Source organism: Theropithecus gelada, chromosome X, assembly GCF_003255815.1.
Source record: "Theropithecus gelada isolate Dixy chromosome X, Tgel_1.0, whole genome shotgun sequence".
In the NCBI taxonomy this organism is placed as follows: domain Eukaryota; kingdom Metazoa; phylum Chordata; class Mammalia; order Primates; family Cercopithecidae; genus Theropithecus; species Theropithecus gelada.
In genome coordinates, this window is record NC_037689.1 from 85,220,794 (window position 1) to 85,292,356 (window position 71,563).

At 47.8% G+C, this 71,563-nt stretch overlaps 1 protein-coding gene across 1 annotated transcript; it reads right to left on the reverse strand.

Moving 5' to 3' along the window:
- Positions 1-18,083: 18,083 nt before the first annotated feature.
- EFNB1 (ephrin B1) lies at positions 18,084-31,191 on the reverse strand. The gene is made up of 5 exons (XM_025373294.1): positions 30,251-31,191; positions 21,342-21,619; positions 20,475-20,567; positions 20,148-20,276; positions 18,084-19,992 (listed from the first exon to the last, which is right to left on the reverse strand). Exons 1-5 carry the CDS (start codon positions 30,376-30,378, stop codon positions 19,580-19,582), a joined length of 1,041 nt encoding a protein of 346 aa, XP_025229079.1. The 5' UTR covers positions 30,379-31,191; the 3' UTR covers positions 18,084-19,579.
- Between the last annotated feature and the right edge of the window lie 40,372 nt (positions 31,192-71,563).

A 71,563-nucleotide genomic window follows, 5' to 3' on the forward strand; every position in this document is an offset into this window, starting at 1 on the left:
TTACGAGCAAAACTGCCAAAATTGGTCAGCTCCCCTGCTTCCTAAGGTGTGGCCTTGGAGAAGTCACTTAGCCTGTCTGTGCTTCAGTTTCCTCCTCAATGAAAATAGGGGAAATAATAATTACTTTGTGGGGTTTTTGAGAGACTCACGAGATAACAAATGGAAGTCTCTTGGAAGAATGCTAAATGTAGCTACTGTTGTAGTTTTTAGCAGTGGGCTCCAGACTGTCAAAGGAAGCCTCAGTAAGAAAAAAAGCCGGCCGGGTGCGGTGGCTCACGCCTGTAATCCCAGCACTTTAGGAGGCCTAGGCGGGCGGATCATGAGGTCAGGAGATCGAGATCATCCTGGCTAACACGGTGAAACCCTGTCTCTACTAAAAATACAAAAAATTAGCCGGGCGTGGTGGCGGGCGCCTGTAGTCCCAGCTACTCCGGAGGCTGAGGCAGGAGAATGGTGGGAATCCGGGAGGCAGAGCTTGCAGTGAGCCGAGATCGCGCCACTGCACTCCAGCCTGGGCGACAGAGCAAGACTCCCTCTCAAAAAAAAAAAAAAAAAAAAAGAAAGAAAGAAAGAAAAAAAGCCAAGGCAGGGGCCGTAACTATTAATAAATTGACTCGGATCAAAATAGCTTCCATGACCCACTTGGGAGGCAGGAGACCTAGACCCCGGTGTCAGATGTGTTTCTGACTCTCATTGTGTGCCCTTGGGCCAGTCCTTTGCCCTATTTGGGCCTCAGCATCCCCATTCAACCCACAGGGGCTTCTTCCCAGCTCTGCCACACTATGGGTTCATGCCCAGTCGTGCATGGCAGAGATGACAGCTATAATGCCACAGGTTGGCATCGTGAAGGATGTAAGGATGAAACTTGTGGCCCAGTTTCATCTTTACTGGAGCTCAGAGAAGCTGTTCACCCTCCCCTGAACGAGGCACTGTCAGCAACTCTCCCACTGCCTTCTCTTCAACTGGCTCCTCAGCCAGAGCCATGGGGCTGCTGGGGTAGGGGTGAGGGGCGGATGCCAGAGAGAAGATGTGTGACAACCCCTCTACCTCCAGGCCCCACCTGTCTAGCTACTAAGCACCATTGAGTCCATCATCTCACCACAGCCCCAGAAGTCAGGGAGTACAGGAGAAAATGGAGACTCTGGGAGGTGGTTTCTTGCTCAAGGTCCCAGGACTCAAATCAGGGACAGCCAGATCCCAAGTCCACTGCCCTGTGTGCGGGTCAGACATGGGAAGAGTCCCCACATCACCGCTACTTTCTCTCTTCAAGCTTTTGTTTAAATGTCACCTTCTGATATGGTTTGGCTGTGTCCCCACCCACATCTCATCTCAAATTGTAGCTCTCATAATTCCCACGTGTTGTGGGAGGGATCATTGAATCATGGGGGCGGTTTTCCCCCATACTGTCCTCATGGTAGTGAATAAGTCTCACGAGGTCTGACACTTTTATAAGGGGAAACCCCTTTCGCTTGGTTCTTATTTTCTCTTGTCTGCTACCATGTAAGACATGCCTTTCGCCTTCTGCCATGATTGTGAGACCTCCCCAGTCAAGTGAAACTGTGAGTCCGTTAAACCTCTTGTTCTTTATAAATTACCCAGTCTTGGGTACGTCTTTATCAACATCATGAAAATGGACTAATATACCTTCTCAATAAGGTCTCATGCCAGCCCCACCCTCATAATCCCAATGCTCTTTATCATGCTCTATTTTCTCTTTTTCTATAGCTTTTATTGCTTTCTAACATGACATATAAATTTCTTGTTTGTTGCGTTTATTATTTATTGTGTGTCTCCCTCCACTAGCATGTAAGCTCTCTGCAAGGAGGGAGCTTTGTCCATGTTGTTTATTGCAGTATCTCCAGTGCCTAGAACAGTGCCTGATGCTTGATAGGCACTTGCTATGTGTGGCCTGAATGTTTGTGTCCTTCCAGAGTTCACATGTTGAAATCTTAACCTCCAAGGTGATGGTATTAGGGGGTGGGGACTTTGAAAGGTGATTAGGATTAGTGCCTTTATAAAAGATGACAGACTGAGAGAGACCCCCCTGCCCATGCAATCCCTTCTACCATGTGAGGATGCAGTGAGAAGGCACCACCTATGAACCAGGAAGTGGGCCGTCACCAGACTCAGAGTCTGCCAGTGCTTTGATCTCAGACTTCTAGTCTCCAGAACTGTGAGAAATAAATTTCCGTTCCTTATAAATTACCCAGTCTCAGGTATTAGTAGACTAAGATGGTGCTCAACAGATATTTCTGAAATGAGCAACACATGGGATAGCAGCTCAGAACAGTGTGGTGGCATGATGGCAGTGAAAACTGCCTCTTAACTGATCTCCCTCTATGCCTCCCTGAGTGTGTGGATAACTTTCCGAAATGCAAAGCTGACCGGGTGCCTCTCCTGCCTCAAACCTTTCCAGGGTTCCCCATCTGCCATATGAAAAACTCCAAACACCTTGGTCTTTCGTGACGTGGTCTCCTAGCCCCTCCAGCTTCATCTCTCAGGCCACCAACACACTCTCTACCCTCCAATCAAAAGAGGTTACTTGCAGCATTTCCAATATGCCCCATCTTTGTGCTTTTGTGACTGCCTTTGTACCTTTGCCCATGTGGTTCTGTCTGCCCCTGGGACCTCTATCTGCAGCCTAGCAAACTCCTAGTCATCCTCTATACTTCACTCAACTCCCCATCTTGGAAGCCTTTCCTAATGAGATAATAACTTCAAGCATTCCCTGACTCTCTATGACCTGCTCCCCACCCCGACTGCCTTGGTGCCTCCCAAACCCCACAAAGAGGCCTTGGTTCCAGCGCATCTGTATCATGATCTGTAGCCTTCATGTATGTCTCACTCAGTGAGTTAGGAGCCCCTTGAGGGCAGAGACCCATCATGTCTTAGTGACCTTTTTGTCCCCAGTGCCCAGCCACATAGTGGTTGCATGATGGATGCACACATGAATGAATAGAGGTCCACAAAGGCATTAATGAACAGCCACGAGTATCTCCATTTTGAAAAGCCCTATGGGACACTGATGTACCTTTATGGTAGGATTGCACTGGCTAAGACGTTAAGTTCTTTTGCTTTGGGTTAGAATTGTATCACCTCGATGAGACAACCCTGGGTATCTTACAGAAAAAACAATCATATCTTCCATCTCACTGTCTGCCATCTATGCCTGTCATTCCCGCCTATGTCCATTTATCTCATCCATCATCTGTGCACACACATCCCCTAGATTCCTGCCTGTGTGCCTTCTTTCCATTGATCCATCAGAGGCAGCACAGCCGAGCCAGGGTACAGCTCTGGATCAGACGGCACAGGTTCATTCCCAGACCTACCAAGCCGTACGATGGTGACTCTTCCAACAGTCATTTGTAGCACATGTTTTCATCAAAGAATTTGGGACAACTGAACAAAAACCATAAAATATAAAATAAAATATGTACTTGAGAGAAATCAAGATAAAGAAAAATAACATTAGGAAAATAATAAAGTCAGGATTAAGATTGGCACACACACCAAACGCCTTCCCTGACGTTCTACACAGTTACTAGAGCCTGTGTTTGGCTCTCAGCTCCCCTGGTAGCCACATAAAAGAAGGAAATGCCATCAATTATAAGCTTCACGGCATCTGTAACATAAAAATAAACCAAGTATTCCAGAGAAGCATGGCTTTTGCCAGTTGGAAAAGGAATCACATCTTTCCCTTGGCCCTTTACAAAGAGGGCCCTGGGAGAAGCGACCACACGATGTCTTCAACAACATCCCTGCAGTGAGTACCAGGTTGACATTGTCACGATGTTTCCTCCAACCATCTACTACAAGGACCTGCGGCAATTCTCCAAGAATAACAATAAATAATTATAGCCAGGCAGGGCGCGGTGGCTCAGGCCTTGTAATCCCAGCACATTGAGAGGCCAAGGCAGGCGGATCACCTGAGGTCAGGAGTTTGAGACCAGCCTGGCCAACATGGTAAAACCCTGTCTCTACTAAAAATACAAAAATTAGCCCGGTGTGGTGGTGGGCGCTTGTAATCCCAGCTACTCGGGAGGCTGAGGCAGGAGAATCACTTGAACCCGGGAGGCGGAGGTGGCCATGAGCCGAGATCATGCCATCACACTTCAGCCTAGGTGACACAGCAAGACTCTGTCTCAAAAATAACAATAATGATAATAGCCATTATTTACTACATGCTAGGCATTAAATCCCCCAAAAGGTAAACACTGTTACTATCCTCACTTTACAAAGAAGGAAACTGAGTCAGGTGAAATCACTTGCCCAAGAACACACAGGGAGGAAGTGGTGGGGCTGGAACCAAACCCAGGTCTGTCTGTTACCGAAGCCCAGATTCACAGTCCCTGTGCTCTCCTGCCTCCTGAAAGGCCACAGTACAGTGGTCTCAATACTCAGCCTTCCGATGAGCTGCCTTAAGCAAAGGAGAATATGAGACTCCAAGAGATAGGGTGGGCAGTCTGCCCTTCAGGCAGTCTGCCATAAATATGATCTCTGCCAACTTAGCTATCGGTAAGGCTAGGGCGACAGGAGCTTCAAGGCTGAATTATCTGGAGTGAGATCCTGGGCTGTCGCAGTTGTGAGTTACAGATGTATGGCAGAGTCCCAGGCTCAGCCAGAGAGCCAGGCACAGGGGAACGATCAAGAAGGCCTAGGGGTGATTCTCACAGAGGGGCCTGGAGGGGTATCCACTGACGAGGGATATCATCTTGCTCCCTACGCCCCCTACCCCCGCCCCCACCCCAAACAGTTCTCAATCCCCTCCAATGTGCAAAGTTCTCCACCTTCGAACCAGGCCCACAGCCATTTCTGTCTGGAACGTTGTCAAAGCAGGCGTTACCAATTGCCACTGTGGCCATTTAAAAACTCTCAATAAAACACCCCTAGAACATCTAATTTAGGCAATATAACTTCCCAGTGAACCCTCCAAGATGGATTAGTCGCAAATTGCACCCCCAGGTAACTGAGTGATTTGACCTGCTGTATTAAATTGTTGTAGAGAAACCAATTGAATGCTGGGGGCCGCCTGCCAATGCTGATGATCTGACTTTTCGGGTAGTTGATCTTAAGTCGTGCTTTCTGACAATAATTGGGCAGTAGGATCAATTGTCTCTTGCAGTCAGTCCTAGAGCATGACAATAAAACCATATCAACAGTGGAGAGAAAAATGGTGATCTTTCTATTCTCACTTGCAGGGGGCCCAGCACAGGCATCCGGTTTGCCCAGAAGTCGCATGGAGTCATTCAAAAACTCAAGTTCAGAAGAAGCAGGGTTGGGAAAGAAGGCAAAATCCATACACCTCTCAAATGTGGTATCTGATTTCCCAGGAGACCGGCCTTTCCTGCTAACCCTGCTTTATATTTTTCCAATGCAAAGTGTTTGGTAGACAAGATCCATCAGAGCCTTGGTGTGAGGGCAGGGGAAGAAGAGGAATGGAATCATTCAAAAGGATGGCTCTAGGTGGTCAACTGGTTAAGGACTACTGGCCCAGGGCACCTCTAAGGTCCCATCTGGCTCCATGAGGGTGATCACACCTGAAGTGACCCTCTAAACCCTGCCTACCAAAACCCCCAAACAGGCACACACAAACTCCACATCTTCAGGTGCTTACTCTAAACCCATTAGCTTTGGAAATTGGCTCAAAATAAACACTGGGAGAGGTGGGGTTTGTGTGCATATGTGAGGGTTTTAGGGGGATGGGAAGGGGTCATTCCAAGTGGAAGGAACTGCCTGAGCAGTGGCTTGTAAGCAGGTAAGTACCCTTGGTGTTCTGGAGACATTCAGTTCTCAGGGTGCATTGTAATGCCAGGAGGAGGGGTGGAAGGGCCTCGAATGGCAGCTTAAGGAATTTACACTTTGTCCTCTGGGTACTGAGGAGTCAGAGACTGTTCCTAGGGTGGCAAAAATGACAGATTGGTTAAGAGGTCAAATCTGGAGTCAGATTATCTGGGTTCAAAGGTTGGCTCTGAAGGTTACTAGCAATGTGAACTGCAACAAGTTGCATAATATTGCTGCGCCTCAGTACAGTTATCTGTGAAATGAGAATGACAGCAGTAATCCTCACCACATCGAAATGTTGTGGAGCTGACCTAAACTAACACACATATAAGGTGCTTAGAGCAGTGCTTGGCACATAGTAACCGCTCACTTGGCGTTAGCCTGTTTCATTATTAGCAGTTTAGATGATGATACTGAGCACTTACTCTACTCTAGGCATGGGTGTAAATGCTTTACATGTGTGCTCTCAGTTAATCCTTACAACCCTATGAGATAGGTATTTTTCTTGTCCCCACTTTACAGATAAGGAAACTGAGGCACACAGAAGTTAAGTAATTAACCTGGATCTGGAGTTTAAGAAGGTAGCTTCAGGTGTAGAACATGAGAGTGGCGACTGGAAGGCAGAGTAAAACTGGGGGGAGGTAGAGGCAGAGATTGGAGTGCGAGGCTGTGGGGGCTTGGACAATAAAAGCAGTGGCTGGAAGAAAGCAAGGCAGAAGGGAAGGGAAAGACCTGGGTCTCAGCTCTCCCATGCAGGGCTCAGGATCTTACAAGGCCTGTCTGGGGCTCCGTTAATCTCAGGGTAGTTGTGCCCCAGAAGCCTCATGGATACCTACAAAACACAGTGGATATCTCAGACCCCACCAATGGGTAGGACATGAGGACTGAACAGCTCCGTGTTTTAGTCCTCTAGCCAGGACAGTCCCAGCCAGCAGACAGAGCAGATGGGAAGTATGGTTGGAGCCAGGGGCCACTGACTGAGTCAAAGACTCAGTTAGCCTCCTCATCCAGGGCCCCCAGTTTACCTAGGTATGAATTCGGGAGATGGCTCCAGGGTGTTTCTGATTAGAGTTGAGCAAAGGAGCTCCCTGGGGGAGATAGGAGCAAGGTGAGAGCCCAAGGCAAGAGCCAGGTAGGAGAGTCAGAGGTGGAGAGAAACATTTCACTGCCCTGCCCCTCCTCAGCAAATCCAAGTTGGTGTCCCACTCTCAGACATCCGATAGTGTGTTGGGGAGAGAGCAGTGGAGGATTTTTTGTGCCCCTGAAACTCAAGAGTCTGCCCTCCTCCTGACTGGTGAGATGCATGGTGAGTCAGGACGGAGCTCGACCCCAGGGCCAAGAGCCATAGCCTAGGATTGGCTGAAGGCAAATCTTTTCTGGCCGCCAGCAGCAGCCACAACCCCTTCCCCTGCCATCCCCACCTCTACCCTAAGCAGAGACCATGTTCTGCCCAGGCTCCTTGGTGAAGACTGAACAAACACAAGCAGCGGGGCCCTGTCTGGGGTGTCTGGGTTAAATCAGGACAGGGGGTGTCTGGCAGTCCCTTACCTGCAGGTGTGACAAGAAACCTTTCTCATTCAGGGTCGTCCACATGATGGCAAATCGAAGTTTTCATCTGAGTGTCAGAAGATCTGGGGCTGAGAACCATATTTTTGACCACCTTGCCATATGAACATGGGAAAGTCTTTTCTACTCTCTGGGCTGTAGGATTGCATTAAAAGTTCTTGGCGCATTTGCCTGAAAACCCATCTCAAATCCAACGGAAGCCGGGGAGTCTGGGTTTCATGGGCACTTGCTCTCTGACATATCAGCGGGTCCCATCTTAATCCAAGCATCCAGGGACTGAAACCGTCCTCAGCAGATCAGGGTGGGGTGTGGGGAGAAGAGAAGCCTTGGAAGCAGAAAGTCTTGGGCTTAAAATCCCAGCTCTGTCACTGGAAGACTGTGTGATGCTAGGCAAGTCTTGTGGCTTCTAGGCACACTGTGCCCCTGTCAACAAACAGTGATAATACTTCCTCCCTTGTAGGAGGATAGTGAGGAGGATTTCATGAGATGATACATTTAAAGTACCCACAATCACTCAGAAATCAGCCTCCCTACGCAGCCCACCGTGTCCCAGCAAAAAAATGTTCCCACACCAAAGATCAGCCAGGCAAAGAAGGGGACAACAATGGCCAGAGGGCTGACCAAGATTGGAGAGTCGGCTTCCACCTCAAAAGAGGGTAGAGTGCAACACAGAGGCCTTGGATGGGGTGGAGGGGGACAGATGGAGAGCTGGGGAAGGGAAGGTGGAGGAAAAGGGGACCTCTGAATGGAAAGGAAGGGAAAGGGGGCAGGAGAAAGAAGTTTATTATTCTTCCTGCAGACCAATCATGGGGCTCCTGGAGTGTCGAATTCCAGCTCCTGCAGCCAGATGTGACCTGTTCCTGTTATCATGGAATATTAATCAGAGGGGCCCTTGGGTAATTGGGGAGTTTTGATTAGAGAAATAGCCCTTATAATAATAAGCAGGCAAGAGCCTGGGGAAACCCACCCCCAACCCTGGCCGCCCACCTCTTAGGCTCCGTACTTCTGAAGCCCAGGGACCTGGACCTAGGAGGTGGAGGGTATGGAGAGGGGGATGGTACCATAGCTAGGGTGGGGACCAGGGTTGAACCTAGAGTGGGGAATGCAAGGATAGATAGGTAAGAATGGGACTAGAGACTGGAGGTCCGAGGGCCCAGGGCTAGCCTGGCTTCACTCACCTCCCCATCAATCATCACATTAGCTGTTCCCTGGGCTTCCCCCTCGCCAGGCCCCCCTCCCAGCCAGCCTTCTGCCGGCACTGCTGCCTCAGGCTCTGGCCCTGCTGGGACCCCAGCTCTGTTGCAGGCTGCACATGGCCCCTGGGCTCTGTATATTTAGACGGTTAATGAATCTTCCTGTTTGGCTGGGCTAGGCTAGAGCCAGAGATGGAGGGAATGAGGACAAGAATGAAGAGGGGGGGATCAGCACAACTGCCCCCGCCCCAGAGTCTCTCTGATCACAGGGATCTCAGACCCCCAAGTTCAGAAAGAGCCCAAGCAGTCCAACTCAAGGAATCCAGAAGCTTACTCACAATCCCACCCTCACCCTCAACTCCCCAGGGCACCACAGCTTAAAGACAGAAGACCTGGGTTCTAGTCTTAACTCTTTATTTGTCCTCTCTTGAGCCTCAGCTGCTGCTTTGTATTGAGGGCATAAGACTCAATTTATCCTTTTACCAAACTCACTCAGCACCCACCATATGTCAAGCTTTGTACTGGGCACTGGAGATTCAGAGAGAAAAAAAATAGAGCCTAGTCCCTACCATGGAAGAGATCACTGACTAATGATAGAGGCAGACATGTGACTGTCTTGCATTGAGGTAATAATCACAATAATAAAGTTGATTGAGTGGTTATGACCTGCCGGGCACTCTGCTAAGGGCTTTATATTTATTATCTCATGGCACCTTCTCAGTCGTCCAACATCATAGGCAATATCAGCTTCCCCATTTTACAGATGAGGAAACTGAGTTACTGAGAGTTGAAGACTCCAGTGGTTGCAATCCAATGTGCTGGAGTCAAGAGAGACATATGCAGGACTCAGGAGGGGAACTAGGAAAGTTTTTCAAAGGAGAAGACAGTTAATATACACTGTACAGAAAATTTTTCATTGTTACTGGAGGCGTATGTTTGTGTATGTGTGTTTGCATGTGCGTACATGCATGTGTGTGTGTGTGTATAGATTAAGAAAACTACCCAGATGTAGCCAGGGGTGGTGGCCTGTGCCTGTAGTACCAGCTACTTGGGAGGCTGAGGTGGGAGGATCACTTGGGCCCAGGAGTTTGATTCCAGCCTGGGCAACATAATGAGACCTATCTTAAAAAAAAAGAAAAAAAAGAAAAAAGAAAAGAAATCACAAAAGCCCAAAACCACCCAGAGGAGATGGCTTTTGAAGTATTCTCCAATTTTTTTATATTAGAAAACCACTGCAAATACATAAGATTGTGATGAAAATCGCTTACACAGGGTCTTCATCCACATTGGAATCGCTGGGTCAGAGCGCCTCCACATTTTTAGGTTTTTGATGTGTATTGTTACTTAAGTGGCTCCAAGACAGGCTGTACCTGCTAAAACTTCACCAGCAGAAGGGGGCCATTTAGTGTAGCAGTGTCCTTCTTTCAAAAGTGCCTGCAGCTCTAGTGACCCTGTTGAGGATGGGAACAAAATAGTCCCTGGATCTGAGATTGTGGTGCATGGGCTTCTCCTAAACATGGCAACACATCCTTCTCAACTTCCCCAGAGGATTCTAGGCCATTATTAGAGTGAGTGTCCCTGCTTCAGAATTGGATCTCTGGCTGCTAGATTCTGGCTGGGGAGGAGCATGGATTCTGAGTGGGAGAAACACTCATTCATTATTCATTTTCTCTTTACTGAGGCCCAGGTTCACTGCCCCGAAGGAACACACATTCTGATGGGAAGTGGTGGCTCCTTACATCAAAGTATATGTGTTTTTTTCACAAAGCAGTTTTGCTTACATCATCCCATTTACATTCAACAGATGAAGAAGATACCCAGGCCTCAAGAGAAGACATGACACATATGACTAAGGGGCAGAGTCAGGCCTCAAATGCAAGTCTCCCCATCCTGACTCCAGGATCCTTGTAGGGGTCACAGCAGCCTGGGTGTTCCTCCCCTTGGGCCCTCAGGAGTCAAGCCTAGGACAGCTAAGCCCTGGGACTGGGGCCTGGAGGAGCTTGCAGCCCACCACCCATTGCACCCTCACTGGGGACATAGCAACCCAGGCTGAGACCAGGGAATCTTAGCGGCTGAACCTTCTGATTCAAGTGGCCAAGCAGAGGACTCAGGCTGCCTAAGGCTGAGTGACAGGAACCAAAGGCTGCCTCGGGATTCAAAGGGTAGTAAATGGCGTTTACGAAGCAATTACCAGCGCTGGGCACTGTTGTAAGGGCTGGATGTGTGTTTATTCACTTAATCCTCACTATAGTCTCATGAGATGGCTGCTACTCTCAGTCTCATCTTTTGGATGAATAAAACAGAAGCACGGAGGGGTTTGAGTAAATGGCTCAAGAATTCACAACTAGAAAGTGGTAAAGCTGGAATGTAAACCCTGGCAGACTGACTCCAGAATCTGGGCTCTTAACTACCACACTAGACGGCCTCTGAAGTCACGTGGCCAGCATCAAGGGGTACAGGCCGAAGGGCCCAGATGCCTTCTTTCCCCAAGCTGCCATCATCACTTTGCCTTACTAATGTGGTGAAGCACCTAAGCACTTGGACTCCGCATTCTGGCTTCCAAGTTCAAGTCGTTACATACAACTTCCTAGCCATGTGCCTGTGGGCAAGGCACTTTCCCTCTTAGAGCCTCCATTTCCTCATCTGTAAAACTGAGATAATCACAGTCCTACCTCAGATAGGGACCTCTCTGAGACATCACTGCAGCAGAAGATGTCAATGAAGTAATGCACATGAAGTGTGCAACATGGTGCCTGGCCCACAATAAGTACTCAGTAAATGTTAGCGTTTATTGTAGGGGAATATAATAAGATGTTGAATCTACAGATTGACTGGATGGTAAAGTGAGCAGTGGAGGGCAGGGATAGAGCCCTGGGGTGACCGTCCCAGCCCAGCGAAGCCCATTCAAGTCGACAAACATTTCAAAGGTTTATTGATATTGCCTCTGTGCTAAACTCTATGCTGGGCATCATTCCAGGTGAGATGCAGACATGAAACACTGGCTCTGCCCTCTAGAAGCTCACAATCTACTGGGGGAGACAAACATTGGCAGGGTGAGCAGAAGCGCTGTGAGGGCTGAGAAGAGAACACAAACTTGGCCTGGCTTGGGGGTCAGAAATGTCCATGAAGGATAGGCTCAGTAGGAGTTTGCCAGACTACGGGCAAGGGGACAGGCATTTCTGACTGATGGGAGCACATACAGAAAGGCACAGAGGCTTAAGGGTGCCTGTTCTCGTCAGGTGCCAGGGAGTAGCTTTGCGTTGCTGGGGTGTAAGGTGTGTGTGGTGGGGAGGGGTAGAGGTGAGAGACTAAGGAGATGGGCAAGGACCAGATCATCCACAATCCTGAAAGCCATGCTGAGGAGTTGGGGAACGATGGACAAATATAAAAGGTAGGCAGCGATGGGCAAGATCAGGATTGAGTTTTGGAAAGATGGCCCTGGCTGCTGTTTTGCAAGAGAGGAGTAGAATGGAAGCAGGGAGACCAGTCAGAAGGCTATTGCCATCGTTCAGGCAAGAGATAAAGGTAGTACAAACCAGAGTGGCTGGTGGCATTAGGGGTGCTCAGAAATGGGCAGAGTCAAGTTCAGTTCAGAGGCAGAACTGAAGGCAGATTTCAAGGATAACCCGGAAGTTTCTAGCTTGGGTCTATCTGTGCTAAGACCTCAGCTGAGCTGGGAGCAGACACCTGTGCTCTGTAAACTTGTCTCTTTTTCCCTTTCGGTGTTTATTTTCATTTCCTTTCGGTTTCCTTGTAAAGTTCATTTCAGAAAATTCCCATCTTGTTTCAGCTGAACTGAAGGGAAGGGAAATGTTCCCATACTCCAGCTGGGACCAGGGTTCCCAGGGCCTCCCAGGGCCCAAGCTTTGCTGGTGACCTCTCCAGCAGAGTGATGATGCACAAACCTGGAAAGATCTGGTGGGACTAGGGCCCAGGAGAAGGTTTGGCATAGCTTGGCAGGCCTGCTGGGTGGGCGGGGGTGGGGGCGGTTTGGCCGGTATCAGAGGATGGCAGCGCAGAGAGAGAAGTGAGCAAATCCTCTTTTGCCTGTTTCAAAGGAGAATGGCTCCCTTCCCCGGGCAAGGCCCCTAAGTCGTGGCTATCTCTGGTCTTTTTTTCTCTGGATTTCACACCCCCAGGCCCCACTGAGGGGTGTCTCTCAGGAGCATCTGTGCCAGAGGGAGGGATCCCAGAGTCCACAGTAAACACCCCATGATGGGGGGTGGGTTGGGGGACGAGAGGGATTAGGAGGCTCTGTGGTGGTTTGAAGAGGCAGTGGGCTGGAAGTCAGAAGACCTGGGTGAGGGCCAGTCCCGGTGAACTCTCTGTGTGACTGTGGGCAGTTCCTTCTTCCCCTCTTTGGGCCTCAGTTTTCCCATCCATCCAACAAGGGGGCTGGACTCGAAGGTCTCTAGACGCCCTAACAGCTTGAAAGATTCCATTCTCTTCTCTGAATCTGCCCAGGGGGAGGCCTTGGGGGCTGGGGCACCGGCAGGGGCTGAGAATTCCATAGCAATTTGCATGTGAAAGCATGTTACTGCCATGGCTATTAGTGTGTGCAGGGGGGCTGAACACAGGGCTAGGACAGCTAACTGTCAGGCTGGCCGGAAAGGCCCAGGCAGCCTGGGTGGGGGAGGGAAGAAGGCCTGCCCTGAGGTATGTGTGCACAGGCTGGCCAGCCACACTCAGTATCCAGAGAAGGGTGAAACCGCTGGATCTATAAGGCTCTGCCCAGCCTTGAGATGCCCAATTCTGGGTCTGGGCTGTGAACCAGTGGGTCTGGCCCCTACGGATACCTCCAAGCTATTTTGCTAGTGAGTGACTTCAGAGCTGTATAAGGTGCCACAGGAGAGGGACCCCCAGAGAGGGGGGCAGACTATGAGTACATTTTCGTAGTCTGCTCCGAACCAGGCCTAAACCTCCCAGGACCATATTTTTCTCAGGGTTATAATGTGTCATTTTGGTAATTGCCTTGTGTAAACTTACACAGTTGGTCAATATAAATACTGTGTATATATGGGTTTGTTTGGCGCGCGCGCACACGCACGCGCACACACACACACACACACACACACACACTCATAGGGATTCTGAGAGAACAAGGCCACACAGTATGCAAGAAGGGCAACCGGCTCTGCCCTGTGAGGCAAGGAAGCTGGGTCCAAGGCTTGGCTCTGCCAGCACTCCCTGTGTGCCCTTGGATAAGTCCCTTCCCATCTCTGGGCCTCAGTTTTCTTATGAGGGGTTTGGTCTGGAAAAGAGCTCTCAGAAAAGTCCTAGCTCTACTGTTTCCTGGCCCCTGACTTCTTAGATTCTACCTGAACCAGCATGAGGGCAGCCAGTGAGGCCGCTAGCCAGTTCCTCTGACAGCAAGGGTTCTACCCAGGAAAATCCAGCCAGTGTGGAGTCTCTGGTGCGGGGGTGGATTCTAGGGTCTCCCTTGGTTTCCCCTGGTGCCCTGGAACTGAATGATCCACATGGAGTTTTTCCCTAGGGACCTGGCCAGAGAAAGGGGGCAAGCTCTTCTCTTAGAAGCCAGCTCCTCACCCACCACCACTAGAGAGGCTGGGAGGGACCAGCCATAGGACAACAGTGATAGGCAAAGGCTGAGGACACCTCTTCTAGTTTGGGCAGCTTCTGCCTACGGGCCTTGGGAAGTGTTTATCATGGGTATGTTTTGCTCAGGTACCTGGCCACGGGCTAGAGGAAGCAAGCTGGCATTAGAACCACAGGATAACTTCTTTTTTTTTTTTTTTTTTTTCCTGAGACGGAGTCTCGCTCTGTCGCCCAGGCTGGAGTGCAGTGGCCGGATCTCAGCTCACTGCAAGCTCCGCCTCCCGGGTTTACGCCATTCTCCTGCCTCAGCCTCCGGAGTAGCTGGGACTACAGGCGTCCGCCACCTCGCCTGGCTAGTTTTTTGTATTTTTTAGTAGAGACGGGGTTTCACCGTGTTAGCCAGGATGGTCTCGATCTCCTGACCTTGTGATCCGCCCGTCTCGGCCTCCAAAAGTGCTGGGATTACAGGCTTGAGCCACCACGCCTGGCCTAGGATAACTTCTTAGGATGCTTAACAACCTTGCAAAAGGCCGACTTTGGTGGATGATGACAGCAACAGCCAGGTCGTAGGGTCCACTCTCAAAGCAGGAAGAGTCCTCTAGAAGCTCAGCCCCAGAGCCAAATTGTCTACTCTGTCTCTCATGGGAGAAGCAACAGCTACCATTTATTGGTACTTGCTATGTGCCATGCATTCAATATTTATTTAAAAAAAAATGAATACGTGAATGAATGAAAGACTCACTTTAGAACCCCAGTTTTAAATCAGTGTATTCTCCATTCTACCTCTCACATTCTTGTGACTCAGTCACCAATACAAAACAGAATCAAGAGTTACCTGGGCACTGAAAGACTTTTCTAGAATGTGAGGTCTCTGGGAGAAGGGACCTCGTCTATCCTGCTTTTCACTGTACTCCAGTGACCAGACCATTGACTGGCATATAGTAGGTACTCGGTAAATATTTTCTGAATAAATGAATAAAGTTAGTACCACTCCTTCATTACCCAGACAGGGATCTGCCTGCCCCTGGTCAAAAAGGGAGTTATGGCAAAGCAGAGACAGGCCCTCAGGTCTCCAGCCTCTTGTTCCAGGGCTCTATCACCTGGAATAAAGGGCCCCATGGCAAACTCCTCCCACCCTCCCATATCCCTTCATCCTTATTCCCTCCAACCCCCAGCTTTCCCTTTTTTCCTTTCTCTTTGCCAGCTGAATAATTAACCATTGAAAACAGAAACTATAATTACTCTCTCCCCAATGCCTTTAAATTGCTTTCATTTTGGGTTCTATGACCCCTGTCCTGGGTGGGGGCTGGTCTCCCCCTCAGCAGCCTCCCAAAGGGGAAGCCAACCTAACAAGTGCCAGCTGGGGCCCCAGCCCCCCAGATCCAATGTCCAACTGTACAGGAGGCCAGCAGCAGATGGGTGAGGAGGGTCCCAGGCAGGCTGGGACTGACTCAGCTGGGGTGTCAGTGGGACTGTGACGTGCCCAGGCAGGACAGGAGGCCAGGTAGGCAGGCGGGTTGGATTTCCGAGAGTGATTGATGCCAGGTGGCCAGAGGGCCGCTTGCTCAGCAGGGTCCAACCTAGGATGGCCCCAGTGGGGCCTGGGTCTTTCCATAGGTTGCTTAGCCCAGCTTCGTGCCCCTGCCTAGTGGATACCAGGCCATTCATGTCACTGGTTCCTCAGGGAGGCCACCTGGGAGTTTAAAATCAACCAGTGCAATAAGGTCACAAGAACCTTGGCCTTCCAGCTCCACAAGGCCGTATCTTTCAGGGAAACTGAGGCCTGGTTAGCACCTGCTCAGTTCGGCTTTATTGGTGAACTGGGCTCAGCCTTCGGAGAAAGCCAGGCAGCCCCACCCTCACCTGGGAAGCATCCTGTATCCCTGACTCACCAGGAGCTTAGGCCCAGCTGGGACAGGAAGGAGAGTCAAGGGTGGGGCAGTCTGGGGCCCTACCACTGGAGGCTCACACCTCCTGCCTCCAGCTAGCTGAGCTTGGTCCCTCCCTGACCAAGACAGATGGAAAGGGAATGGGGAGTGGAGGTGGAGAGGGCTCCTTTTTTTAAGATCCCCAAGGAAGCATGCTTGCTCAGACAAAGGCAAGAAGTGGGAAGTCATACCCCTCGCTCTCAAGGAATATATCTTATTTGCTCATGGTGTAATAAAAGGCGTGCACTTGTGTCCTAGAGCTCCTGTTCACCTGATGTGTGTCCTTGGGCAAGTTACAGCCCCTCATAGGGTCTTGGTTTCCTCATCTCAAATATAAGTCAGGTAATTCCCCACCTACCACCTTCACAGGGCAGTTTATGAGACTCAATGAAACAAAGTGTGTCAAAGCATTTGAACAAACTGGCAGGTGCTGTCCAGGTGAAGGACACAAGGAACTACTAAGCACACCGTGTGGTCAACAGTGTGAGCACCAAGTTCAAACCAGCGCCAGCCATGGCACCCATGCTAGGGCAAGGGAACAGTCAGTTGTGAAGCTTCTGGGCTACCCAGCAGATTGCCCCACTCTCCTTTGTAAAATCTCCCTTGGATTTTACTTCACACTCCCACAGCTGCTCCCAGAGGGCCCCCAGGGCTTCATCCCCCACTGGGAGAGTTTAAGGCAGCTGGTATCCTGGACTGGGTGGGGGACTACTGGAGGACACTCAGTTGGAGAAGTGTGGGAAGTGCTCACTCAACCTGAGTCAGGCTCTACCCCAGTGAGCGACACCAATCTGGCCTGAACCAACCCTGATGAGAGACCCCTAGCCCAGGCCAGGCCCCACTCTGGGCAGGCAGTCAAGCAGCAGAGGCTCCATCTGATCCAGGCACTTCCTTTGGTTAATGAGAAACCAAATAAACAGCCTCTGCCCCAGCTGGCTCTGGGAGCACCCCAGCCAGGCCCAGCCCTACACTAGCCCAACCTTCCTTCCCTCCGCCCACAGACCCTGTGGCTCTCCGCCCCCTTCCTTCTCCGCCAGCTCCCCACTTCCCTCATAGCCCGGGTGGCTCCTTGGCTAGTTCTCTGGGGCTTCCTGCTCTGGATCACTCTCTCTCTCCTTCTTCCTCCTCTTTCCTCTGCTGCCTTCTTCCCCATTTTTAGCTGCTGGATCTCACTTGTCCTCTTCCCCTGACATCTGTCTTAGCCGTCTCCATAGGGAGTCCCCCTACAAGACCAGCAGGCTGCTCCAGGCTGGAGCAGGAAGGCTCCAGGCCCTGCCAGTCTGCCTCTCCACTGTGGGATGGAGGCCAAACCCTCTTCAGGGCCCTCACCACACTCTTTGACTTGAGCAGGTTACTCATCAGCCTGTGGGAGGTAGACCGGGTGCCCAAGGCTGCTCCAGCTTGAGGGTATCGACTGCCAGCCAGAAGCCCCCAACTATGCCATGGTGGTGGCTGTGGTGTGGCCCAGCTCAGAAGCAAGATTCTTCTGGCTGAGAGGTGAACTGGGCAGCCTGAAGCGGGCCCAATACCCAGTAGGCCGCAGCTGAAGCTCAGATCTTGGGAAGTTATTTCTATCCACCTCCAGGCGTCCTGAGGCAGGGCAGGGCTGGGCCTGCCAGCAGGTCCCAGATCTAGCCCCAGCTAGGTGGTGGCAGTACTTGTGGACACACCCAGGTCCCCATGGGAACATCCCCTCCTCCATCAACCATCTCTAACTGGGCCTGTGCCAGACTGGGCAGATGCCCATGGCCTATGCCACAGAGATGACAGGATGAACAGGGGAAATGGTCTCAGGCTCCATGACGGCAGAACAAGAGAGCAGAAAAACGTGGGGTGAGGGGAGTGGCAGGAGGGGCACAGGGCATTAAAACATCTTGCTCCACTAGGATAGCCACTCTCTTCCCATACCTGCCCCAGTCACCAGTGGTTTGGGCACAGGAAAGCGCACACATGCACATATCCCCACCACACACACACACACACACACACACACACACACACACACGACTCTCACTCTCCGTTTCCCAACATCATGACACCATTTTATACCCATTTCTCCATGTGGTTAATTTTTTTTTTTTTTTTAGTTCTCATTTTTTTTCTAAGAAAAAAGCAACAAGAAAATAATTCAGAGTTTATACAAAACATCTTTACATTATTTTTTTCCAAAAAGACTAGTATTTACACAAATGGCAACAGAAACAAAAACAAAAACCCTTCCGACTGCCACCTGGAAGGGGCTGGCTGTTCTGCTCCCTCTCCCACCTGGCACTGGGGTGGGCAGCTGGCCAGGAGGCAGTGTGGAGGTGGATGGTGTGAGGCCCAGCTCCTTCCATGGCTGCTCTGGGAGTGCCTGCAAGGCGCACTCAAGTGGCAGTCTGTTAGCAGCCGTGCTGGCAAGGAACTGGGGTCAAAGTGCACAGCGGGCTGGCCCAGCCCCAGGCAGCCTCTTCCTCTTTCCAGGCCCCAGCCCAAGACTGGGACAGCAGCAGAAGCTGGGTTGGGTGGGGGTCACCCACCTGTGCCAGGGCCCAGAAAAGGGGCAGGCCACCTGGTCTTATACCCGCTTAGGTCTCCACCCTGGGCCTCTGTTTCCCCACCAGGCCAAAGGATGCCAAAGGTAAGGAGAGAACAGGGCGGGGGGTGGGGGGGAAACTCCCAGCTCTGCAGGGCAAATAGCCACCTGGGCACCTCACCTCCCTCCACCCCCCATGAGGTCATCTGCCTGCAGCAGCTCTCCTGTTCCCCAGGCAACAGCCAATTAAGACATTAATTACCGTGAGAGTGAGGGAGGCAGGAGATGCCCAAGAATCCCACAAGGAAGGGATTTTTTTTTTTTTTTGGTGGAAGGGTGGCAGTGACTACCCCATTGCCAGGATAAGCCTCGTAGAAGGAGGATCAGGAGGGGAGGGTGGGACACCTTGCCCAGTAGCACTTTCCTCTTCCATCATGGGCAGGAACAGCCCTGGCCTGCCCCTTACCCTACCAGAAATACCGAGGAGTCTATAAAAGAAATGGCATCGTATGCTTCCTGGCTGACCACATCGTGCCCCAGGCCCTCTTATACTGGCTCGGGCCAGGCTCACAAAGCCTGGGGAGGGGCTGCCTTTTACATTTTTCCATTTTTCTTCAAAAAACAGATGAAAATGAGTTGACAGCTAAAAAATGAACACAAAAGCATTAAAAACAGTGATGATAGCGGACAAGCAGTCCTGGGAAGGTGGCAAGGGGGGCGAGGGAGGGGCAGGGCCAGGGGACTGCCTCCCTGCCTGCTGTCCATCAGCGTCCAGCCCTGCCCTCCAAGAAGGGGCGCCCCCACGGAGCCCAGAGGCCTGGCCAGAGGGGGAAGGCACAAGAGCATGGGGGTTAGGGGCACAAGCACCCCCCTCCGAAGCCCAGGGGGCAGGGAAAAAGGGGGATTATAAAAGCCAAGAAACTACAAAACTAAATACAAAGGTGGGCACAACTGGCGAAGGGAGGGGGCGTGGGGGCGAAAGGAGAGGTCCGGTCCAGGCCGACTGTCCCTCAGGGGCCTGAGGCCGTGCTGGGCACTCAGACCTTGTAGTAGATGTTCGCCGGGCTCTGGGGCGGCATCTCCTGGACGATGTAGACGGGGTGCCCGTAGTCCCCACTCACCTTCTCATAGTGGGGGCAGTAGTTGTTCTCTGTAGTCCGTAAGGGAATGATGATGTCGCTGGGCTCGGTGCCCGCTGTGCCACTGCCCCCCTTGGGACTGGCCAGGGTACTGAGCGAGAGGGCAGCCGCCCGCTGCTGCGTGTGCTTGCGGTGCCGCTTGCGTAGCTTCAGTAGTAGGACCGTCAGGAAGATGATGATGAGCAGGAAGATGACGCAACCGGCACCGACAGCCGCAAACAATGCCACCTTGGAGTTGAAGAAGCCATCAGGGTCCCCGCTGCTGCCCCCACTTGCACCTGGGCCACTCTTCTCTTCCTGGTTCACAGTCTCTGAGGAAGGGAAGTGGGGAGGAACAGTCAGCCAGGGGTCCCAGGGACACACAGCAGATTTCAGGCCAGGTCCAGCTTGCATTTCTTCAGAGACAGGGCCTAACAAGGTGACAGAGCAATGGCTCCTGACCTCTGGGAAATACATATACACTTACCATGCTTGCCATAAGAGTCACCCGGGGAGCCCCGACTACCAGGGGCCTGTGTGGCCATCTTGACAGTATTGTCTGCCTCCTTGCTGGGCCTGCTGGTAGTCAGCTGCTCAGGCGTCACAGCATTAGGATCTAAGAATGGAGAGAGAACAGGTGAGAGGGAGGGACCCGGCCAGCATAGGTGCCCTCAGTCATCAAGGGTGGGCCAAGAATGGCCTGGATACTGTAACCCTACGCCCCCTACTCCTAATACACATGCACCCAGCCAGGAACATCTGTTCCAAAGGTCAAACGGGGTAGGGTGAGGGGACTCTCAGACTAGGCACTCACCTTGGCCAACCTTCATGACGATCTTCATGGTGCGTGTGCGGCACACACCCCCCTCCCGGTTTTCCAGCCCCTCCAGGCTTCCATTGGATGTTGCTGCAGGAAGAGGCCAGAGAAGTCAGAGAAGTCAGGAGGAGAGAAAGGTCTACCAGCATTACCCAGAAACTCCCATTCTGCCTCAGCCAACAGGGAGATAAACTGCAGTTGGGAGAAGCAAGCGGCTCCCATCTACCAGTGAACCTTTTCATTTTCTTCCCTCCCACTAGGAACAGAGTGGCCTAGTCCAGCCCAGGCCAAGAACAAGCCCCACCCCCGGGGGCACTGCTCCCCTATCACGAGCAGGCCATGGTCCCTCAGTAAGGTCTGCCTTTTCAGTGGGATCATAATGGGGGCTTCTACATAGACTGAAAGGAATTCTGGAGTAGGAATCAGGAGAACTGGGTTGGAGTCCTGACCCTATCTCTAACTCACTGTGTGATCTAAGGCAAGAAGCCCCTCCACCTTTTGGGGCCTTGGTTTCCCCTGAAGAAAAAGGCTGAATAGCTGGCTGATCCCAAAGGGCCCAGCAAATGCTACCATTCCCAATATAAGAACTTAGGTGGGCAAAGAAAATAAGAGAGAAGCAACATGAATTGGAGACCTCTCCTGCCCAACCCCTGGAGTGGAGCCAAGGTGAACTTGGTAAATGTTGGGGCCAGAATTCCAAGGCCAGGCTAGGAGGAGAACATGCCAGTCTTCAAAGGGTTTCAGATCCGGCAGGGCCTTAACTACATGCAATAACATTGTACCACTTAGAAGCTCCCACTACTACAGGAGAGGAAAGAGTTAAGCCCAGGGAGAGAGCCAGAGGATGGGATGGGCGGGACTCACAGGTAATGTAGTAATCATGGTGCTTCTTGAACTCCAGACCCATGTAGTTGGGGCTGAACTCCTGGAACTTGATGGTAAAGCGTATTTCCTGCTCTGGCCTATTGCAGGTGACCAACACGTTGGGGTCGAGCACCGTGCTACAGGTATCCGCCTGCTCACGCCGCACCAGGTACAGCTTGTAGTACTCATAGGGCCGTCCTGCTTCTGCTCGGGGGCAGATGATGTCCAGCTTGTCTCCAATTTTCGGATAGATCACCAAGCCCTTCCCACTCAGGAACCTGCCCAGAAGGAAGAAGACGGTCAGCCTCGGGGTTGGGGGTGGCCCCAGGCCATTCCAGAACCAGGGAAGTGGACAAGAACCAAGCTGGGCCTACTGGGTGGAGACGGCAAGAGCAAACCTTCTGCCCTTCCTCCATCCTCAGGCTGGGGGTGGGGAGAGAGAACCACACTACCAGGAGGGTGTGGAAGGGGTGGCCCATGGGCAAGGCTGCCAGGCTCTGACTGCTCGGCAGGGTGGAGCACTGCCTGGCTGGGGGAGCCCTTTGTCCTAATGTGGCATTTCCACAGGGGGCTGACGTGGCCAATGGGCTGGGTACCAAGGTGTCAGGCCCATGCTACCTGGACGTGGCAGTCTTAAATATCCCCACCCCCAACAAACATTCCTTCATGACCGCTGCTACTGCCTCTCCCATACCCATACGCATGCGCGCATGCGCATGCGCGCGCACACACACACACATATACACACACAGCAAGCCCACACATGTCTTAGTCAGCACCCCCCCGCAGCTCCCAGCCAAAGGCTGGGGAAGCTCAATCTGTCTGGGACCCATGTCCTCTCCCCCATCCTTACTAATCTTGGGCATGATGGAAAGATAGGAACAGGCATTGCCTGGAACAAAGGGATGATGGCCACAGTCTCTGGCCAGGTGCAGCTCTGCTCACTTCCACCGCCCATTGTCCTACTGGCAATTCGTCCCACCCTCAAAATGGAAGAGGCTGAACCCCTAAACTTGATTCTTCTCATTCCTAAAAATAACAGAGGAGAGGAGAAGGGGCTCAACCAGAGACAACAGATCATAGGAGATAGGGCCTCAGTAACCCCACTCATCTGTATTCTAACCCCTCACCTCTATGTTACTCCTATTCCAGCTCCTGAGAGGAGATGGACAAATGCCTTTTGAGCCAGGTTCATATTCTAATCCAGAAGGCCAGGCACTGGGGGACAGCAGGGAGGGTCAGCTGCCCAGGACCACCTATCCATAGGACTCTGTCCTTGCCTAAGCACACAGAAAGAAAATGGTGCTTTGTTGGCCATTTCTGAGCCTGGATGGGCTGGTGCTGAGAGCAAGGCAGAACCATGTAGGAGAAAGAACACAGACTTTAGAATCAGATTCCCAAGCTAAGCCCTTACTAAATATGTGACCTCCAATGCCCGATCTGAGCTTCAGTTTCTTCTTTTGTAAAGTGGGGGTGGCAAGAGCCCCTACCTTCCAATACTGTGGTGGGAAGACGAGGCAGCACATGGAGAACACCTAGCACACAATAGGTGTTCAACGTGTTTGACTGCCTCTTAGAAGCAGTCTCCCAAGAGGCAGGAGGTCAGATACTAAGACTAAGTACCTATGAGCTCACTCTCATATTTTGGAGGGGAAACAGGAAGAGAAGATATGGCTCCATTATCAAGGACTTTACTGTCCAGTTTGGGTCGGAAAAGTAAATAACCCACACGCGAGTGACAGACAACACCAGGCTATCTGTAGGGATGTGTGAGGATGATGATTCAAGCAGCAAGGGCTGGAGGCAGGGAGAGGAAGGAGATAGCTCATCTGGCCAGGATGGTCAGAGATGGATCTACAGGAAAGGCAGGATGAAAGTGAGTCCTGGGTGAGGAATAAGAAGTCAACACACTGCGAGAGTAGACGGCAGTGGCTAGGACACAAAGCTCGGGCCAGTGATTGGTCCAGCTTGGCTGGGAGTGAGGAGAGAGAAATAGAAGAAGAGGTGGAAAAGTTCACCTGGGGCCAAACTGAAAGGCCTCAAGTGTCACAGCAAGCAGGGTGGGTTTCATCCCATTGGAGAGAGGCTCTTGGAGCTGGAAGGACAATGGAAGGCTTCAGGCAGTGCTTAAAGAGAATGAAGCTGACAGTGTCATGCACCAGTTCACAGGCTACCACAATCATTTGAGAAAAGAGTGGTTCCATTTCCTGAGGGCCCCTTACACCAAAGGGACAACAAGCAATACGGGCCTACTGGGAGCTCTGGGCAAATGCCTTTGCAATGCCAAACCTGTGTCCTCATCTGAGGGAGGAAAATGATACCCAACTAGGCAAAGAGGGAAACTGACCACATGGATGAAGTGGATGAAGAAAAGCAGCCTTTCCTCCATGTCGAGTGAGGCTCCACCAAATTGGGAGCTGCCATCTTGATGTACAGGAGGGTAACAGCCAGAATGAGATGGCCTCCCCACTGGTACCTAACTACAGAGGACCCAGAAAGGAAGTAGGCATGGGATGGAAGCCTGGATAAACATTTCAGATGGAACACCCCGTCCCATGCACCATACAAAGCCAACAAGTTTCCCCAAAGCCTCTAGAATTCTCCAGGCATTTTTTCCCTTTCCAGTGCTCACAATGGTTCCATCCAGATGGCAGGATTAGACAACTGCTCACATCTTAGAGCTAGCAGGAAGCTTGGAGTCCAGGTCCTTGATGTGAGGGAATGAGTGATCAGATGAACGTTCCCATTGAAAAGAGGGGTCTAAACCTACCTAGGACAGTAACCCGATGGGTCTAAGAGGTCCTAAAACATTGCCTGAATCGTTATACTGTTGCGTCTCAACAACACATATATATGCAGCCACAGAGAGGGCACGGAAAGGGAGACAGGCCAGCTCAGCTTTCTAACCACTCGGTTCTGGCTTACTCACCAGGGAGTCCTGTCTACCCCAAGTGCAGTCTCCCATTGCCACCCAGGTTCCAGAGCCCTGGAACAGGGCTTCTAGCTAATTGGGGTTCTACCTTGAAGCCAGAGGCATTGAGGAAACAGATGTCTACATGATGGAGGAGGGGGGAGAAGAGAGAACTATTGCCCCCAAAACCCCTCAGAGTCTCTTCAACCTCAGTGAACAGACTTCATAAATATTCATTAGTTCATTTGCATAGCAGCTGGCAGAGGGAAACTCACCTTCCCCTAAAGTGCAGAAGGGAGCGGAGCCTGATGAGACCCGCCTTCCCTGACCCTGATCCCCCATACTGGTAACCTTCTTAGCATCTTCCCTACCACTGGGCAAACCTCGTCTTGACATGTCAGAAGCTCAAGAGAGTGGTAAGGGACCATAAGGGATGGGTGTGTAGCCAGTGAGAGTGAAGCCCAAAGCTAGGTAGAACACTAGTCATACTTTGAAGGGGGACCCTACAGTTCTCCCCTCTTACCAGATTAGGAGTAGGAATAAGGGAAGAGAAGGAAGAGATGTCCCCAAGTGAAAATCTTTACCCCCCACCTTACTTCCCCCTACCCCATGACCAAGCCAAGCTTTCCTGCCTGGGGCCACCCCCAGACAAAGCCCTTTCTGAAAAATAAAGGGATTGACATGGCTCAGCAGGAAGCCTGAAGCAGGTCGCCATGGTAACCCCTGAGGCCTTCCCTCTCCAGCCTCTGATAGCCCTGGGACCCCAGGGCGCCACCCCAGGGAGTAAAAGGACTTGGGGGAGGCGGCCTAAGTTATTCCAGCTCTTGCCCTCCACCTAGCTCAAGTTCTACCTTCAGCCTTTCTACCTAGCTTAGAAACACCACCATGCCATCACTGCCACAAAGAATCCTGGGATATGAAAAACCTGAAGGGGCTGGGGACAGTAGCCTCCAAGGCCCTGGACTGGCCAGAAACCAAGTAACCAACAGCCCCCTCCTTGTTTTCTCCAGATAAGCCCTTCTCCACCCATGTGAATACAATTTACAGGGGGCAGGGAGAGCTTGCAGCTAGGAGGGTCTTGCCCAGAAAGCTGCCCACATCCCACCAGCTCTATACTTCTTTCCCTGTCACCCTGCTCTCAGGATCTAGCAACTTGTGGTCAGAGAATGGCCAAAGGGGGAGCCTGGTTCTAGGCCATGGAAGTCCAAGTCCGGTAGAAGACTCTAGCCTCAACCTCGATTCAGTGACCCCACCACCACTGTACCTGTACCCGCCAGGGTGGCAAGACCAGTGGAGGACAGACCCCAAGCCAGAGCTCAAGTCTGCTCTCATCCCAGCTAGGGTGGGGAGCCCCCAAATTAAAGGCTCCTCTTTAACTCCCCCAGCTCCACCCAGCCCCCGAGGCTGGCAGGAGCAGGCCTGGCGTGTCCCAGCAGTGCCCGCCCAGGCGTGGGTGGGCAGGAACAGCAGCTGGGTCCTGGCACACATAGCTCTGTCGGAGACAGGGAAGCCAGGAGAGTCCTGGAGGAAGTCACCCTCCCCACCTACAGTGAACTATGCCCTTCCCTCTGCCCCACCTGGCTAAAGCTAGTGTCCATTATGAATTTAACACCCCCCTCCACAATGTCGACGTCTGCTTTCTGTGGGGTCCCTGAGAAGAGAGATTCTTGGCTCAGAGAGGAACCAAAGGTGCCACTCAGAGCTCTGCAGGGAGTGTGCCAGGCAGTGAGTTGGCTGCCTTTAGTTCAGGTCACCCAAGCAGTCAGCGCTGGGAGGTAGGCCTAGCAAAGTCAAATGAGGAAGTTGGAGCACAGCTCGCCCCACACAGACAGGGCCTGAGTCACAAGGACAGATGCTTGCACACCTGCGAGGTAAGAGGGGAACTCAGGGGCAGGGAGCCAGGGCCTCTTCCCAAACCCCACCTTGAATTCCTGTCTCTCCTACATTTCAAGGCAGCAGGAATGAATGGCACACAACACAGCTCTGCCTCCATAGGCAAGTCATTGACTGGCCTGAGATAAGTCACTTCCCTTGTCCGGGCATATGCCTTCTTATCTGGAAAATGGGGCCAATACCTACTTCCCAGGGCTGTTGGGAGCATCCGATGAGATCATATATGAGAGTGCATTGTAAGTAGCAAGGTGCCGCCTGCCTATTAGTTAGCATGCCAAACACAGCATTATTTAGAAGTAAAAAGCTGAAGGAGCTTACATTCCTGGCTGCTAGCACCCTGACCCAAAACAATGACCGCGAAACACACCCAAGAGGGGCTGCTATGGTCTGCGGGGCAAGGAACCCAGAATGTGGCTGGTGAGCACCCCTGTATCTCAGCTCCTCTAATAATCACAAAGTGGAATCTCCCCCAAACCTGGTGTTCCCATGGCAACTAGCAGCCTCCTGGCTGGCCCACTCTCTCTCCTTTAGTCCCTAACCCCAGAAAACAGTGATGCACCATAGTATCCAGGGCCCACCCATCCCCATTCACCTGGGCGGATGAGACAACAGAGAGCCCAAGAGAAGAAAGGGAACCCTTGATTCAGTCCCTACCCCAGCCTCACAGGTCCTTCTTGCCCTTGCCTGGCTGCCCTGTGTGGGAGTGGGGAGGCAGGGGAACAGGGGACTTTAGGAGCTGCTGGATTCCCATCACTCTTAGGCCCTCACCTGTGGCCAATCAGCCACAGAGTAGAAGAGGTCAGGTCCCTAACCACCCCGGAAAAGGGCCCCCTGAGCTGGCCTCCCCAGGACTGTGAGCTGGAACAGCTGTGTGGGGCTGGGGCCAACACTTTGGCTTGGAGCAGGCAAGCATGGGTTGGGGTCTGCAGCTGCCCCTACCCATGCTGGAGTCAAGGGTCCCGGGTGCCAGGCCGAACCCCCCCACCCCCGCCCCCTTGTAGGGAACGTTTGTAATGTGATCTCAGGCATATTCTGACTCCCTGGAGGTGGGGGAACCTGAGTGGGGGGCAGGAAGGGGTCAGGACGGGACTGAGAGACTGAACTGCAGCAGCTGGACTTGGCTGAGGACTCAAGTGTGAGGCCTGCCGGCTGCCCCAAGCTCCCAGGGGAAGAGGCTGCGGGAGGGGTCTTCCACGACCATTTAGATAACAGCCCCCCAACTCAGACACACACACACACACACACACACACACACACACAGAGGTTCCTAAAATAAAAAAACTCTAGCAGGACCAAACCCATCCCCCCACCTTGCGGCTCATGGAGCAAATCTGACAGGAGGGGCCAAGGAGGCAGAAGCTCCTGCCACTCAGGGACTAGCACCCCAGAAGGCTCCAGCACCAATTTGGGAAAGAGACTTGGGAGTCTTGGGCCAGCCCTTCCAGCTTCCCCTCTCAGTCAGGGCTGGGGCCCGGCCGCAAGCACCTTGGAACCTGGAAGCAGACCCCCAACCCCACCACTTCTTTATTTTGATTTTTTTTTTCCCAAGGAGGAAGCAATTAAGCAGGGTTTATAGGCACTGGGAGATTTTCTTTTTTGGGAGGGGGGTTGCCAGATTCTGACGGGGCTAAGGAGAGAGACCAAAAGCCGGGAGAGGAAGAGGGGAGGGAAGAGAGAAAATGAGCCTGAGAGAGAGAGCACGGGCATGTGCGAGAAACAAAAGGACTTGAGAAAAAGAGGCAGAGAGTGACTAAGAGTGAGAGGGAGTGTGAGAGCGAGGCAGAACAGGCGAGCCTAGCTGGAGAGGGGAGGTGAGCGCTGCTCACGGAGGGTGTGAGAGGGCGAACCGACACGGGCCTGAGAGGAGAACTCGGGCAGGAGGCAGAGAGGGAGGGAGACAGAGAGGGACTGTTTATTTGAAAGGCTGTGGCAGCCTGAGGGTTGGGCGCGGTGGCAGAAGCAGCCCCCAGAGCTCTAGGAGAGCTGAGGGCAGTGCCTCCTTCCTGTCCTCTGGCCCCCATCACCCGGAGCCAATACATGCAGACAGTGGCTGCATTCCAGACCCCTGAGCTTGGATGGAAGGGGGGTGCACCAGGATCAGTCCCTCACCCTTCCCAGGATTTACCCAATTACAGAATGGAATTCGGACAGGTTCTAGAGAGTCTTCAGCCACCCCCCATCCCCACCCCACAATGCCTGCCCTCAGCTTGAGGTGGATGGGGAGGGGGGTCAGAGAGGAGACCACCCCCCAAAACCTGTAAACCAGTCCAGAGCACTAAAGGCTCTGAGCACAAACGGTGGGGAGCACAGACAGATCGTGTTTCTTCCAGCACCCCCAACTCTGCAGGAGGGCTCCTTTCCAGCTGTGGAGCTGCATGCTATCTCTGGTTAGAGACCCGAGAGAGCAATTAGGTCACTCCCATGAGCCCCTGTGATGGGCTACCCCAGGCGGATTTCAACTCTCCTGGCTCAAGAGAGAGCATTTCCAGCCTCCACCCTTACCAGGGAAACTGAACACTTCACAACCTTCCCCCCGGGCTCAAGTAGCCCAGGGCTCCCAGAACATTTTGAGCCCCTGCTGTTAGGAGAGCGTTGTACCCCATTTGGCTTCTGGGTAGGAAAGAAATTCTTGCCAATCCCTTTCCTTGTACCCAGGCAGAGCCCTCCACCCCGACCCTGGTTTAGCCATCCCACCAACCAGTAATAGGACTCTACCTTAGTCGAGGAGAAGAAAACTAAAGCTGCCTTCTCCCACTCCAGGGCTGAGAGATCAAAAGTCCCTGGAACCCAAGAGGCCAAGGTAGGCAGGAGCCTGGGAAGTTACCAGGGGCGGGGGCGCAGCAAGAGTGGACAGGAAGAAATTTGAGATACAGGAATCAGTGATCACGGATGGGGCAGGTCAAAGCTCCCCAGTTTCCTGCTAAGTGGGGTTGTTCGCACATTGCTGAGACCTCCAGAAAACTGAGAGAAAGAGCAATTTTGACCCTGGGTTCCAACCTGAGTCCTGGATGCCAAAAGAGAAGAAGGTCCAGAGGTCACTACAACAGCCCCAGCGACTTCCCACTAAAAGCCTAGAAACCACTGAGCCACCGCCCTGAAAGGTGTGCGTGTTGTTTGGAGGGGTTGTGTGTGTAGTGGTGGTGGGGTAGTTGTGCAGGGAAAGGAGAAGAAAGAAAAGAAAGGATGTCCTTTATATAGCTGCCCACCCCCCACCCCAACCCCTTGGGGAAAGCTAAGCACAGCTCCCCAATCTAGGGGACAGACTCGGGGGCCAAGGGGACCTGCCTGGGCAGAAATCGCTCCTTCCCCACCCACCTCCCTCGCCAGCTCGGCCGCCACTCTCCGCCCTGGCTGGCCCTTGAAGCTCTGTTACCGGCTCCATTGGACCCCCGACGGGCACTGGTTCGAACCCCCACCACCCAACAACCACTCTCCCACTCCGCCCCTCTCCACCCGCTGCCTTTGTGAGCCTGGGAGCAGCGCCCGCCTTTCTACCGCTCCGGCAGGGAGAAAGGAGGGGCGGGGGGCAAGAAGAGACAGCAAAGCAAAAAGCCAGGGTGGCAAACAAGGAAGAAAGAAAAATGAAAATGGGAGAAGCCCGAGTGGGGATGTTGGCGCTGCCACCCGCCCCAAGCGCCGGGTCCCGCTCTGTGTTCCCTCCACAGCTAAGCAAACGAGGAACCCGTGTTCTGGCCTTGTCCCTCGCCCGAGTCAAGCTCACTCCTGGAGCGGCTCCTCGGCGAAAATCACCACGTTCCCAGGGGCCCCGGAGGAAGCTGCGTTCTCGCCTCCACTCAGCTCTCTGGTGCGCTCTCGGGCGCCCGGACTCCCCAGCTCTGCCTGGTGCGACCATCTCCACTTGATCCAGGACGTGCGGAGGCAAGGGCTGGGAAGCCCAGGGGGTCACAACCCAGCCAAGTCCCCCTACCCCACCCCGCCGCACCCTGCTCCGCCCGCCCGCCCGCAAGAAAACACTCGAGAAAGCGGAGACAAAATGAGGCGCCGCTCCTCCTCCAAAGACCGCCCCACATGCACTCCGGGGCGTGCGGCCTCACCCTGAAGGAGTGCCTCCCACCCCAGGGTCCAGAGGAGATAAGTTACTCACTTGGGGTTGAGGGAGCTCCAGGATACGGGCTCCAGGTTCTTGGCCAGCGGTGTGGCGAGCCGGCACAGCGCCCACACGACCATCGCCACAAGCCACTTGCCGAGCCAACGCTGCCCAGGCCGAGCCATCTTCCCGGGGGCAGGCTGCACTTCGGGATCCTTTGGCGCCTCCTCAGCAAAGCTCGCCTCGCCTTCCTCTGTCGCGCTGCGCTCGGAGCCGCTCAGGCGCCCATCCTCCGCAGCCGCCGGCTTTGAAGTGCTCCCCTCCCGCCGGCTTCGGTGTCGCTCTTCTCCGCCCGGCCGGCCAGGAGGACTCACTGGGCAGCCGCCCCCAACCCGGGCATGGGCTTCGGCCTCCGAGGGCTCGTTCTCCTGGGCACTCCGCTGCCGCACGAGGCGCGACGGGGGCTCTGCGCCCCCGGGTGATCCCGCCCGATTCCGCTCGCCTCCCCCAGACGGTTCGGGGCTGCGAGCCCTCTCCCCGACGGGGTCTTCCCGCAGAGGTCTCGGTGGCCGCCCCGACGCCTTGACCGTCCCGGGATCGCTGTCCCTTGGAAGAAGTGGGGGTTTCCCCACAAAACAAGCTCGGTCCCCGGGCTCCCGACTGGGCCGCCCTGGCACGGGCTCCGTTCCTCCGGGCCACACTGGGACTCCGGGCTACGCGCCCCCGGACAGCTTCTACTTCAACGCGGGCCCTGCTCAGTGTACTTAGAAGAGCGGGGAGACGCTGCCGAGCGAGCCAGTCCCATTAGTTTGCGCCTCCGATGCCTCGGCCGGGTAGCCCGGCAGCCTCGCGTCGCCGAGTCCTTGCTCCCGGGCGATCGAGCCCGAGGGTCTGCGGCCAGTGCGAGCTTCACACACCTCCCACTGCTGTCCAGCTCGCATAGGCTTCCTCCGCTGCCGCTGTGCTGTCTACTCCCTTGCTCAGGCGAACGCAAGGCCAACCCTGCTCTCTTAGCCAATAGCAAGCTCAGTGGCGGGGTCCTTGCCCCATACCACGCCCCTAGAGCAGGAAGGGGGAGGGGTTTCAGGGAGCTCTTAAGGACGCCGCGCGGCCGATGGCACCAATCTGAGTGTGCGGCTCGTGTGGTTAGGGTTGGGTCCCGCTCAGTCCTGTTCCCAGAGCGCTCAACCCGTGGGAAGTTGGCACTCTAAAGAGCCGCCGGCCTGCTCTCCTCCCCACGCGTCTGGTCAACACCCCAGCCCACTGACCCTGTCCCATGTACCCCAGGAAAGTATTTCCACTCTCTTTTTACACACAGGACCCCTGAAGTCCTGCTCTGTGCCCACCTCCGTGTCAAGGACAGCCTGTCTGCTCCCCGTCCAGTCCAACGTAAGGCTTTGGTGGGCTTTCCTCCTCTCGCCCTCAAAATGCACTGTCTGCTTGCACTTGGACCCAGAGTCGGGAACATAAAAGTGAGAACAGTGGGAGGGGGAGACTTGGGAGGGTCCAGTACTTGACAGGGGTTGGAGGTGGGGCGGGGGGCAGGGTGGGGTTTGGTGGGGAGGGAAGGCATGTTCATTGCCCCTGGGGACCAGACCTTCGGAATTTCAGCTTTCTGGGGGAGGCTTGTGGGACCTCTGGAGCCAAGATTTAGTCTTGTCCTGTCCGAAGGCGCGGGCAAGGTCCCAGGATAGGCAAGCGGGGATGAGAGGGCACGTCGATAAAGAAAGACACCTCGAGGGCAAAGAGGAAAAAGCACAGGACACGAGACTTTTGAAAAAGCAAAAGCGGGCATCCTGGCCCCGAGAAGCCGGACTCCAGCCTGTCCCGGCCTCGCCATCTGGGTCTTTGTCTCCCAGCCCTAGCCCATTCTCCCCGCCCCGCCTTGCCTCTTTGCTTATAACTTGGCTCCATCCCATAGCTCAGACCCTCCCGGTCCGACCCACTCTCCCTGGTCGGACCCCAGAGGACGTACCCACGTGCTAATGTCTCCCCCTGCTGGACTTCCGTAGCACTGCGGGCGCCTGCGATAAACCTGGAGCTCCCACCCGGAGCGTGGCATACCCAAGCCTGGCACACGCACTTGAACACAAGACCTGGGACAGGCGTGGCCTTGGCAAAAACCGCCACCCTGTATGGGGAGGAAGGGAAAGAACTAGTAGAAATACCTGAGTTTGGGGTAGGCTTTGGGACTGCCAAGAATATAAGGTCTCCCCACTGCTTCTTTATGGAGATTATTAGATGAGCAACATTCCCAAAGTGCTCCACCATTTGCACACAGTTTCATGTCCATCATCTCGCTTAATAGGTGACTGAGCTACAGCGTTTCTCGGTGGATCCTCTGATGATCTTTGTGGCTGTGGAGGTGGGAAGAGCCCAGATTTTGTCTTTTTATTTTCTCCCAAATAGAGGAGAAAACAGGTACAATCTGGGCCCTTCCCACCTCCAGGGGCAGGCCCTGGAGGGTGAAGTGGCTCTGGGTAGATAGGGGAAAGAAGGAGCTGTTTGGGGTCTCTGAGCTCCCAGCTGGACCCTGCATTGGGGTGTAAGGAAGGAGAGATGAGAAGAACAGGGTGTAGGGACATACCAATAGTCTAGCTGGGAGACTGAGATCCCCGGAATGCATGCTAGGACATCAAAACCTGAATACAGAAAGCAGCCTGCTGCTTACTGAGTGCCTGCTATTGTCAAGAGCCATGTTAGATGCTTTCCCTTTCATAACCTTTTGAGATGAGTTTCAGTATCCCCATTTTACCTACAGGGAAAAGTAAGGCTTAGAGAGAAGTGATCCATCTGAGATCACCAAGCTGATCAGTGGTGAAAGCAAGATTTGACTCCTGCAACATCCGTCTCCAAAGCCTATGGCCATTCCCCTGTACCATACTGGCTCAAATTCCCAGCCAATCCTTACTTCTTTGCTTCTTTGGTTCATTCCTGGTTAAGCCTGGGTCATGTATGGACAGCAGCAGCCTGGGGCTGGCAAGAACTCTTCCCTCACAATCCTTCAAGAGGTTGCCAGGCCTGGAAAGTTCATCTATGTTCCTGGCCATAGCCCAGAGTTCTTCTCATCTAAGACCACCACTGCCAACCCTAGAGCCAGCCTCAATTCTTCCTCCCCACAGCCAGCATGCCCGGTGCCTCACAGGAGGAGAGCCCAAGGCCAGGTGGGGGATGGGGAGATTAGGCTATGCAGCCAGTCTTGGGAAACATGGGAAGACAGCAGCAGTTCCTGAGTGTGCCAGCACCTAATCCCGGTGGGCAGGGTGGCAGAGGAAATGAGAAGACTCTTTTATGTCCAGACCTGCTCCACATGATAGTTATCCCTGCTCACAGCACAGCCTTTCTGCCTCAACCTGCCCACGCCAGCTACAGGGGCCTCAGGAGCAGAGCTGAGCCTACTCCCTGCCACGGCCAGGCCAGTGATTCCAGGTTCCCACCTCCTGCCCCACCCTGGCGGGGCCTCAGATGTAATGATTCAGCCCCCCGAGGTAGGGAAAAATTACTCTCAAGGGAGCCTGAGAGGAAGTCAGGATCTGTGAGCAATGGGGGCCCTCTCATCTAAGCCCTCCCTATACCACTGGCAGTCACTCCTCACCCATGCCTCCCAGGTTATTGTGTCATTACAGACGCGTCCACCCATGCACTCACGCACACACACACAACTCTCAGGTTTCAAGTCCACCAGCATTTCCTGAGCGGTGCCTCTGTGCTGACCTCTGAGCTGGGCCAGCCCTGTTGACACAAAGAGCAGCTCCAACAAGCCCTGCCCACAAGGAACACCAAACACCGATACCTGTATATGGGGGATCCTGGACTCAGAGATGCGGGAGAACATCTGGCAGCTGCAGGAAGCCTCGGGCATCGTGCAGCCCTGGGAGAGCAGAGCTACTCCTTCTGAGCTCAGCTTCCCGCACCCATGAGCAGCAGGGAGGTATAAACTTCAGAGCCACAGAGTTCCCTCCTTATGAACTGTGTCTCCTTGGGCAAGTCAATTCACCTCTGTGTGCCTCAGTTACTTGTCTGTAACCCAGAGGTCATCCCTCATTCACATAGCCGTGGTGAGGGGTGAATGAGATAATGCATGTGACGGGCTTAGTATCATGCCTGGCCCACTGTCGTGCTTACTAAATGGAAACTCTTATTCTTCTGCAGAGCCTCCCACAGAGACACTCTCATCCCCAGTCACACACGTTCTCACCTGTTCACACATGCTTTGTGTGGCACATGCACATTTTTTATCTCCTCTCATATTCTCACACACTTGTACATATATGCATACAAACTCATTCTTTCTCACCTATCCATTTATTTAGCAGAAGGTGGCAGGACTGGGTCCTGTCCTTGTGGAATTTAAAATCTAGCCCCCACAGTATCTCATGTTCACTATCATCCACACACATGTATGAACATACACACACCTCCTTTCTATTTCTGTGGACCTTGTCCTTGACTTCTCCCTGCCTGCCTTGTATTCTGAGACACAGAGAGGTGAAGTAACTCACCTAAGGCCACTCAGCCAGGAAGTGGAAAAGTCAGGATGTAAACCTAGGCCACACTCATGTCCCAAGGCTGTGGAAAGCAGTGTGTGCCAAGGTGTGGGCCTTGGAGAGCCAGCAGGCCCAGCCAGAGCTAACAGTTAGAAAAGCAGACTGAAGGGTCAGGGAGCAAGGATCCTAACTCGAGGCCCAGGGCATTGCCAACTGGGACAACCCAGTGGGACTAGCAACCCTCTCTCTTGTCTGCAGTCATCTCTAGCCTGCCCCATGCCTCCTGTCTTCCTCCTAGAAGACCTACTGCCTGTGCCTGCACATCTCACAGACACTGGCACCTATTCCCTACAAGGAGAGGGAGAGCTATCATTTCTTAAACACCTACTGCATGCCAGGCAGTGTGGCTGGGTGCTTTCACCTGGTGCTCTATTATCTTTGTTTAATCTTCACAACATTCCTGAGGTTGATATTGATAGACCTGTTTAGAGATGAGAAAACTGAGGCTCCAGGCTCAATCTGCCTGCATCCCCTGCTCCACCAACCTCAGTCTGCAAAGTGCTCTTTTATTCAGTCAGCTTATTCCCACCACCCCCTTCTCTGCTGTCCTTCCCTCTGCCCACACCTGCCTCCTAGCTGAGACCAGCTGGGGTCTATGCTGATCTTGGGTTGCCCTTTTGCTTCAGTGAATACTTTGCTTTTTTCCAATTCACTCTATCTGTAGGTCAGTCTCAGGGCAAGCCTGGGGTGGGGCCTGAGCCTTCCCACTCTTCCTCCTCTCCCCACCTGGCTGCACCATACCCCAGGGCTAGGTGAGATCTAGCCCCAGGCGGGTAAGATCTGGAAGTCTGTTTTCACTGCACCCATGAGAGTTCCCAGTGACTGGGGAAGAAGAGGGTGGTCCCAAAGGCCAAAGGTTCAACCAGACTCTCTCTCCCCAGCCCCTCCCTGTCCCCGCCCCAGCTACGTGCCTGGTTTATGGATGTTTGCATTAAGATCATCTTGATCTGCCAGATGCTAGCCTGTGTTAGGTTGATGGCAGAATGACACCAGGGACGGAAGGAGCCTCTCTCTCCCTGAGATGGGTCTGGTCCCCCTCCCTCCTTCTCTCTTTATCTCCTCCTCATACCCCTTACCCCTACCCTGGACTCCTAGACATCTGTCCCAAAGCCTCAAGCTCCATACAGGCAAATGACCTGCCCCCTGTCCCTGCAAGAGCCTGAAATAGGGCATCTGAGAGCCAGAGCATGACTTAGTGTGCATAACAGGTGGACAAGGCTCTAAAGGGCAGATGGGACCCTGGGCCCTCAGAGGCCTCATCTTTGGAAACCCCTGCCTGCTGGATTTCACTGATCTGGGCTCAGTTTCCTCCAGTAGTGCCCCTGTTCTCTGCTCTCCAGCCCAGCAGGAGGCAACCTAGGTAAAGGTAAGCCTGTTACTCTCTTGCTCTGGTTACCTGGAGAATGTGTAAGGCTAGGCTGGGCCATTCATCACTGTCAGGGGCACAGGAATTCGAGGGAAGGAGCAGCACCTGTCCTCACCTGTCACTGACCCCAGCCTAGCTCCTCATCTCAGAGGTTCAGGGGGTCTGGGGGAGGGCGATGGGATGCATCTTTGCCAGATCCTCCTCCTGGTTCCTGAGTGAACACACTAGACATGTCAGGCCCCACAAACACCAGGAATAAAGTTCCTATGGAGGAACACCCCAAGCCGAGAGTGCATTTGGACAACCGAGGAGCAGAGGGAAGGACAAGCTATTTCCTCAGTGCTCCAGCCCCCTAGCTCTGAGCCCTCGCTGGACTCCGAGCTAGCATCCTGCCTCCTACCCAACCGTGGAGGCTAAAGGGTCAGGTTCTGGGCTTTCTTGGCTGATAACCCCAGGCCTACCAGAGAGAGGCCATGCAGCCTCTTGGGGCATCCTGAGGACAGAATACGGGCTGGACCCAGCTGGCCAGATAACCACTGGCAGATATATGGCACCCAGGCCCACCACCCTCCAGCTGCCCCTCAGCCAATCCAGCCAGGATCTCTGACATTGACACCTCCCCTCCCCACTCACAATTTAGTCTATCTTGGTTTAGAGACCTTCCTTCCCACCTTCAGTCAGGAAGGTCCCAGTAAGGGCCCAGTCTCTAAGCCTTTAGTTTCTCAACCAAGCCTTCCCCGCCCCACCCCCACCAGACCTCCACCTCTCCAGGGCTGCCCCAAGAAGTGTTGGGGTGAGGCTGAGGCCCTGACAAACCTCGATTGACAAACCACCCAGCATCTTCCTCGCCAGGAAGTCAGCCCCTCAGAGGAATATCACTCTCCCTGGCCTGGCTTGTTTTTCTTCCACAGCCTCTCTCTCTAGGACACAAAGCAGGGCCTAGGCAGCCCCTGCCTTAACTGGGACGGGTGGGGTGTGGAGAGGGAGGGAACTTTCCTCCTAGGATCGGTGTCCCTGGCAGAGGTGCAGAATGCAGGAAGTTTGGGAGCTTCTGCACTAACAATGCCTGAAGGAATTAGGGCTCCAAAGACCAGGGAGAGAGAGGGTGTGATCTTAGAGGTCAGGAAAAGAGGCAGTAGACAGGTTATTTAATCAAAGTGGTGGAGTCCCCAAGCAATCTTTTCCTCTCCGCTAGTAGCCTGCTTATTTCTCAAACTCTGTCGACCTCTAGTGGCCAGCAAAGTATTTGCAGCCCTAAAGCTGAGCCAGCACTGAGCCTCACCCACAACAGCCAAACAGAAGACCGGGACACTGCCAGCTTCCGGTGCTGGCCTGGGCTGAGCTAAGCCAGGAACGCCCTTCCTTCTCCCTATCTTCCCTCCAGACACTGGAAATCTAGTCTATTCAGGCCTGCCTGAACACTCACCTCCTCTGGACAGCCTTCCTGGAAGGCACTAACCCATAGGAACAGTCGTTCCTCTCTTTGAGCTCCGTATTCTAACTACTACCTGAGATCGCCACTTGGATTTTCATTATTTGTGCACATCTTAGCTCTCCCACTAGATACTAACCTGGGGCAGAAACCACTAACTGCTTCTCCTTTGTCTTTCTGCATCAAGGCCAAGCATAGGGATGGGCATACAGGTGCTAATGGTGATGGTGATGATGGCAGCGGTAGTGGTAGTGACAGCCACTATTTATTGAGCACCTACGACATTCCAGATTGTTTGTATCTGTTTTCTCATAAGAAACTCATTCTATATACAGACGAGGAAACTGGTGCACTCAGAAGCCAAGTGACTTAAATAGTGTCTCACTTCCAGTAAGCAACAAAACCCAAAGTTTTATGCAGGACTGTCTGGCTCCAAGCCACAAGTATCTCCATCAGCCACATGCCAGACACAGCCTTTATTCCTGGAAGGGACACAGAGATGACTGCAGCTCAGCCCCTGATGTCAAGGAATGATGTCAAGGCCACAGCAAAGACTTGTATGCTCCATGGAACATGGAGGGACTAGCTCTGTATCCTTCCTCCTGCTCCTCTATCCTCATCTCAGGGAAAGTCTTCTCTGGTTTCACCATTTGACAGAAGGACAGATTGCCCAGGCCAGATGAGCAGTCTCCCAGATCCTGTCACACGCGGAGGCTATAGCTAACTAAGACACTCCTACAGACATCAGATGCCTGAAAAAGTCAAGAGTCCAGGACTGAAGAGGGAGATTCCATCAGAGATCCTGCCAGTCTCTCCCAGGAATCAGCATAGGTGAGTTCAGTTCACAAACACTGCTGGGCCTCCCCTGAGTCTGGCAGGTGCCAGGACCTGAGACTTAAAGAGATGAGAGAGACGCCCGAGTCACTTCCCCTCACCACATGCCATGTCCAGTTAGCCACCAATCCCAAACCAACAAGCACGTTTGAGTAGAGGGCTCACCAATACAACCCTCATTGTTGTCCATGGCTCCTTGAGACATTTTGTCTCTCTCCAACCTGGTGATCTTGGAGGAAACTGAGGCAGATTGCCCTTACCTTCTCTCCTCCCCATGGAAGTCACTTACCTGAGACTCTCTTTCAGTCACTCAGTTCTTAGTAGTCGTTGGTGTAACGAGTCTGCTCGGGCTAGTAAGGAAAAGAGCCCACTGTGGGGGTCTGAGGTGGTCCAACCCTCCTCTCCTTCCCTTGCCTTCTCATACCACTCGTGTTTTAATGAGGCCCTGGCTTGGAGTTGATAACCCTGAAAAGCAGGCAGCCCAATCAGGTTCCCAGGCCTATTCTGCCAGGACCTGAGCTTGCAGGTTTCAGGAAGGACTTTCCACGGACATTTCATTAAGGGGTTTTATGTCCAAAGGGGATGATTGGTAACACCTGCTTTTAAAAATGTCCAGGCTGAAATTACTACAGCTAGGCAATAAGGTCCAGGAGTCTGTGACTGTGCTTACCCATTTTTCCTCCAGTTGGTGCAGTACAGAATAGCTTCCTGCAGGAAATCTCAGCCCTGCCAGCAGGGACTTCCAGGGTCCACTGCTGGGCAGGAGCACAGTGGTCTTCCTCATAGGGGTGTGCGTGCCCTCGCTGGGCAACTCAGCTTCCATCAGCAGCTGACAACTTCCCTATCAGCCTGGCTGATTGCTAAGGCTGATGGGTGTGCACGTATTGCATGTAGCCTGCCACACAGAATATTTGCACTCCAGGAGCTCATTAGGGAAGATGGGCTCAGGTGGTGCCACCTAGTATATAGCAAAACTCCCGCTTACGGAAAGAATGTTTCCAGGAGTCTTGCCTGAAAGTGTGCAGTCCAGTGAATTCTCTTGACACCGTCAATGACCCTTTGGATTAAGTCAGACCACTGGAATCAATGGTGCCCAGATGGGCATTGTAGGGGCATACTCCACCACTGCAGGTCAGGAAAAAACCGTAAGTGGGACAAGGTGACACACAGTCCTCAGTAGCCTGTAGCATTCTCTGCAAGAAACTGAGAGCCTAATTCATAGGGTGGTGTGAGGGTTAAATAAGTGAGACATTTATATAGCAAGCAACATGGAGGTCATAGCCCTTATTCACTGTCTTTTTTCTCTCTTCACATATTTATTAGCCATTTGTGTCTAGTCTCATCTTTGGGTATTTGTCTCCTTTGCTTTTGTGATTTTAAAAATTAACTTGTAAGAACAATTTACATATTAAGAATGTTCATTTTTGTTGGAACTTTTGGAGGTTTAGAGCCCAAATAATAATAATAATAATAATAATATAATAATAATAATAATAATAATTATTATTATTATTTGAGATGGATTCTCCCTCTGTTGCCTAGGCTGGAGTGCAGTGGTGCCATCTCAGCTCACTACAACCTCTGTCTCCCAGGTTCAAGTGATTCTCCTGCCTCAGCCTCTCGAGTAGCTGGGATTACAGGCATGCACCACTCCTGGCTAATTTTGTATTTTTAGTGGAGACGGGTTTTCTCCATTTTGGTCAGGCTGATCTCAAACTCCCGACCTCGGGTGATCCGCCCTCCTTGGCTTCCCGAAGCACGGGGATTACAGGCGTGAGCCACCGTACCCAGCTATTATTTTTATTAGGTTACTGTTTTTCAGATTGTTCATTTTTGTTGGTGGTGGTGGGTTTTTTTATTTTTTATTTTTTATTTTTTTGAGATGGAGTCTTGCTCTGTAGCCCAGGCTGGAATGCAGTGGCACAATCTCGGCTCACTGCAACCTCCACCTCCTGGGTTCAAGCAATTCTCCTGCCTCAGACTCCCAAGTAGCTGGGGTTACAGGCACATACCACCACGCCCAGCTAATTTTTGTATTTTCAGTAGAGACAGGGTTTCACCATGTTGGCCAGGCTGGTCTTGAACTCCTGACCTCAGGTTATCCGTCTGCCTTGGCCTCCCAAAGTGCTGGGATTACAGGCATGAGCCATTGCACCCAGCCTGTTTGTTGCTTTATAACAGTTTTATTGCAATGTAATTTATATACCATAAAATTTGCCCCCTTTTTTGGAGACAGAGTCTTAGCTCTGTCATTCAAGCTAGCATGCAGTGGCGTGATCAAAGTTCACTGCAGCCTCCATATCCTGGGTTCAAGTGATCCTCCCACCCCAGCCTCCTGAGCAGCTGGAACTACAGGTGTGCACCACCATGTCTAGCTTTTTTTTTTTTTTTTTTTGCTTTAACACAGCAGACATCTATTACATCACACAGTTTCTGAGGAGCAGGAATCTAGTAGTGGCTTTGCTGAGAGGTTCTGGTTCCAACTCTCTCATGAGGTTTTGGTCAAACTTGGCTGAGGATATAGCCATCTGAAGGCTTGAGTGAGACTGGGGGATTCCAAGCCCACTCACATGGTTGTTGGGAAGAGACCTCAGTACCTTGCCACATAGGGATCTCCCAAGAGTTACTCATGATGTGGTAGCTGGCACGAAACAGAGTGATCAAGAAGTATTTTATAGTCTCCTCTTGCAAGTAATATTGATAATGTAAAAAATCAGTTATTCATATATGTGTGGGTCTGTTTCTGGACTCTATTCTGTTCCATTGCTCTATTTTCCTGTCTTTATACTGATACCACATTGTCTTTTTGTTTTTCTTTTCTCTTTCATTTTAGAATCAAGGGGTACATGTGTAGGTTTGTTACAAAGGAATAGTGCATGATACTGAGGTTTGGGGTATGATTGAACCCATTACAGGTAGTGAGCACAGTACCCTACAGGTAGCTTTTCAACCCTTTCCCCCTCCTTTCTCCCCACCTCTAGTAGACCCCAGTGTCTGTTGTTCCCATTTTTTTTTTATTTCAATAGGTTTTTGGGGAACAGGTGGTGTTTGGTTACATGAAAACAGTTTAATAACTTTAATGGAGATTTCTGAGATTTTGGTGTGCCCATCACCCAAACAGTGTACACTGTACCCAATATTTTGTCCTTTATACCTCTTTCCCTGAGTCCCCAAAGTCTTATCATTGTTAGGCCTTTGCATCCTAATAGCTTAGCTCACACTTATGAGTGAGAACATACGATGTTTGTTTTTCTATTCCTGAGCTACTTCACTTAGAATAATGGTCTCCAACTCCATCCAGGTTGCTGCGAATGCCATTATTTTGTTCCTTTATATGGCTAAGTAGTATTCCATTGTGTGTGTGTGTGTGTGTGTGTGTGTGTGTGTGTGTGTGTGTATATATGTATACGTGTATATATATATATATCACATTTTCTTTATCCACTTGTTGGTTGATAGGCATTTACGCTGGCTCCATATTTTTGCAATTGTGAATTGTGCTGCTATAAACATGCATGTGTAAGAGTCTTTTTCATATAATGGCTTCTTTTCCTCTGGATAGATACCCAGTAGTGGGATTGCTGGATTAAATGGTAGTTATACTTTTAGTTCTTTAAGGAATCTCCACACTGTTTACCGTAATGGCTGTACTAGTTTACATTCCCACCAGCAGTGTAAAAGTGTTCCCTGTTCACTGCGTCCACGCCAACTTCTCTTATTTTTTAATTTTTTGATTATGGCCATTCTTACAGGAATAAGGTGGTATTGCATTGCATTGTGGGTTTGATTTGTATTTCCCTGATTATTAGTGATGTTGAGCATTTTTTCATATGTTTGTTGGCTATTTGTATACCTTCTTTTGAGAATTGTCTATTCATGTCCTTAGCCCACTTTTTTGTGTGGTTGTTTGTTTTTTTCTTGCTGATTTATTTGAGTTCCTAGTAGATTCTGGATATTAGTCCTTTGTCAGATGCCTAGTTTGTGAAAATTTTCTCCCATTCTGTGGGCTGTCTGATTACTCTGCTGATTATTTATTTTGCTGTGTGGAAGCATTTTAGTTTAATTAAGTCCCATCTACTTATCTTTGGTTTTGTTGCATTTGCTTTTGGGTTCTTGGTCATGAAGTCTTTGCCTAAGCCAATATCTAGAAGGGTTTTTCCAATGCTGTCTTCTAGAATTTTTATGGTTTCAGGTCTTAGATTTAAGTCTTTGATCTATCTTGAGTTGATTTTTGTATAAGGTGAGAGACGAGGATCCAGTTTCATCCTTCTACATGTGGCTTGCCAATTATCCCAGCACTATTTGTTGAATAGGGTATCCTTTCCCCACTTTATATTTTTGTTTGCTTTGTCGAACATCAGTTGGCTGTAAGTATTTGACTTTGTTTTGGGGTTCTCTATTCTGATCCATTGGTCTAAGTGCCTATTTTTATACGAGTACCATGCTGATTTGGTGGCTATGGCCTTATAGTATAGTTTAAAGTCAGGTAATATGATACCTCCATATTTATTCTTTTTGCTTAGTCTTGCTTTGGGTATGTGGACTCTTTTTTGGTTCCATATAAATTTTAGTGTTCTTTTTTCTAGTTCTGTGAAGAATGATGGTGGTATTTAATGGGAATTGCATTGAATTTGTAGATTACTTTTGGCATTATGGTCATTTTCACAATATTGATTCTACCCATCCATGAGCATGGAATGTGTTTTCATTTGTTTGTGTCGGCTATGATTTCTTTCAGCAGTGTTATGCAGTTTTCCTTATAGAGGTCCTTCATCTCCTTGGTTAGGTGTATTCCTAAATATATATATATATTTTTACAGCTATTGTAAAAGGGATTGAGTTCCTGATTTTATTCTCAGCTTGGTCGCTGTTGGTGTATAGCAGACCTGCTGATTTGTAAACAATTTTGTATCCTGAAACTGCTGAATTCATTGTCAGTTCTGGGAGCTTTTTGGAGGAGTCTTTAGGTTTTCTAGGTAAACCATCATATTATCAGCAAACAGAGACAGTTTGACTTCCTCTTTACTGATTTGGATGCCCTTTATTTCTTTGTTTTGTCTGAATGCTCTGGCTAGGACTTCCAGTACTGTGTTGAATAGAAGTGGTGAGAGTGAGCATCCTTATCTTGTTCCAGTTCTCAAGAGGAAGGCTTTCAACTTTTCCCCATTCAGTATAATGTTGGCTGTGGGTTTGTGGTAGATGGCTTTTATTATCTTAAGTTACGTCCCCTCTATGCCGATTTTCCTGAGGGTTTCTATCATAAAGTGATGCTGGATTTTGTCAGATGTGTTTTCTGCATCTATTAAGATGATTGTGTGACTTTTATTTTTAATTCTGTTTATGTGGTGTATCACATTTATTGACTTGTGTATGTTAAACCATTCCTGCATCTTTGGTATGAAACACACTTGATCATGGTACATTATGTTTTTGATATGCTGTTGGATTAAGTTAGCTAGTATTTTGTTGAGAATTTTTACATCTGTGTTCATCAGGGATATTAGTCTGTAGTTTTCTTTTTTTGTTATGTCCTTCCCTGGTTTTGGTATCAGGGTGACACTGGCTTCATAGAATGATTTAGAGAGGATTCCCTCTCTCTATCTTTTGGAATAGTGTCAATAGGCTTGGTACCAATTCTTCTTTGAATGTCTCATAGAATTCAGCTGTGAATCTGTCTGGTCCTGGACCTTTTTTTGTTGGCAATTTTTCAAGTTACCATTTCAGTCTCACTGCTTGTTATTGGTCTGCTATTGTATTTCTTCCTGGTTTAATCTAGGAGGGTTGTATATTTCCAGGAATTTATCCATCTCCTCTGGGTTTTCTAGTGTATGCACATAAAGGTAACCTTGAATGATCTTTTGTATTTCTGTGGTATCGATAGTAACCTTGAATGATCTTTTGTATTTCTGTGGTATCGATTGTAGTATCTTCTGTGTTGTTTCTAATGAGCTTATTTGTATCTTCTCTCTTCTTTTCTTGGTTAATCTCACTAGCGGGCTATCAATTTCATTTATCTTTTCAAAGAACCAGCTTTTTGTTTCATTTATATTTTGGGTTTTTTTGTTTGTTTGTTTGTTTCAATTTTATTTAATTCTGCTCTGATCTTTGTTATTTCTTGTCTTCTGCTAGGTTTGGGTTTGGTTTGTTCTTGTTTCTCTAGTTCCTTGAAGTGTGACCTTAGATTGTCTGTTTGTGCTCTTTCAGACTTTTTGATGTAGGCATTTAATGCTATGAACTTTCCTCTTAGCACTGTCTTCGCTATATCCTAGAGGTTTTGATAGGTTGTGTCACTATTATCATTCAGTTTAAATATTTTTTTTTCATTTCCATCTTGATTTCATTTTTGACCTAATGATAATTCGGGAGCAGATTATTTAATTTCCATGCATTTTTATGGTTTTGAGGGTTCCTTTTGGAGTTGATTTCCAATTTTATTCCACTGTGGTCTGAGAGAGTACTTGATATAATTTCAATTTTCTTAAATTTACTGAGACTTGTTTTGTGGTCTATCACATAGTTTATCTTGGAGAATGTTCCATGTGTTGATGAATAGAATGTATATTCTGTAGCTGTTGGGTAGAATGTTCTGTAAATAGCTGTTAAGTTCATTTGTTGTAGGGTGTAGTTTCAGTCCATTGTTTCTTTGTTAACTTTCTGTCTTAATGACCTGTCTAGTGCTGTCAGTGGATTATTAAAGTCCCCCAGTATTACTGTGTTACTGTCTATTTCATTTCTTAGGCCTAGTAGTAATTGTTTTATAAATTTGGGAGCTCCAGTGTTAGGTGCATATATATTGAGGATTATGATATTTTTCTGTTGGACAAGTCCTTTTATCATTATATAATGTCCCTCTTTGTCTTTTTTAACTGCTGTTGCTTTAAAGTTTGTTTTGTATGATATAAGAATAGCTACCCCTACTCACTTTTGCTGTCTATTTGCATAGAGTATCTTTTTCCACCCCTTTACCTTAAGTTTATGTGAGTCCTTATGTGTCAGGTGAGTCTCTTAAAGATAGTAGATACTTGGCTGGTGAATTCTTATTCATTCTGCCAGTCCATGTCTTTTAAGTAGAGCATTTAGGTCATTCACATTCAACGTTGGTATTGAGATGTGAGGTACTATTCTATTCATTGTGCTATTTGTTGCCTGAATAACTTGTTTTTACTTTTTTTCATTGTGTTTTTGTTTTACAGGTCCTGTTCGATTTATGCTTTTAAGTAGGTTCTATTTTGGTGTATTTCGAGGATTTGTTTCAAGATTTAGAGCTCCTTTTAGCAGTTCTTACAGTGCTGGTTTGGTAGTGGTGACTTCTCTCAGCATTTGTTTGTCTGAAAAAGAGGGCATCTTTCCTTCATTTATGAAGCCTAGTTTTGCTTGATACAAAGTTATTGGCTGATAATTATTTTGTTTAAGGAGGCTAAAGATGGGGCCCCAATCCCTTCTAGCTTGTAGTGTTTCTGCTGAGAAATCTACAGTTAATCTGATTTTTTTTTTTTTTTTTTTTTTTCCAGAGTCTCGCTCTGTCACCCTGGCTAGAGTGCAGTGGTGCGATCTCTGCTCACTGTAACCGCCGCCTCCCAGGTGCAAGTGATTCAGCCTCCCAAATAGGTGGGACTTCAGGCATGCACCACCACGCCTGGTTAATTTTTGTACTTTAGTAGAGATGCGGTGTCACCATATTGGCCAGGCTGGTCTTGAACTCCTAACCTCATGATCTGCCCACCTCAGCCTCCCGAAGTGCTGGGATTACAGGTGTGAACCACCATGCCCAGCCAGTTTTCTTTTATAGGCTACCTGATGCTTTTGCCTCACAGCTCTTAAGATTCTTTCCTTTGTCTTGACTTTAGATAACCTGATGACTATGTTCCTGGGCAATGATCTTTTTGGGATAAATTTCCCAGGTGTTCTTTGAGCTTCTTGTATTTGGCTGTCTACATCTCTAGCAAGGCTGATGCCTGGCTAATTTTTAATTTTTTTTTTTTTTTTTTTGTAGAGATGGAGTTTTGCCGTGTTGCCCAGGCTGGTCTTGAACTCCTAAGCTCAAGTGAACCTCCCACCTTGACCTCCCAAAGTGCCGAAATTACAAGCGTGAACCACTGTGCCCAGACTGCCCCCTTAAAAGTGTACAAGTCAGTAGGTTTTAGATGTGTATAGTTGTATAAACATCACTGTTATCTAATTTCAGAACCTTTCATCCTCCTCCAAAAAACTCCTATCCATTAGCAGTCACCAACCATTCCCATTCCTTTCTCTCCCTATCCTCTGGAAACTATTAATCTACTTTCTGTCTCAATAGATTTGCCTGTTCTGAACATTTTATATAAATGGAATCATACACTATGTGGTCTTTTGTGACAGGCTTATTTCACTTAGCATCTCATTTTTGAGGTTCATCCATGTTGTAGCATGTGTCAGTAATTTGTTCCTTTTTATTGCCACACAATATTCCATTGCATGGATAGACCATATAATTTTTACTCATTAATCACTTGATGAACATCTGGATTGCTTCCACCTTTTGTCTATTATCAATTATGCTGCTATGAACGTATATGTACAATTTTTTGTGTGGACATATATGTTTATATTTCTCATGGTTACACACCTAGGAGTAGAATTGCTAGGTCATATGGCAATTCTATGTTTAACTTTTTGAGAAACTGTAAACTCCTTTGCAAAGTGAATGTACCATTTCACATTCCCACCAGCAATGTATGAGGGTCCCAATTTCTCCACATTCTACCCCAACACTTGTTATTTTCTATCTTTTTTATTATAGTTATCCCAGTGGGTGTGAACTGGTATCTCATTGTGGTTTTGACTTGCATTTTCCTGATAATGACATTCAGAAAGTTTTCATGTACCTATTGGTCATTTTTATATCTTCCTTGGAGAAGTGTCTATGAAATATTTTACTGAATTATTAATTTAATACTCTTTTAATTTTTAACTCAGTTTTTACTTGTCGAGTTGTAAGTGTTCTTAATACATTATGGATAGAATTTCCTTATCAGGTATATTATTTGCAAATATTTTCTCCCTTTGTATGAGTTTTTCACTTGTTTGATAGTGTCCTTTTAAAGCATGGAAATTTTAAATTTTGATGAAGTCGAGTTTATCTATTTTCTTTTTTGTTTTTATGCTTTGGTATTATATATAATAATCCATTGCCAAATATGAGGTCATGCATATTTCCCCCTATATTTTCTTCTCAGAGTTTTATAGTTTTAGCTCTTACATTTAGGTCTTTGATCCATTTTGAGTTAATGTTTGTATATAGTGTGAGGTAGAGATCCAACTTCATTTCTTTACATGTGGAAATCCAGATGTCCCAGCACCTTTGTTGGAAAGACTTTTCTTACTCCATTGAATTGTTTTAGCATCCTTGTTGAAAATCAATTGACCATAAGTATGAAGGTTTATTTCTGGACTCTCAATTGTATTCCACTTTACATCTATACATCTGTACTATATATCTATCTTTAAGTGTATATGATACTGTCTTGATTACTATGGCTTTGTAGTAAGTTTTGAAATTAGGATATGAGAAGCCTCAAATTTTGTTTTTCTTTTTCAAGATTGTTTTGCCTATTCAGGGTTCATTGCATTCCATATAAATTTTAGCTTATTAAATCTGCAAAGCACAAGCCATCTGGGATTTTAATAGGGATTGCATTGAATCTGTAGTTCAATTTGGAGATTAAATTTAAAATATTAAGTTTTCCATTTTATGAATAATGGGGAAGACTTTCCATGTATTTAGATCTTCTTTAATTTTTGTTAATATTTTGTAGTTTTCAGAGTATAAGTCTTGAACTTCTTTTATTAATTTTATTTTCAGTATTCTTTTTGCTGTTATCAATAAAATTGTTTTCTTAATTTCATTTCGGCTTGTTCATTGCTAGTGTTTAAAATACACATATTTTTTGTACATTGATCTTGTATCCTACATCTTTGGCTAACTTGTTTCTCTTATTAGGTTTTAGTAAATTCCTTAGAATTGTTTATATGCTTATAACATATGCAAATAAAGATAAATATTTACTTCTTCCTTTGTTATCTAGATGCCTTTTATTTATTTTTCTTGCTTTATTGCCCTGGCTAGCTTCTCCAATAAAATATTGAATAGAAGTGGTGAGAGCCGCCATCCGTGTCTTGTTCCTGAACTTAGGGGAAAAGAACTGTCTTTCACAATTAAGTAGGATGTCAGCTGTGTTTTTTGTTGTTAGTTTGTTTGTTTTTTGTAGATGCTCTTTATCTGGTTGAGGAAATTCCCTTCTCACCCTAGTTAGTGGAGTTTTTTTTAAAAAACATGAAAAGATGATGGATTTTATCAAATGCTTCTTCTGTGCCCATTCATATGATTATGTGATTTTTGCCCTTTATTTTGTTAATGTAATTTATTACATTGATTGATTACTGGGTATTCAACAAACTTTGTATTATAGGGATAAATCTCACTTGTTCATGGCGTTGAATCCTTTTTCTGTGTTACTGGATACAGTTTGGTCTGTAGTTTTCTTTTCTTCTAATGTCTTTGTCTGGTTCCGCTATCAGGATAATACTTCACAGAATGAATTGGGAAGCATTATTTCCTTGTATCCGTCAGGGTTCACCAGAGAAACAATTGGAGAGACAGCATGTGTGAAAGAGAGACTGATTTATTATAAGGAATCAGCTCATGTGATTAGGGTGCATGGTGAGTCCAAAATCTGCAGCATCAGTGTCCCAATTTGAGTCTTAAAGCCAGCAGGCTGCTGCAGAACCAGGAAGAGCCAATGTCCCAGTTTGAAGACCATCAGGCAAGATAATTATCTGTTACTAAGAGGAGAGTCAGCCTTTTTTTTCTATTTAGGCTTTCAGTCATTGAATGAGTCTCATCCACATTATGGAGGGCAATCTGCTTCACTGAGTCTACCTATTTAAGTGTTCATCTCATCCAAAGCACCCTTACAGACATACCCAGGATAACGTTTGACCAAGTATCTGGACAACCCATGGCCTAGTGAAGTGGACACATAAAATTAACAATCACAAGTCCACCCCTTGTCAACTTGGCACCATATACATCTCCTTAAATTGTACTTAATCTCCAAATAAATAAAATACCAATTCCACCTGACATGATACAATTATCCCGCATACAACCAAAAATTCACTAACCCCTTCTCCAGAAGAGGAGGTAAAGTCCTTCTGTGATATTTACTCTTCTTCTAATATCCCGAAAATTAAATATTATGACGTAAAGTTAGTAATACGTAGATATGGCAGGGTGCAGTGGCTTGCACCTATAATCCCAGCACTTTGGAAGGCTGAGGCAGGAATACTGTTTGAGCTCAGGAGGTCGAGACCAGCACGGGCAACATAGCGACCACTGTCTCTACAAAAAAAATATTTAAATTAGCCAGACATGGTGGCATGCACCTGTAGTCCCAGCTATTTGGCAGGCTGAGGTGGGAGGATCACATGAACATAGGAGGTTGAGGCTGCAGTGAGCTGTGATCGCAACACTATACTCCAGCCTGGGCAACAGGGAGAGACTCTGTCTCAAAACAAAAACAAAAACAAAAACAAAAACAAAAAACCCAAATCCAAAACAATACTTAGATACTGTGATACACAAATCTCCCTTTGCCTCTCTCTAATAATGACACTTGTCATTGGATTTAGGATGCACACAGATAACCCATGATGATCTCTTCATCTCAAGATTATTAACTTAATCACATCCACAAAAATGCTTTTTCCAAATAAGCAAACATTCACAGGTTCCAGGATTCACATGTCCAGGATTTAGAACAAGGCCATATATTTTTGGTGGCTACCATTCACCTCACTAGAATGGAGAAAGGGGTTGAGGATATGGGGTGAGTAGCAAGGGCCAGAGCAATTACTATGTGTCAGGCCCCATGCTAAACCCTTTATGTACACTATCTCATTAAAGTGGCCCAACCCTCTGAGTTGTTTACTATAAATACTATCACTTGTCAACAAAAAAGTTGTGGTACAGAGAGGTTAAGTAATTTGCCCACACTCACAGAGTTAGGGAGGTATGGTGCCTACTTACTAGCTCTCTAACTTGAAACCCAGTGTAGCTAATCACAACCCTCAGTTTTCCCCTCAGAGAAACCTGGGGATTTAAGGAACCTCAGTAGTGTCAGAAGCATCCTAATATAGCTGTTGGGAGTCCTGGCTCTGAGGTCAAACTGACATGGGTTTCTATTTTGTATCTGTCTCTTATTACCTGTGTGATTCTCCCTGAGCTTCTGTTTGCTCTGTGATGAGCTGGGCAGGTATCATTCATTCATTCATTAAGTGCCTACTATAGATCAAGAAAGTAACACTTACCTACCAGGGTGTTGTGCAGATTGAATGAGCTAATGCATATGAATCTCCTGACATTCAGGACAAAGAGTGGCTATTATCGTTGTATAGTTACAGGAGAGAGAAAGAGAGAGAGAGAGAGAGAGAGAAAGAGAGAGAGAGAGAGAATGGCCAGACCAAAAGGAGTTACTTTTGGAGTGAGACTGAGATAATGTTCCCAAGACCTAGGCTGATTCAAATGCCAGAGAGACGATGGCACAGGTAGAGGGAAAAGCTTATCCTTGGCCAGGTCATGGAGAAGGGTCCAACAGCAAGGCCATAGGCTCTAATTTTAGCCTGAATTTACACGATGTGAACACACGAGGGCATGCACCTCTCACAACAGGCTGCCTCAAAGAGTCCCAGAGAGGCCCAGGCCCCTCCTCTCTTGTTTCTACCTCTTGGCAGCAGGCTCAGGCCCTGTGACTGTGAAGGAGGCAGAGAGAGGGAGGAAGTATAGGAGATCGGCAGGATCTTCTCTGGGATATGAAAGAGTAAATACCTTGTGTTGGCCCACAGGAGAGATAAAACAGGAGGTGGAACAGGCGCAGCAGATTAGGTAGTAGATGGGGAAGAGAAAAGGTCACAATGCAGAGGACTGAAATGACCTCTTTGCCTGGGGACCAGGCGCGTGCACACACACACACACACACAGACAGACACACACACACACATGAAATAGGAGCGAGTCCAAATTTGGTGAAGGAAGCCTGAGTGAGGTATGGGAATGTCCAGCCAGGGGCATTTTGGGTCACACAAGATCGCAGTCCTCATGTTATGATCATGAAAAATAAAGACAGTGGAACTTCACATCTCTGTAGGGTCACTAGGTGGAATAGGCTGAGCTGATATCTCCAGTGAGAAAGGCCCAAGAAAACCAAGGCAGTTCTGAGGTTGGGAATCTCAAAGAACTTCTAAAGCCTGAACAGGGTAGTTTAAACTTCAGAATTAAGGGAGCAAAGAATGGTAGGAAGAGGCACCAGCTTTGGAGTCAGATAATTCACTACACTTTTGCTGGCAGCGTGGCCTTAGGTAAGTTATATAAACTCTCTGAGTTTGCCTTATCTTTCAGATGGGAATGATAATAGTACCACCAGATAAGGGTTAAGATACTGAATATAAAAGTTTCAGGCACACAGCAGGTGCCTGGAAAATGCTAGTTCTGCAGCTATCCATAAGGGAGTCTTGAGGACGTCCTCCAGTGGGAAACTTTGGCGACCTTGAGGCCGATTGTACCACTTGAGGGCAGTGTCCTACTGTTGGGAAATTAAACCTATGTAGGCTTGGACCTGGATTAGAAAACTTTTAAGGAACCTTCTATCCCCGAGACTCCATGCTCAACCAAGCAGCAAATATACAGTGTGTACCACATAGTGTATGCAAAGCATTGTGGGAGATATACAAAGCTATTCATATCTCCTCATTCAGGTCTCAGTTCAATTACCACCTCCTTAGGGAACCTTCTCCAATCATCCAGGCTAACTTATTGCCACTCCCCCAACTCTAATCATGGTTTAGGTCATCTCTTGTTTTATTTTTGTCATAACACTTATCATAGTCTAAAGTTGCCATTTTCTTCATATGTTTACTCTCTGACACACACAAACAAGAAAAAAAATAAGCTCAGTAAAATGTATTGAAATGAAATATGAGAAACAGACCCTGGCATCAAAGAGCTTATCATCCAACTGGAAAGGTGAGAGAGATGTGGGAGTAGTTGAGGTGGGCTCATGTGCCAAGGTGAGGAGCTCACTTTGAGGCTAGAAGTTTGAGTTCTAGGCGTTGCTGGGTGTTGGGCTTTGAAGGATGAATGGCAGGCATTTGACAAAGTGGAGATAAGTGATGGGAGTGGAGTGGGTGAATGACAACAGCAACAGCTGTTCTCAGTGTTTGAACACTACAATGTTGCCAGACGTTTTTCTCAGTCCTGCAATACAGCAGCAAACAAGCCAGAGAAGGTCCCAGCTGTGTAAAGACACTCATGTCTCAGAGAGAGAAGACAGAAGAGAAATTAGTCAGTGATGAGAACACTTTCAGATAGTAGTAAATACTCTGGAGAGACTGACACAAGGTAATGAGATAGAAAGAGATGAAGACAGAGGTGAGTGGGGTTCCTTTAGAGACGGGCATGGAGGTGCCCTTGAAGAGGCCATGTCTGAGCGGAGGTCAAAATGATAAAGAGTCAGGCACCACTGCAAGTCCTCCCCGTCTACACTACAAGGCTAATTCTGCCTACTTTCAGCCCTGGTCGCCTCTTCTCTTTCCACACCCTCCTCTAATCTTTCCCCAGATCCTTTCTTTTCTTCTTCTGGTCAGTCTACTTTTATGGCCAGTCCAGCCTTTCAAGGCCCCTTTCAATCTTCCCTTAGTCATTACCAGTAAAACAAATCTAAAGGCCCCAAATCAAGCAAGAAAACCCAAGAAGCTTCTTAGAAGCGGGAAGAGAATGGAAGACAATGAATCCTCACATCTCATTCACACTGGTGAAGTTGAAATAAAAACAGCAACCTGACATGAATGCTATAAGGATTCACACAGCTGGTACATACTAGGTACTCAGAATGTGTTAATTCTCCTCTCTCCTTTCCTCCTTCATATTTTAAAACGTGAAGTGTCTGTTTTTATTAATACACATTCATCATAGAGTGTATTAGAAGACACTATAAAGTAGAATAAAAGAAAAGAATAACAATCACCTTCACAAAATCCCACAAACCAAAGTTAGCCACTTGTCGACCTTTTGGTGTAGTTCCTTCCAGGCTTTTTTCTAAGGTTTTTTTCTTTTGTTCTTTCTTCTTTAAACAGCTATCTTGACATAAAATTTAAGCATCATGAAGTTCACCACTTTAAAGTGTACAATATGATGGTTTTTAGTATATTCACAAATTTGTGTGATCATCATCACTACCATGTTTGAGAGCATTTCATTGCCCCCAAAATAAATTTTGTACCCATTAGCAGTCACTCGCATTTGACCCCACTCCACCCCAAGCCCTATGTACCCATTAACGTACTTTCTGTCTTTATAAATTTGCCTATTCTGAACATTTCATTAAAATTAAGTAATACAATATGTGGCCTTTTGTGTCTGGCTTTACTTAGCAGAATTTCAAGGTTATCTATGTTGTAGCATGTATCAGTACTTCATTCCTTTTCCTGGCAAAATACTATTTCATTGTACGAATATACCACATGTTGTTTATTAGTTCCTCAATTAATGGACATTTGGGTTGTTTCCTTTGGATATTATGAAAAATCTTGCTATAAACATTTGTATACAAGCTTTCGTGTGGACGTGTATTTTTATTTCTGTTAGGTATAAACCTTGGAGTGGAATTACTAGATCATATGGTGACTCTGTGTTTAACATTTTGAGAAACAACCAAAATCATTTCTTTCTTCATAGTTTTGATGATGCTGTAATAAAATAAACTGTACTAACTTTCTGAGACTTTCTTATTTTTCCATAGTTTCTTAGTAAAGATTATTTTTTTCAATCAACCTTTCAAAAAATGAATTCAATTCAATAAGAAATGGGCTAAGCCTTGGGAATACAAACATGGATAAAAGCTGTTCATTGTCGTCAAAGCATTCACAATCCGGAAGGGAAAGCAGACACATCAAGTTAAATCCCATGTAATCTGAGCTATAGTAGAGGGGTATACAAAATGCTGAGAGAAGAGAGAGGAAAGAAGGCAAAACTCTTTCTTCAAGGTAGAAGAGAAGGCTTCCTGCGAGAGGTGACATTTGCAAAATCTGGAAGGACGAGCGTGGATTCATTAGGGAGATGAGGAAGAGAAGGAGAATGCCAGACAGAGGCAGCAAAATGTACGAAAGCATGGAGGATGAAAGAGAGTGGCACCCCAGATGCTGCAAATAGATTGGTGTGGTCAGAGTCCTAAGTTCTTTAAGGAAAAGACTAGTTATAATGCTGGTAATGGAGGTTGGGGCCAGATTTTAAAGGACTTTGAATTACATATAAAAAGTTCAAAAGTTAACCTGTATCACTGGAGAGCTTTAGAAGGATTTAAGGCTAGGAGTGGATATGGTTAGAACTACAGAATTTAGTAAGTATTTTTGAAATCAAACAAATACATGTATATGATTAAAAATCAAAGAGTAGAAGTTTTTATTATAACAATAAACAGTCCTTTGCCCCACCTTTTCCCATGCCAGACCCTCTCCTCTTTTAGCTGTTTCTTCTGGTGATTAGTTCCTTCATTTATCCCTAACACTATACATAGCTGCTTTTTCTTAATCTATCAATTTAAGACACAACCTCTCCTACTCCTGTCTTCTCCATAAACACCTTATCTTTAGTTCCTTCCTTGATTTTCTATGTAGCTTTAGACAATTGCTTGCACCTATATTTCTTGCTTTATCAACTCTGCACAACATCTCTTGACTCCCCATTCTGTAAGATAAGATTATTAGTGGCCCTGCTTTCCTCTTCAGCTCTTCTCTTCCTTTCTACATCCCATCTTTCATTACGTATACTTTTAATTTTACATTGTCAAGATTGATGACATTTCCATGAGCCTAATTAAGTCTTCTGTGGCTTCTCTATAGGTTGATTTTAAAAGCTGAAAACAAGCAATAATGGCATTATGGTGGCTATGTACATTGTGTTTCCTTCATATCCAAGTAGTTTGTGATGCAACTATTTCCCTTTCTTAGCCTTTTTTAGACAGCTTTTTGTTTTCCTGGAGCTTTCCTTTCTTTTCTTTTCTTTTTTAAAATTAGGACAAAATACACAAAATATAAATTTACCATTTTAACCACTGTTAACATGTACAATTCATTGGCAACTAGTCCATTCACAGTTTTGTTCAACCATCACCACTATCTAGCTCCAGAACATTTTAATCTTCCTAATGGAGACCTTGTAACATTCCCCTCTCCCTCCAGCCCCTGGCAGCCCCTCTGCTTTCTGTCTGTGGATTTATCTATACTGGATACTTTCTATAAATGAAATAATATGATATGTGATCTTTTGTGCCTGCCTTGTTTCAAAGTTCACCCATGTTGTAGCATGTATCAGTACTTCATTTCATTTTGTGGCTAAAAAATATTCTATTTTATGGATATGCCACATTTTGTTTATCCATTGACAAACATTTGAGCTGTTTCCACCTTTTGGCTACTATGAATAATGCTGCTATAAACATTCATTTACAAATTTTTATTTGAACATTTGTTTTTAATTCTTTAGAATATATATCTAGGAGTAAGATTGCTTCGTCATATGGTAATTTTCTGTTTAATATATTGAGTAGTCACCAAATTGTTTTTCACAGTGGGTGTACCATTTTACATTTACACCAGCAACGTACACAGGTCTCAATTTCTTCACCTATCATTTTCTATTTTTTAAATTATGCCCAATCTAGTGGAAGTGAAATAAGCTCTTTAGCTTTGATTTGCATTTCCATAATGATTAGTGACATTGATAAAATTTTAACATACATGTTGGCCATTTGTATGTCTTATTTGGAGAAATATCTATTCAAGCGCTTTGTTGAATCGGGTTGTTCGTGTTCTTCATATACTCCAGATAGACCCTTACAGATACATGATTCACAGGTGTGTGTGTGTGGCATGTCTTTTTACTCTCTTGATAGTATTCCTTGATGCACAACAGTTTTTAATTTTGATGAAATTCTATTAATCTATTTTTTATTTTACTACTTGTGCTTTTAGTGTCACGTCTAAAAAATCATTGCCAAATCCAGTCATAAAAATTTACTTCTATGTTTTCTTCTGAGAGTTTTTAAAAATAATTTTCAATCTTATATTTAGGTATTTGATCCATTTTTAGTCAATTTTTGTATTTGGTATGAGGTAAGGGTCCAACTTCATTCTTTTGCATGTGGATATCTAGCTACCCCAGCATCATTTGCTGAAAAGACTCTTTCTTCCCTGTTGAGTAGTCTTGATACCTTTGTCAAAAATTAGCTGACCATCGGTATTTGGGTTTATTTCTGGACTTTAAATTTGATTCCAATCATCAATATATCTATCCTTAAGCCAGGACCAAACTGTTGTAAATACTGTAACTTTCTAGTAAGTTTTTTTTTTTTTTTTTTTTTTTTTTTTTTTTTTTTTTTTTTTTTGAGACGGAGTCTCGCTCTGCCGCCCAGGCTGGAGTGCAGTGGCCGGATCTCTGCTCACTGCAAGCTCCGCCTCCCGGGTTCCCGCCATTCTCCTGCCTCAGCCTTCCGAGTAGCTGGGACTACAGGCGCCCGCCACCGCGCCCGGCTAGTTTTTTGTATTTTTTAGTAGAGACGGGGTTTCACCATGTTAGCCAGGATGGTCTCCATCTCCTGACCTCGTGATCCGCCCGTCTCGGCCTCCCAAAGTGCTGGGATTACAGGCTTGAGCCACCGCGCCCGGCCACTTTCTAGTAAGTTTTGAAAGGGTGTTGAATTTTGTCAAATTATTTTTCGACAAAAATTGAGATTAGAATGTGGATTTTTCCCCTTCATTCTATTAATACGGTATATTACAAATTGGTTGTTTTTTGTACATTGAAAGATACTTGCATTCCTGGGATAAATCACCCTTGGTAACATGTATAAAGCTTTTAATATGCTGCTGAATTTAGCTTACTGTTAATGTGTTGAATCTTTTTCATCTATATTCACAAGTGTTATTTATCTGTTTTTTTTTTTTAACGTGTTACTTTTGTCTGACTTTAGTATCAGAGTAATACAGACATAATTAAATTAGTTAGAAAGTGTTCCTTTATTCTCCATTTTTTGGAAGGTTTTGAGAAGAATTGGTGTTAATTATTTTAGTGAAGCCATTTGGTCCCAAGCTTTTGTTTGTTGGGAGTTATTTAATTACTGATTCAATCTCTTTACTTGTTATAGGTCTATTCAGATATTCATGAGGATATAGCAAAATGAACATATATGCACCCAACAAAAAGTCCATAAATATAAGAAGCAAAAATTGATAGAATTGACAGGAGGAACAGACAATTCTACAATAATAGTTTTAAACTCCAATCTTCTACCTTTTTTTGAAACAGGGTCTTGCTCTGTCATCCAGGCTGGAGTGCAGTGGCACAAACATGGCTCACTACAACCTCAACTTCCTGGGCTTAAGCCATCCTCCTGTCTCAGCCTCTCAAGTGGACAGATTCTTAGGGAACCTCTAGTGATGGAAATGGGCATTCATATAGTGGTGCATCTCACAGCATCCCTGCAGGAAACAGATGATACACTCAAATTGGTTAATCTGAAGATAGCTTAACAAAGGGGTTGCTTACAAAAGTGTGGCCAAGAAATAAGGAAACTACAAGAAATTGTGCAGAGAGGCCTGGAGGGATGGAGAAGGGAAAAGTTAGCAGAATCTGGAAAGAGAAAGTGTGAGAAGAGCAGCAAGAGACACAGGCCTGCACATGGTGACCCCACAGGAAGGAAACCAAGAAATGTGTGCCCTCACATCATTCTCCTCCATCTAGCTGATCTCTGGCCAGACTTCTCCACTGGCTGCACTTCGTGGGACCCAAAGGAGAGGTAGCACTGTAGATATAATCCATATAAGTTGGCCTTATGGAACACAGTGCACGGAGGGAAGGAGTAGCAACTGGATCCAGATGGGCAAACAGAAGATGCCCAGCACAACTGGTGACAGCATAAACCGGTGCAAACTTGGAATTGTACCAAAATATTAAACAGGAGTTGTCATTACATTGTAGGATTATTGATTATTTCTTTTCTTTTACTTTCTACCTTACTAAGTTTCGGAAATGGGTCTATGTGCTGCATATTATGGACTGGCTTCCTTGACATCCATTTCAGCATCCTTTTTATATGACTTTCAATATTGTTGAGTGAAAAACTAAAATCTGCATTTTCCAGACCCCTTTGCAGCTGGAGTTCCAGAGGTGATTCCATTCTTATAATGAATTGCAATCAAATTTGGAACTGAGTTTTGCTGATGTTGCTGGTGAAAGAGACAGTGTGGTTCTGAAGGCTGGAAATTGTTCCTGCAAGCTCAACCTAGAATTCGCTTCCAGCCATTCCAACAATTGTGAAAACCACCTACTATCTGGTAATGAACCTCTTTCTTCTCAAAGCAACTAGAGTGATTTCTGCTGTCTGTGACTAAATCCTAACTGATATAGCATTAGTTTCATAACCTAAATAAAATAATCACTTAAATTTAACACAAAGGCTTGGAGACAAGGAACTAGGCTGGGAAAAGGACTGTAGAGGAGACTTCTAGCCCCTTGAGCCCTCCTTCTGCCTGGACAAGGACTTCAGAGCTTCATATACCTAGCTGTGGCCATGAATGCCCCACTGCTCAGGGGATGCCTGGCACGTTCTGCCCAAAAAGGAGATTTTTATCTCCCTCCCCCAACCTTACTGCATCTCATCAGGCTCAATGACTTCTTCTCCTCTCCCTTCTCACCACACCACTTTGAGCCTCTCTACTATAGCCATGAGCCTGTTGGATTTTGGCCAGTTAGCGTACATTTATTTCCCAAAAACCAAGCCTAATCCTCTGCATTCTGCAGGGCATCTGGCACATTGTCAGGCACAACATAGGTATTAAGGAAAAATGAATTGAACTATAATGATAATAGCATTTATCAAGTGTTTACAATGTGGCAGGCAGCACGTCTTTCCTTTAATTTTCACATATACCCTATGGAGTGGATACTATCATTACCGCCATAATACTGATAAGGACCCTATGGTTTTATAGAAGTTAGGTGGCTTGTCCAAGATCACACAGCTAGTAAGTAGCAAGGCAGCCTGGCTCTCGGGAATTTGCAAATTACACAAAACCCCAAAAACTGGAATGACAGTGAATCAAGCTTCAGAGTTCAGAGGCTGAAATGGATAAGTTGAAATGCTACAGCACTAAATGGGAACCTGATCTAGCCCTACCCCCACTCCCAATCCAACTGCGCAAGTATAAGAAAGGGGAAGATGGTGTTTATTAGCAGCAAATTTAGAAACCCCTTTCCCTCACTCCTATAATCAATCATTTTCCAGGTGAGGTGGCAGTCACTTTGGTGATATCTTTTCCACCCACCCCCTCCTCTCCATTCTCACTGACTGCCCTGAACTGAGGTATCAGCATCCCTTCCCTAGACCACAGCAAAGGTCTCATAGGTGACCTTGCTTCCAACCACCCCTTTCTCCACACCTAGACTGATTATTCTAAAACCCTTCTTGGTGTAATTCCCCTTCTCCATCAAAGACTCCCTGTCTCCTTAGCTTGGTATTCAAAGCCCTACCCAGTCACGTCTTAGCCCTTGTTTCTCAGCCTCATCTTTTATTCCCCACTTCCTCTCACTCCAATCACACTCTACTACTGGCTAGTTCCCTGAAGTGTCCTGTGTTGTTGCTCATGCTATCATCTCTGAAAGTCAAAAAGTTACCCATCTTTCAAGGTTCAACTACACTTTGAGGCCTTGTTAGGCTTTTTGTTTATTTGTTTTTGAGACAGGGTCTCACTCTGTCACCCAGGATGGAGTGCAGTGGTGTGTTCATAGCTCACTGTAACCTTGAACTTCTGGGTTCCGGGGATCCTCTTGCCTCAGTCTCTGGGGTAGTTGGGACTACAGGTTTGCACCACCACGTCTGGTTAATTTTTCAATTTTTTCAGAGACAAAATCTTGCTATTTTGTCCAGGCTGTTCTTGGGCTCAAGCAGTCCTCCTGCCTCAGCCTCCCAAAATGCAGGGATTACAGGCAAGAGCCACCGTGCCCAGCCTAGATTTTATCCATTGAAATCAAGCTCTCCTTCTCCTCCTCCTACTGCATTCAGTTGGTGTCTAGAATTAGAACTAGTTTCATAGATATATCCCCTCTTACTAAACTGTGTGCCCCTGAAGTGGAGACCTGACTTTGTTTATCTTTGTATTTCTCCCACCCAATGCTGAAACACACACACACACACACACACACACACACGTCACACACGTATGTGCTTAGTTCAGTACCTGGTATGATGAATGCCTCCTAAATTTCCTGAGTCTACTCCAAGAGAATAGATTCGGATTTCTTCACAGAGGATGGTAAGCAAGTGAGGAAAAGGGCCTGCACCCCAGTTCCATATCTGTAGTCTACCGTGCCCCTGATGAGACAGTATCCTTGCCCTGGATCTGTAGCAGCTCTCTCTGACAGATGGAGATCAAACTGATGAGTTCAGTGACACCAGCCAGAGGTTTATCAAAAGACCAGGCACAGGCAGATGTCTAGAGGAGCTATGCCATCTCCACCTTTCAGAAAAGACCACACTAGGGTGGCATCCCCTAAGGGCCTTTGTATCCCACTCTAACTTTTTCACATAATTTTTATCCTCATGTGCCCTACAAGGGAGGTAGGGCAGGGGCTTTATATTACAAATGGGGAAACTGAGGGTCAGACAGGGAACAGGAACTTCCCAGAGTCAGTGAGGTTGCACATAAAATCCCAGTGCCAACAGGCACACCCAGTACCTGAAGCACTTTGGATCCGTTATGGTGGTATTTCATTCACACTCATTCCTGCCATCCTGATAAATGCAGGAACCTGAGATAGCAAATACCAATCTGCCATGGTTAATCAGGCTTGTCAGTCATACCCAGGAATGAACATCAGTCTCAGCTAAAGTGAAGTAGGATGAGGCATGACACATCAGCCACTCAGAAGCAGTTCTGGACCGATGGGTTGATGCGCTATCTTATTGTGTCTGTGTGGTGAGGGTGGGGGCTGGAGTGGGAATGGGAAGACTTGGGACTACAGCTGTGATGAAATTCCAGGACCAGCCCAGTCTCCAGGGTGCCTGTTTAGGTTACCGACTCCTCATTCATGGTAGCCTTCACCTTCAGGCCTGGCAGGGGACCTCTCACTTCCTGACTCTGTCAATCCTTACGACATCTACTGCAGGAGTTGATTCTCATTTCCTGTAAGCCTGTGCTTAAATGTCACCTTTTCAGGAATGCCTTCCTTGACCTCCCTACTGATCATCGAAACACATGCCCCCTTAGCAAGTTCTTAGCTCCCTTCCATACTTAATGATTTTCCATAGATTTATAACCACCTAACATTCTAGATATTTTATTTACATTCTCAGTTGTCTGTCTCCCTCCACTGGAATATAAGCTGCATGAGGGAAGGGATTTTTGTACATTTTAGCCTCTTATATTCACTGCTATGCTCCTCGGTGTCTAGAACAGTGCCTGGAACATCATGAGTGCTCAACAAATATTTTGGGGAGTGAATGGGGTCTCACAGTCAACTTCACCCTCTGCCAGTGGGTGGCAAACACCACAGTGGGTACAAACATGCTGCTAGCCCTATGTAGCGCAGGAGGGATGAGCAGATTTTAAGCGTGGTTGCAGGGGACTGCCTGGTGCACTAGGAGCACTAAAGCTATCTTTCCTTTGGGTTTCCATATAATGACATACACCCCACCTTCCTAAAGGTGTCTTTCCTTAGGGTTTCCATACAATGACATACACCACCACCTCCACCCTCTCCTGCAGGCCAACCAGGCTTCTCCTTCTCTCAACTCATGTAGTCTTTCCTAGCAGAAACTTCAGATTCCAGCTAAAATTGTGCTCCACTACCTTAACCTCTTTCCCAATACTACCCCCCCATTTCATTGATAACTCTGCCTACTGGAGATAACAGTGAAATGAGGGTAGGATTGAAATACCCGATTTCTTTACTGGATATTAATTCCATCCAATCAACGTTGGCTTACTGTGCTCAAAGTACCAAGCTGTGTCCAGAGTTTTCATTCAACACACAAGCATTAAGCACCCACAAGATGCTATCCAAGGACAAAAAAGGCATGATTCTTGTTGTCCTCAAGGAGCTCCCAGTCTCATGAGAGGGTCTAGAACATAACTGGATAAATACTAGAACAGTGTATTCTAGTACTAGCCAGTATGATCAGGTCTGTGACAAAGAGAAGCACAGGGGTGTGGAACCTCCCCAACCCAGACTGGCTCCCTGAAGAAAAGGCTGTGTAAGCTGAGGCTCAGGGGATGAGAAGGAATTTGCTAAATGATGAAGTAGAAATAAGGGAAGCCATTTTGGGCAGAGAAGCTAGCATGTGCCAAAGTCTGAAGATGGGCAAGAGTCATTATGTGAGAGGGAAGTGGGACCATCCACCCAAAAGTGGCAGAGTGGAGGCTGAGGAAGGACCTGAGAGTCAGAACATGCAGGGCCTGGCCGACCATAACTTGGTTTCATTGGAAGAGTGATGGGAGCCATGGAAGGGTATTTCAGAGGTGTGGAGCATGGATTGGAAGGTCAGGAATGACCTCGGGGAAACCAATGAGGAGGCAGTATGTTTTTCCAAGTGAGTGGTGAAAGATGATGATGGCCTAGTAGTGGCAGTGTGGATATGAAGGAGGGGACAAACTCGAGAGATAATGAGGACAGAAAAGCCACTGGATGTGGGGATCTGGGTCAGGAGAGAAGAGATGCTGAGTTCAGTTGGAGACATAGTGGCTTTGAGATGTTGGGGGTGACATCCAAGGGGAGATTTTTAGCAGTCCAGTGGACTCTCGAATGCTAACATTTCCTTCAAGTAGCTCAGTCCTATCCATCTTTGTCCAACTGAATATCTCCAGGTATACAGCTGCATATTTCCAACTGAGATATTATTCTCTTTCCTGTTAGTCAATCTCTTCCCCATAGTGAATCTTTAATTTCAGATATGCACATTAACTCTTTATGTAGCATCATCTGAACAGAGGCTTTTTAAAAGACTAGTCAAGTGCAGTAGTGAGGAAGTAGAGGTTTCTTGAGCTATTAAATGGGAGGGCCCTTACAATGTGAGACCCAGAGAGGGGAACTGAGTTGCCAAGGTCACACCATGAGTTAATAGCTGTGAGGGGACTAGAACCTGGTTTTCCAGGCTGGTGCTCAGGTCCATGCGGTGGGTTCTTCCTAGCACAAAAAGGAGTGCTTGAGATATGGAGAAAACAGAGAAGGTGGCCATGTGCCATGAAGACATAAAGAGAAACCAGGAAATCTTTTCCAAACTCCTTCAGCAGAGAGTGGCCATGCAGTTGACTCTGGCTCTTCAGCTTTGAGGTAAGGGTTGTACTAGACAGGGGCTGACCTCTGCCCCCTTTGCATTATCACTGGAGCAAATATCACCTCACATTAGTAAGATTTTCACTTTTACTGAAGTTATTGAGTGGGTCCAGCCCATGGGAGCAGAATGGAGACAGATGCTGTATCAGTCTGTTTCCACACTGCTGATAAAGACATACCCGAGACTGGGAAAAAAAGACATTTAATTGGACTTACAGTTCCATACGGCTGGGAGACTTCAGAACCATGGTAGGAGGTGAAAGGCACTTCTTACATGGCAGCAGCAAAAGAAAATGAGGAAGATGCAAATCTGAAACCCCTGATAAAACCATCAGATCCCAAGAGACTTATTCACTGCCATGAGAACAGTGTGGGGGAAACCGCCCCCATGATTCAAATTATCTCACACTTGGTCCCTCCCAGTGTATTATGGGAGCACCATTCAAGATGAGATTTGGGTGGTGACACAGAGCCAAACCATATCATTCTGCCCCTGGTCCCTCAAAATCTCATGTCTTCTCATTTAAAAATTAATAATGCATTCTCAACAGTACCCCAAAATTTTGACTCATTTCAGCATCAACCCAAAAGTCCACAGTCCAAAGTCTCATCTTAGACAAGGCAAGTCCCTTCCATCTATGAATCTGTAAAATCAAAAGCAAGCTAATTACTTCCTAGATACAATGGGAGGACAGGTATTGGGTAAATACAGGCCTTCCAAATAGGAGAAATTGGCTGAAACAAAGGGGTTATAGGGCCCATGCAAGTCTGAAATCCAGCGGGGCAGTCAAATTTTTAAACTCCAAAATGATCTCCCTTGACTCCAGGTCATGCTGATGCAAGAGGTGGGTTCCCATGTCTTGGGCAGCTCCGCCCCTGTGGCTTTGCAGGGTACAGCCTCCCTCCTGGCTGCTTTCACAGGCTGGTGTTGAGTGTCTGTGACTTTTCCAGGTGCACAGTGCAAGCTATACATGGATCTACCAGTCTGGGGCCTGGAGGATGGTGGCCCTCTTCTCACAGCACCATTAGGCAGTGTCCCAGTAGGGACTGTGTGTGGGGGCCCAACTCCACATTTCCCTTCTCTACTGCCCTAGCTGAGGTTCTTCATGAGAGCTCTGCCTCTGCAGCAAACTTCTGCCTGGACATCCAGGTGTTTCCGTACATCTTCTGAAATCTAGGAAGAAGTTCCTAAACCCCAATTATTGACTTCTGTGCACCTGAGGCTCAACACCATGTGGAAGCTGCCACAGGTTGGGCTTGCACCCTCTGAAACCACAACCTGAGCTCTACGTTGACCCCTTTCAATCATGGCTGGAGTGGCTGGTACATGGCACCAAGTCCCTAGACTGCACACAGCATGGGGACCCTGGGACCTGCCCATGAAACCATTTTTTCCTCCTAGACCTCTGGGTCTGTGATGGGAGAGGCTGCTGCAAAGGTCTTTGACATGCCTTGGAGACATTTTCCCCATTGTCTTGAGGATTAACTTTCAGCTTACTTACATACTTACGCAAATATCTGCAACCAGCTTGAATTTCTCCTCAGAAAATGGGATGCTATTCCCGTTACTGGGTGTATATCCAAAGGATTATAAATCATGCTGCTATAAAGACACATGCACACATATGTTTATTGTGGCACTATTCACAATAGAAGAGACTTGGAACCAACCCAAATGTCCATCAATGATAGACTGGATTAAGAAAATGTGGCACATATACACCATGGAATACTATGTAGCCATAAAAAAGTATGAGTTCATGTCCTTTGTAGGGACATGGATGAAGCTGGAAACCATCATACTCAGCAAACTATCTCAAGGACAAAAAACCAAACACCACGTGTTCTCACTCATAGGTGGAAATTGAACAATGAGAACACTTGGACACAGGAAGGGGAACATCACACATCAGGGCCTGTTGGGGGAGGGGGGAGGGGGAGGGGTAGCATTAGGAGATATACCTAAAGTAAATGACGAGTTAATGGGTGCAGAACACCAACATGGCACGTGTAAACATATGTAACAAACCTGCATGTTGTGCACATGTACCCTCAAACTTAATGTATTAAAAAAAAAGAAAAGACTTGAAAAAAAAAAAAGAAAATGGGATGTTTTTTTCTATCATATTGTCAGGCTGCAAATTTTTCAAACTTTTATGCTCTGCTTCCCTTTTAAAACTGAATGCCTTTAACAGCACCCAAGTCACATCTTGAATGCTTTGCTACTTACAAGTTTCTTCTGCAAGATACCCTAAATCATCTCTCTCAAGTTCACAGTTACACAAATCTCTGGGGCAGGGGCAAAATGCTGCCAGTCTCTTGCTAAAACATAACAAGAGTCACCTTTGCTCCAGTTCCCAACAAGTTCCTCATCTCCATCTGAGACCACCTCAGCCTGGATTTCACTTTCCGTATCATTATCAGCATTTTTGTCAAAGTCATTCAATAAGTGTCTAGGAAGCTGCAAACTTCCACATTTTCCTGTCTTCTTCTGAACCCTCCAAACTGTTCCAACCTCTGCCTGTTACCAAGTTCCAGTTCTTCCACACTTTGGGGTATCTTTTCAGCAATGCCCCACTCTACTGATACCAATTTACTGTATTAGTCTGTTTCCATGCTGCTGATAAAGACATACCTAAGACTGGGAAGAAAAAGATGTTAATTGTACTTACAGTTCCACATGGCTGGGAGGCTCAGAATCATGGCGGGAGGTAAAAGGCACTTCTTACATGGTGGTGGCAAGATAAAATGAGGAAGATGCAGAAGCAGAAACCCCTGATGAAACCATGAGATCCCATGAGACTTATTCACTACCATGAGAACAGTGTGGGGAAAACTATCTCTATGATTCGAATTATCTCCCACTGGGTCCCTCCCACAACATGTGGGAATTATGGGAGTACAATTCAAGATGAGACTTGGGTAGGGACACAGAGCCAAACCATATCAGATGCCTCCCACCCAAAAAGTCTTCCATTCTAGCTGAGGTGTGGGTGCCTCATCAGCCAGTCCAGAGAGCTTCCAGGATGACATCCTTGTTCAAACAGTGGTTGCTGATGGCTGAGAGTCCAGTGGAGAGCAATAAAAGTTAATTACCTGCAAGGATCAGCATTTGTCTTCTCTAGGTCCTCCCCAGGGAGAAACAAGGTATCATAATGTAGGTTGAGGACCTTCTGGGGCCTCCAGCCCACTTGGTGCCCTCTTGAAGACCTGGAATCTGTGCCAGGTTTCACCCAACTGATAACAGAATCAACCATAACTATCACAGGGGCAGGAAGCCTAGAGTCAAAGCTCTCCTCCAGTACTACTTAGTAGCTGTGTGATCTTGAGCACGTTGCTTAACCTGTCTGATCCCCAGTTTCCAATTCTGTCAAACAGAAGTAATGAGTATATTTACCTCACAATGTTATGGGAGGTTTAATGAAGGGTGTGAATACAAAAGAGCTATATAAACTGTCAACCACTGCACAAATTGGAAGAAGTTCTATTGCCAGGAATTCTTCCTACTGTCTGACCAGCAGTCCTCCCTCTACCCATGGACTCCTCTAGCTGTAGTTTCCACCCATACCCTCTTGTTCTTCAAGGCAGGCTGAGTTGTCCTCCAAACATTACAACTGCCTTCCTGAATCTTGTGGTACCCCCATTCTCTTTTTAATTAAAAATAGAGACTCAAGGGGATGCAGTCTCTGATGTCAGACCTTGGAGGTGTTGTCATAGGGTGGAGGTTGTAGGTAAGATCTGGGTGACCTTTTGGTGGAGAGGGTGAAGGAGTAAGGACCTGTGCTCAAATGTGTTTCTTCCCTTCCTCCCAGCAGCCATTCTTCCAATAACAGATGACCAGCTCCATAAAGCCACCTCAGAAATCTGCATTTTAAACATGCACTCCAGATGATTCCAATGAGGAGTTCCTTAGACCAGACTTCGAGAACACCTGCTCCAATCATCTATATGGCCAGGGATAATAGCTTTGCTGTGTTATTTGCAGTTTAACACAAGGCAATATCCTATCCCAAATGGTGGAAGTCAACACACTGTGACTGACAGGTGGGACTAACATTTGGGATGCAGGCTCTCCACTTCTCAGATGGTACCTCATGTGTGTGACCACAGGGGCTCCCAACGTGCAAATTCATTTCCATCTGCCAGCGTTTGAGCCAAGTGAGCTTTGTTTGCCAACAGCCTCTGCTACAATCCTTCTGTGGGTTCAGGGGCAGGGAAGCTGTGACCACCAAGAGAGGTACAGATCATGGAAAGGCAAGGAGCCAATGTTCAGGAGCCCGGGAAGAATACATATAGCGGCTTGATAGAGGAAGACAGCAGGGCGCCCCTTTCAGAAATAATTTAATGGAAGGAAAGGAGATGGAGTGACTGAGGGAGATGGTCAAAGGGTTCTGAGCCCAGGAAACGTGTTCAGGGAGGTCTCTTTCAGGGACACTGGTAGGAGCCCAGGGCAGAGGAGTCAGTGTGGGTAGGAGATGACATTATTTCCAAGTAGCTCGAGAGGAAGGGCACCCAGTTCCTTTTCTCAGTGACTGTGTCAGTGACAGCAGAAACTGGTGTGCTGCACAGTGTCAATGTCACCGGTTTCATGCCAGACCAGGAGGCAGGAATCCCAGGTTTGAGTCCCACTCCAATTATAGATGCTGGGGGTAGGGAGAGGGAAGGTCTCTGTGAACAGGTTGCAGCTCTGCCTTTGGAACCAGTGCTAAGACCTGCAGAAGAGCTGGATACTACTTGGCAGGGATGCTGCATAGAAAGTCCAGACAAGAAATGAGTGGAACCAGAAGACTTTACAGTCTCTCTCATGCCTATGTGTCTGTTTCTTTATTTTTCTGGTTAATCCAAAGAAGTTTGAGGAGATTTGCCTGGTAGGGAGGAGGAGGATACTTCTAACATTGATTGAGTGCTTTATTGTATACTTCAGATTGTTCTAAGCCCCTTATGTATTGACTCATTTCATCTTTATATTCATAGGAAGTTGGTACTTTTATGACCCCAGATCTACAGGTGAGGAAACTGAGGCACAGGGGTTAAGTAACTGACCTAGGATTCCTGTTTTAGAGTAGGCCAGGTTATGCTGCAGTGATAGACATCACCCAAACATCGGTGACTTAAAAAGAGAGTTTTTTCTCACTCATATTATATGTCCCTTGTGGGTCGACAGGAGGGTTCTAGCACCCAGGCTGGAGGAGGAGCCATCATCTTGTGACTTTGACATCACCATCTCAACATGGCCTTCCACCATCTCAACATGGCCTTTCACCATCACCAAAACTGTGCAAGAGAAAGCCGTGGAGTAAAGGACCTGCAATTAGATGCTTAGACCCACATATGACCCCTGTCACTTCTGCCCTCAGTTCCTTAACCAGAACTAGTCACATGGTCACATGTAACTTCAAAGAAGTGGAAATGTATAAGCCTCTGAACACTTGGCAATGAAAAGACCCTCATATTGAGGAGCACTGGCAATACCTATCACAATCCTGCAACTGGTAAAGAGTCAACCTTAAGCTACTGGGTTCCCAAACCTACGCTCCGTGTCACTGTGCCTGCTGTCTTCCCATGCCCCCCAAAAGGAAGGGCTGGACCTCTACCCTGTGACATGGCTAGTGATTGGCATGGCTTGGGGAGGGTAGAAGAAGTGGGAATTGGGGTTTCTTCCTGATGTCTGGCATCTCTCCTGTGACTCTAGCTAGCTAATCCCCCAGGTCCCAGGTGCTTTCTATCCCTTCTTCTGAAATCAGTCCAAGTCCAGTGTCCTCTTCTATTCTGTGATCTCAGAGTGGTTGGAATACAGAAGCTTTCAGTGAGCCCTACCTCAGCCCAGCCCTGCCACTAGCTTATGTAAATATTTTTCTGTTGAGTTTTGAGTGCTGGGAGATAAAATAGTGGAGACAGAAAAGCCAAAGGGAAATTGGAAGTCCCTGGTCTTCGTGAGCAGAACATTATCAGGAGTCTGACTTGATGTCTGAAGCGCCTACAATAGACCTACCAAGGTGATATCAGGAAACCAAGGAAGGGCTGGTGGGAATGAGCCTGGGGTGACATCACCCTGAACTGCAGCAGGAGAGATGAAAGCTAGATGCTGAGGTCCTCCCAATGCTAAAGGTGGTGATTGTCTCTGTATGCCTCCACCACTGGACGGTGAGCTCATTGAGGGAGAAATGTCAAATTCATGTCTATATCCTCGGCACCCAGCACAGGCTTGGCACAGAACAGGCACTCAGAAGATACTTAGAGAAGGGGACACTAGAAACAGGTTTTTAAGAACACAGTGGAGATAGCCAGGCTGGCTTAGGCCCCTCCCAGGTTCCAGAACCTCTCACTGAGTGTTCCTGTACTATGGTGGGCTGCTGGAGGAAAGAGAGAGCTGGGCTCAGGGCTGGGGAAGCCGGGCAGCCTGTGGTTTCCTCAACAGCCTCCCCCTTTCCTCTCTCTCCCCCTTTCAAAAACAGGACAAAGTCCCTGACCCTTGGTTACCTGGAAGGGAATTAGGAAGGAACAAACCCTATGTGGTGACTCAATTTCTTTGCCTCAATCACACCAGTTTCCTTTCAATTCTTTAAGCATTCTAATCTCTTCCCTACCCCAAGGCTCTAGCTTTAAAATTTCCCTTTATCTGGAACATTTTTCCCTTTACTCTTGCTTTGGCTAACTTCTACTCATGCTGTCCGTTCCTTCCTTTTCCTCATAGAGGATTTCCTTGACATTCCCCTGCCCCACGGTCTGAATCAGGCTTCCCTTACTATACACTCTCAATGCCTCTATTTTTTTTCCGGAGCATTTATCACACTTTGTAATTAGGGATAATTTTGAGGAATTCTTTGCTTAATGTCTGTCTCTCCTAGTAGACTGTAATTTAATTTCATGGGGTTAGAAATTTCACTGTCGTGTCCCCAGTATCTAGCACAATGCCTGACACATAGTAGGCTCAATAAATATTTACTTAATAAATGGATACAATTATGAGTGAGTGAATGAGTGTCTAACTCTAAAGCCTTTCCCTATTAACCCATTCTTCCATTGGTGCTTAATATGGTACCTGGCATATAAATAAAGCTCAACAAAAGTTAGTTCATTCCCTCCCTCCCTCCCTTCCTCTATCCCTCTCTTCCTCTCTCCCCAACTTCCCTGGGAAACTCCTGCCTACATATGCGTTTCTAGTGAGACCTGCAGACATGAAGACTCCAGATAAGTTAGCAAAATGGAAGAGCATAGTTGGGTCCATGCCATGCTTGGAGTAGACCTGCCTTAGGAGGCAGACAACTTGCTACCTGAGCCCCAGTATCTCCCACCTCTGTCACCTCAACTGTAAGTCTTGACACATGCCAAAGCACAGTGGGCTGGCTTGAGTGTCCAAACCCCATCCTTCATTGTCAAAGCAACCAGGGCCACATCAAGGGTGGGGAACCTGAATGTGTGAGGCAGGTAGGCAGAGTGACAACGATATCAAGGGGTCTCTGAGACCACTCACTAGCCCCAGGGGAACCATGTTGACCTGGCTGGGGACCTGTCCCCCACTGTCTGTCTATGGGGGAACTCTGGAATCATCTCTGGAAAACAACTGGGCACAATGTCCAAATACTAGCTCTCAAAAAAGGAAAGGATATGGATTTATCTATTTCCACTCCATGTCCATTACCACCAGCATCTGATAACCCAAGCCCCTTTGCAGCATCCCCAGCAATTGTTCTCACAGCCTCTGATTGCACACCTCCAACCACAGACACACACTACTCCTGAAGAAGGAAAAGCTTGAACCCTATCCTAT

Coding starts and splice junctions, on each gene's coding strand:
- EFNB1 (XM_025373294.1), bottom strand. CDS start 30,378: ATGGCTCGGCCTGGGCAGCGTTGGCTCGGCAAGTGGCTTGTGGCGATG. Junction 20,277..20,474: donor CGTCATGAAGGTTGGCCAAG/GTGAGTGCCTAG, acceptor CTCCATTCTTAG/ATCCTAATGCTGTGACGCCT. Junction 19,993..20,147: donor TGACTCTTATGGCAAGCATG/GTAAGTGTATAT, acceptor TCCCTTCCTCAG/AGACTGTGAACCAGGAAGAG.